Below are 71,761 nucleotides of genomic sequence, written 5' to 3'. Positions count from 1 at the left end.
TGGAGCGTGGTCCTCGGATTGTTTCGGAGAAGCCAAATGCCAAAAAAACGCTCGTGTTTGACCAATATTGTCATAAACAAAATGTTATACAAACATTATCTAGAAATCTATCCAAGTGAATAGGAAAGTTCTAGAAAACTATAAGCCCACCGAGTTTCTTAGCCCTTATCTTTTCTTTGAAAATTGACGCTCCTAATGCCACACGCCGATGATTTTCCTAACTTTTCAAAAGGTCCAACCGAAAGGATATTTTCTATTGATTTTTTTACAAGCAAAGCATCCTTAGCCAAAGGATGATCCAACGTGATTTGTACTCACTCTGCGTCGTTTATTTGTTTATTCGATGCCCACGAGTCAAAGAATAAGGTGTCAAAATACTTGACGCTAGAGTTCTACGCGTATCTGGTTTTCCATCTTTGCTCCTCTTAGACTATGTCCAACATTCTCACTTAATCAGACACTCTATATCTCTATTTAGCTATCCCCATAAAATTCATCTCTATATTTTCAACGGTTACATTGTTATAGTCTATATATCTCTGAAGGGTGGTTATTTTAACTGTTAAAATTCAGACAACAAAAGTAGCAATCAGCTTGAACCGGCATTGTTCGTACAACAAAATAAATCACACAACTTGTTTGTTCAAAGAAGGCCACATCACCTAATTAAATGTGATTTAATTATTTGGCTCAAAGAAGGCCTAGCGCATCCCAGCCCAATTGCAAATGTAGCAATCAGCTTGGACAGGTATTTCATCGAACAACTAAAGTGCATGTAGTAGTAGCTCTGACCACGGAGCAGCATCAAGTAGCCAAGCAGATAGCTAACACCACCGACTGACCACGGAGCAGCACCAAGCAACCAAGCAGAGCTAACACCCACCGAGCAAGCAAATCACACTAGAACATCAGATCAACACACCGTGGCATAAAAAGGAGCTTAGAACAAACGCCAGAATCGGGCCTGCTAGGCAGGCCACAGAACATCAGATCAACACACCGTGGCATAAAAAGGAGCTTAGAACGAACGCCAAAATCGGACCTGCTAGGCAGGCCACGACCAAGGATGACGTGTGGCGACGAAGCAGCAAGGCCCGAGGCCGAAGATGGCCGGCGCTCACCTGCCCTTTTGACAACACGCGAACGGCGGGGTGCGGCTGTGAGCGCTTCTCACCGCTGCGGTGATGGTGCGTGGGAGGATGACAGCAGGGCCAGAATCACGCAGCTGGGCGGCGTTGCGTGGGGGGCGGGAACGGGGCTGAGCACCCGCCGATCGGTTCGGCACGTTGAACGGTAGAAGACGGATGAGACGACGAATGTGCTCTCGAAGATGAGTAAGCCGCCCTCCGTGGACCTTTGCGTTGCGCGTTTGACGAGCGCAAGTGAGTCGAGAGATGGCCCCTGCAGCCGGTTCTTCGTCGCGTGGCGAGCAATCCGGCGAGACAAAGAGATGGCGATGGTGTAGATTGATGTTGAGTAGTCAACGTCTACTTCGGTGATACGGTGATTTGATTACGTTAGGACGTGAGGTCACGTACTCGGTTTTATAAACGTAGAGTGACGCTCCTTGCCTCCTTGGCATGCATGCGAAGAACTCGATTGCAGCTGCGTTCGAGGCGAGAGTCCAGCTCGGTATCGGCAAGTCTCAACGGTCCGCGCCCATGTACGGATCGACAAAAAAATCTGAAGAAGGTCGGATGGATTGAAAAATTAAACAGGCAGAAAACATGAAGGATCGCTTCCTTCCTTTAATATTAGGTAGAGATTATAGGAGAAGTACAGTTTCATACGATGAAATGTGATGCATGCACAAGAAGATTAGAAGAGGGTACGATTACAAGTTCTTAAAGCATACGACATGCTGTGAACGCAATCGAGCCAAGTGGCACGTGCTATCACCCTCGTGTTCAGTCTTCACGGGCACCTCGGTCTTGTTTGGTCCCACTCCTAGGACAAGTATTTTGGTGTTGTCTAATAGATGATCTTATGTATTGACACGTAATTTTGAGACGAATTAACAAATAATTTGTACAACGAGTTATCTTTTTTAATTTTCTCATAGTAATTCTATTTTCTTAATTTGTGCATAGAGAAAAAAGAAATATTTTGAGTTGCATGGCAACCCAACTCATACGATGGTGAAGCAATCGTATCATGGTACTAAAATGTAGCATATGAGGCGGTTATCTCGCGAGACAACGACATCTTTATTTTTCCTCATCTTCTCTCCTCCACATCAACAAAAATTCTACGTGACACTGCATGGGACGACTTACGAGACTGCTGAGCAACGTACCTGACCAAGGTAGCTGCTCCTAGGCAGCAATCGTGAGCATGCTGCATGGATAATTCCGAAAGATGTGCCCATTGCGTTTCTTTCACAGTTTCCATGTGACGAGAGCAAATAAGTTCGAAACCCTTTTCTTTTTGCCCATGGATGAAAAAGGAAGGAAGAACAGAGGGATGGAGATGAGACTCCTAAGCTTTCCTTCCTGCATTTGCCTCAATCTGGAGGCAGCATGCTCCTTCTATGTTACCACCAATCTAAAAGCAACCGTGAAATGACTCTTGTCCCGATAAACGAGACAGAGCATTGAGCGAGCCATCGGAGGCTCCGAGCCCATGAGGCGTCCCACCCCCCATGTTGCCACGCGGGAGCACGAAGGGAAAGGTCGTAGGCGTTGTGCATGTCGGTTAAATTCGGATCCAACCACCAGCAAGCAGAGCACCACCACTCTCCATGTGCTGGCGTGCTGCTGCACCTGCCGGGACCGGCCACGCAAGTCCTCGAGATCTCGCGGGCGGGCAGGCAGCCGTGCAGGTGCCCACTGCCCAGGGATCCCAACTCCACCACCACCTTTCTATAATTCCCCTCGTATTGATTGCCGCCTCTCTTCCCCTGGCTGCTGGCGTGAGAGCGTCCGATGCATGCGTTGCAGGGCCCGTCCGCCGGCCGGTCGTGCGCCGCGCATGTGGCCGCTCGCCGCCTCCGTCGATCCCGATCCAACCACATTTCCCAACCGCCGCTGCCGGTGGTGCGCGTAGGCGCGTAGCCTTGCCCCCCAGACGCTGCGGCGACTCTCTGAGTCCAACCGACAGCGAGTACAGCAGGCTCGAACGGAACGTACGCCACCGATTACTATAGTCACTGGCCTCGCCCGTGCACGCGGCGGCGTGCGGCAAGGAATCGAACGATTGGGACGTGATTGATCGTCCACGACGGCAAAGCGCCAAAGCGGCAACCCAACTTGCCCGAGAAAAATTCCCCGCGCCCATTGCAACTTGAGCGGCGGACGCGCGGCAGGTGACGCCCTGGCCGGTCGGCGGCAGGCGGGCGCGAGGATGGCGAGAGAGAACGAAACGGGAGGTCAACCTGGACGGGTTCGAGCGGCCCGGTTGGTGCCGCGGTGCGGCGTCGCGTGGTGGGGGTGGCCAGGCCGTGCCGTGCCGTCCCGGCGCGTCCGCTGAGGGCAGCTAGCGATGGATCGGCCGTGCACGCCGCGGCAACTTGGCTCGCGACCCGGCAAGCGGGCCACATGCGCCGCGCCCGGCCGGTGCAGCGCCGGGCTGAGGGCTCGATCCGTTTCGTCTCGGCGAGGGGAAAGGGGGAGAGGGGACGGGACGGGATGCCCGACTCGACTCGTTTCATGCCGTGCCGTGACGGGGGCGGGCGCGCGGGCCCGCAACTTTTGTATGGGGTCGTGGTGGCCGTCTCATTCAAGGCGCGCGGCATGTGTTTGTGTGTCTGGTTTCGTCGGGCCGTTTGGTTGGTTTCTCTCATGCTTCAGTTTCAGCATTCCACCTTCTTCTCACTCTATGAATCAGCTGCGAGAGTCGAGAGAAGTTCCAAGTTCCTACTAACCTCTCTTTTGCAAGTGTAAAAAATTCCTAATGACTCTGCAGAGCCAAAGCCAAGAATATTATGATAAAGTAAATAAAACTTTGCAGGACTAGATTAGATCTCTAGGGGTAGTTACCGACTTACCATGCATCTTCCCAACTGATCCACATGAGAGACGACAAAAAAGGGCCACGTCTTATATACGTGTTTTCTAAGCGCATATCTGAAAAGCATGGTCAATATCATGCAAATCAGATGCTCCGTTTGCATCGTGCACGGCTAATCTCATGAAAAGAATCTTACTTAATTTTTGACGACTCATCATATATTAAAAAGAAAATAGTCTCGCCAACTAGTAGTAGTCTAGCAGCTTCGCTGTGTAAGATGAGAAATTGCTTGCCTGACAGCACGCACGGCGAAAAGTACTGTTTTTTTTTGTAAAAGTCTTTTGTGTCAGTGACGAAAAATAAAATGTATGAGGAAGCTCAGGTTCAGAATTTGACACGAGACAGCTCCACCGCTCGCTGTTCCCTCGCGAACATTTCCACCGCGCCCATCGATTGCCTCACGACGACGGCAACGGCCGAACCATGGCAGCCGGTGGCTCACGCCCTTTTCCTGTGGACTTATCGCATTCACAGGAAATGCGAACAGTTCTCTGTTCCACCAGGTCAACCATACCGGCCAGAATTATCCTCTCCATCCAAGTAAAGTTCTTGGCAGTTAATTATAGTATATTACAAAATAAATTGGTGGAATTCACGGATTCTTCAAACTGGAGTGGTGGAACTTTACGAGTATTCCCATCCATTATTTTTTTGTCTGATGAAAAACAATGGCCATTAATTTTTCAGTCCACAATTCATCGCAGATCTTTTTTTCTAAGATTTCGGTCTGTCACGTCAGTAGGTCAGCACCCTTGCAGCAGCCACATGTCATTGTATTAACCTCCATCCACGCAACCAACGTGGCCGCATCTTTGTTTTGACTTCACTGCTGTATTTTACTTGCTCGCTAGCTTATTTCTTCTTTTTTTCATGCTATATAATAGGCGAGAAATAAATCCCAAGGGCAAAAAGGGAAACCATTTTCAGATTCTTTTCCCCCGGTCGGAAGTCGGAACCTTCCCCCAAGTTCCCACGCCTCTGTTTTTACCCTTCTAAAAACTTTACACCAAGGTTAAAAAAAAGGGTAGTACCAGCTAAGGTTAGCCAAGGGTAAAAATAAAAGAGCAAGAAAAAGAAAAAACGCTAATCCACTGGCGGGCCGGTCAGCCGGCCGGCCGGGGCCCGTCATCAGACGGCCGGCATGGTCTCGTGGCGCAGGGCCGCGAGATCCGAGGGCCCGCAAGCGTCGTCGCCGAACGCGAATAGGCCGGCGTCGAAGCCGTCGTCGTCCCACGCCGCCGCCGCGGCGGCCGCGGCGGCCGCCTCCGGCGAGTAGCCGCCGAAGCCTCCGTCTATCTCGTCCTCGAACCCCCAGATCTGGCCGTCGAGCCCGGCGGCCACGTCCGGCTCCTCCCCGGCCGCGCCGCCGGCGTCCTCCGACGAAGAGGAGGCCCCCGCCGGCGGGAGCCCGAGCTCGTCGTCCGAGGCCTCGAGCAGGAACCCGAGCTCCGGCTGCTGCTGGTGGTGCGCCGGCGGCGCAGCGGCGGCGGTGGCTCCGGCCTCGTCGAAGCTGGCTATCTCCTCCTCGAGGCTTCGCATGACGGACGCCAGGTCGCCGGCGGTTGCCGCGTCGGTGTCATCGTCGAGCATGTCGAGCAGGTCCTCGGGCCGCAGCCTCTTGGCGTCGGCCTCCGGCAGCGCGCCGCCCTCGCCGGCGGAGAGGTCCGCCGCCGCCTCCCGCGCCCGCTTATGAGAAGAGCTCTCCATGAACGAACGAAGGAAGACTTGCTTTTCTTTCTTTGTATTTCCCTCCTCCCTCCCTCGCTGGGTGTACAAGTACACGCCGGCCGAGCAATGCACCGGAGGCGATAGCGCGAGGGCAAAGACGGAAGAGTACAAAAAGCGAGGTGTTTTGCGCAGCGTCGCCGAGTTGGGGGCCGCCTTATATAGCGTTGGCCGCGGGTGGGCGACGGCTCTCGCAGGGGGGTTTCCGCAAAAAACTCGCGCCGCGCGGTTTGGTTTGGTCGCGAGTGCGGTGGCGCAGGCAAGCCTGCGATGCAAGTACTAGTCCCCTCCCTCTCTCTCTCTCTGATTTGGTTTGCTTTTCTTTATTTGGTTGGGGGGCTGCGCCGCGACGACAGGCGGGCGGACGGTGATGGGTTGGGTGCGTGTGCGTGCGTGGGCGCAGCCTGGGGGGCCTGCGCGCCATCTGGAAGACCGGCCGGGTCAAGTGGGCGAGGCCGCGTCTCCGTCTCCGTCTCCGTCCGTGCCTGTTTTGTCCACGCCCGCGACTGGATGGGTGGATTGGGGCGTGTGTGGTGTTTGAACGGCGACGCCTTCCCTTCGATATTTCTTCCCCTGTTTTTCTTTTTCTTTTTTTGCCTTCCTACCCTATGAAAGAAAGAAAAGCCATCTGTCTGCCTGGATTGGTTAGTGGTGCTCTTTAGCCCAGACGGGGTCTCTTTTTAGTTAGAAAACAGGAGTTGGATCCAGCTATGCTTTATTTAAAGGCTGATCTGCAAAGGATTTCCAGAACGTGCCCGCTGGGTGCGTTCAGTCAAATTCGACAAATTTATCTATTTAACTAATTTCATTTTTTCACTGAAACATGTATTGTTGTCGGTAAAATTCATAAACATTTTACATTAAATATGTTTTCAATATTGGTGAGACCGTTGCATTTTAATACTAGTTTGATTATTTTTAACTGAGACATGTATTTTATCGGTAAAATTCATAAATATTTTCTATTAATTGAACAAATAATTATGATGAAATGGTTGCATTTTAACCCTTCCCATTCTGCAGTAGAATTCGTATGAGAAATGGGCATTATACCCGTCCCCTTTCTCTCTCGAGATCCGGCGCACCGCACGCAATGACCGGAGTCGGGAAGCGACACGCGGAGCCAACCCGTCCCGACCCAACCCAACCCCAAGTTGTACGACGCACCCAGCCACCTTTATTTGGGAAACGCCACGCTCCCACGCAAGCACCAAGCATGTGACCCAACCGTCCATGGCATCTGCGAAAACCGGCTCTCCCAGGGTGCGCGGCGCGAAAAACGGGTGGGCCACGGACCGAGCTCTCCCCAGGGGCACTTTTGCGAATAAACAAAACCACCGGAGCCGCGGGATAACGGATCGTGGCGGGGGCCTGGGCGCAAAAGCGCGCGGGAGCGTCGAGATCGGGATTCTGGGGCCATCCGTCACGGGCGTGTCGCCTTTTTCCCCCCAATTTTTTCCACCCTCGATTTCCCGATTTAAATTCGATTCTTGCGTCCGCTATCAGCTGCGGTTCAAGTCCGGCGCATGGGAACCTTCGTGTCCGCGAGCCGAGCCGACAGCGATCTCTCTTTCGCTTATTAGGCTTGAGCCGGCGAAGCGCGGCTCGGTATCTTTGCCTAGCCGCGTTTGTGTGGTGGGCTACTGGGCTCCCGCTGGTCCACGGTGTTAGTTGGTGGTAGTTTTACCTTTTCGTGGTTTTACGGTTTTACTTTTCCCCACGGTAGTTGACTCGGAGCACTCCACGGGTGGGCTAGAACCACCGCAGTGTAATTGAACTTGGCCAACCGTGATCTTTCATTTCCGTAGCCAAACTTCACAATGCTCCTATCCAACCATTTGTTAGCTTTCGCTACTTCTCCCTCCATCCTAGAATATAGCTACGTTTAGATTTTTTTAAAGTCAAATCTTTTCAACTTTAACTGCAAATAGAGAATTGATCATAGGGACTAATAGCATAAAACTAATGTTGGTCGATTTATCATGAAACCAATTATTATAATAAATTATTTTTAGAGATATTGTTGGTCGAAGTTAAAAAGATTTGAATTTTAAAAAAGCTAAACGTAGCAACATTTGAGGATGAAGGGAGTACACTGTGGAACATTTTTTTTCTATCGGTCGAAATTGACATTATCTTGATCAGTAACTTGTTACTACAGCTCGATATTTTTTTCCTATTTGCTACACTAAAGTTCAAAGCCAGTATTTTTTTTTTCTGGGTCAGTAGTATTCAGTAACTTATTATAGACGATGACGCTATTGGAAGCTATTGTCTATCAGTTTCTTTGTTTTCACCGTGATGTGCACGGTCACGACTACTCCATTATTTTTGATCTGATGTACTGCTTGATTTCACACGTCAATGGCTTTGTATGATTCACTGAGGAACCTCAAAAACTGACAAACCTACCGTGGACTCACCTTCAGTTGTTAAATCGCCAGCGTTCTCATGTCTTCAGATTGTCCTCCCACTCCCATTTGTCCCTTCGTGTGGAGAACACTGAAGTACGGAGGCAACTTTGTTGAGTTTGATCCCACGGCCATTGAGCAGCTAAATTGACCGAAAGCCAAATTGCAATTACTAATTATTCGATTAGGTCTAACTCCCGTTGTCAGTGCGAGTCGCTCCAACTACAATCAAAAGGGGCTCCTTAAGTAACATCGGTGGTATTGACCGCTACCTAGAACGAGAACAACACGATAACACCCATCTGGTGGTTGATGTACCACGACACAAAAAGAACAAACAACACTCCGTGCAGATGTCACTTCGAAATTTTAAATCCTCTTTTTCAAAAAAAAAATCCAAAGGCTTACGCACCCGCAGGTCTGTCGCAATTGCCTAGCGGAGGACAAAATAAACCGAGTGGCGCGGGAGACACAAGTTTATTTGTAACAAGCGTTTTTTTTTCCCGGCGTCGTGTCTCCATGGGCTCGTATGACAGTCGGGGTCAGGGACACGCATGAGCATGCGTCCACTACTAGGTCGTGTGCGTACGCCGCGGTCGTCGCTTTCGCGTGCGACGCCGCGCGGGTACGCAATCCATGCTTAGTCAAGTCGACGGCTGGTGGCCGAGGAATCAAGACCTGGAACGGAAGAAGAAGGCATCAACCGATCAACGCGACCGGCCGGGCGAGAGATAGATGGATGGAGTGGTCGAGTCACGTAGGCATCGGCAGGCACGCATGCCAACCATGCCGCGTCGCTTCCGCAAGTACCCTCCCTGCCCGTGCCGCCGTGCCCGACCGACCCAGATGTCACGTAACACGCTGCACCATCCCTAGACCCGCCTGCGTGCGCGTCACTGGTTCTCCTGCATGCGCTCGAAGGGGGTGCGCTCCGTCCCCTGCTTTCGACGTCGGTTCGGCCTGCCTGCCCCGGCAAAGAACAGAGGAGACGCGTCCTTCTCTGCGTTGAGGTAATAGTGTGCGTCCGATGAAATCCTGATTTGTGACTGATACCGGTGACGAGGAATGAGGATGCTGGTGGCTGTACAGCCAGTTTCCTCGGCATGCTACGCTCGTTTCGTCCACCCATCCCGTATCGTCGCGCCATCCGCCCAACATGGTGTTTCTAGCTGCTGCACTGTTGCGTTTCCGGCAAAGGCATTTGGTTTGGAGGAATACAAACAAACTGGACTGATTCGTGCAGGCCGATAAGAACGAGGAGGCATGCATCTCTTCGGGCCCGTGTCGCCAGAGTCCAGACGGAGAAAGAAGAAGGCCGTGGTTCCCTCTCATAAACTTGATTGCATTGTTCATGGCTACCCGCATGTGTCTACCCATATCTCAGTACTTGAAGCTAAACAAGCAATTGTTCATAGCTAACCAAAACCAAATGACATGCAAACATGTAAATTGGAGGCTTGCTGCACTAAACAGCAAAGTACAAAGGAACTATCCTAAAAACATAAAAGAGGGGGGACAAAATGAATATGAAGAACATCCTGACCCGCAACAATTTTCTAAGGTGCAAGTGCAACACCACTATATGTTCCTGACGTTAGATATATCATTTTTTTTCTCGAATGCGCAAGAGAGCTGCGCATCTTTGTATTAATTAGAAGAATGTTTGTTTACAAAGCACGCTCACGTGCGCTGCCTCATGCGGATCACTCACAAAACAAACTACCTAGTTTACGCGCCCCAGCTGCGATCCACAGGTCGGCCTCGCTTTTAATCCTATCTAGAATGATGGATACCGGCGCCGAGCGTTGATCAAACAGACGGGCGTTCCGTTCTTTTCAAAGGTGCGGTCCCACCAGCATGAAGAGCGTGGAGACCCCTTTTTCTGTTGTTTGCCGGCTGAATCGCTACCAGATGCTCCCACCAGTCCTGTATGCATGTTGCTGCGCCGAAGACGCAGGAGCACCGTGCCCAAGAGAAAGCCAGCCACCGTACTTCTTGAAAATTAAAAGTATGTAATTTAATGCCTACTATACTCATGTTTTAAAGGAGAGAATATATTCATAGACAAACTGTTTTTCTAAGGGGTCAAATGCAATTAAAAATTGCTAAAAAGGTCAGCAAATCATCTGGAACTCCTACCAATGTTAAAACAGCACCTACTACTGCTCATCCAAAAGGTCAAAATGCTATACAAACAATGTTTAAGATAAAAATGTCGTTATGAAACGAAATGCAAATACCGGAAAATTCTCAACCGAAGACGAGAATGCGCCCCTCCGTAGCTTTTCGCCGTGCGCACGAGAAGCAGGAAAGCGGAGGAGGATGATGGGCTTGGACGTGCGGCTCGGCTCGGCCTTGGCTGCCGCCAGCCCGCCAGCGGTGCCTGACCAGATCCGATCCAAATCCGGCGTGGGGGTTAGGTGCCCGTACCTATCCCCACCACGCGTCTCACCCACGTGACCCCCGCCTACCACACCACCACCAGCCGCGGCTCATCTCGTCTTGTCTCCACCGGCTACGCGAGCACCAGCCGATTCCCGCTGGTATGATGGTATCGGCTCACCGCATCGGCCCTCGCGGCTCACCGCCTCGGCCCTCGTGGCTCCCGTGCCGCGTCAGGCCGCGCGCGCCAGGGGCCGCCGCGAGCAGCAGCACAAGCACAACACGTCGGCGCGTGCCCCCCGTGCCGCTGCTGCCATGTGGCCCGCACCCATCGCTTCACTCCGCGGGTGGCACCCGCCGGACCCCGTCCGCTCGCGCACGACTGAATCAGTGAATCCTCCGGTTTAGACCCCCGAGGAGCGGACATCGCTCCGTTCTCAATGCAAATTCAAAGTTTCAGCTTCAATGTATTTAGTTTATAGATAAAATAGCTCTTTACTTTATAGATAAAATAGCTCGTTCAATGTATAGTTTCATTTTTTAATGTTTTTAAGACTACATGTAAGATACAAAGATCGTGAAAATCACTCTTTTCTTTTACCTTATAAATAATAGTGTGTCATGTCATTAAAATTATCTATGTGACAGCTTATTTATTATCCATAAAACTTCTTTTGAAAATGACGGTTTAATCCGGCTGCAGGACTCACCACGTCAGGGTCACCGGGGGCGTTCCCGTCATCTCCATCGCAAGGCCGACGAGGCGCGTGGCGTGGCCCGGCACGGGGGCCGGGTTTGCCGGCCGGCCCCCTCCTTGCTCTTACGGTATAGATCGGTCGCGTGACGGTACATGGCGACGTCGGCTACAAGCCTAGAATAATTGAGGCATTGAGCGTCGCTAGCGAGATTAAAAATCATGATGATAAAATAATTGGCTTGGGCTCGAGGCGGAAGTAGACAGCAACTGTTAATTATAGTGCCCGGAGGCCGGAGCCGTATGATCCGGCGGTCCACGCGCGCGTGACATGGCGGCACCAGTTCCACTCCGGGGGGGACAGCAACACAAGACGAGAGGAGAGGAGGAGCAGGCAGGTATAGGCAACTGCACTGACACGGTATTATTGGTGGTGTAATAAACGGCGCATCTTTATTGCCGCTGCTGCTTGCGGTGCGCGGTGCGGTGGTGGTGAACCAGTGATCCGCTGGGGTCGGTGGAGTAGGGGAAGGGCGCGAGGTCCACGTGAGCCGGGCGCAGGGACGGCGCGGGGGCATCCGGTCGCGGAGGCGCATTTATGGTGGTCCGGACGGGTCGTACGCGCCAGGGAGAGGATCAGAGGAAGGAAAAGAAAGAGGGGTAGTTCTGGGATTTCGTATCGCGGTTTGCCGTAGCGGGCGTGGATGGGGGCCCCACGTGGAATCGCGTGACAGCGGTGGCTCCCCTCGTCCAAGAAATCAGACGTACGACTAATGTATCTAGCTCTTTCTCTATGCCATGCGGGACCCAGTGATTTGGGCTGCTATGTCAGTAAGGGTGAGTATGTTCAGTGGTTAATGTTGTACGAGCTGTGTGCGTATGGAATGGAGGAGGCCCGGCCCGGAGGAGGGGAGGGGGGCGTCGTGCACGTCCACGTCACCCGATGTGGGCGCGGATCGGGGCGAGGGATGGCACCGGAGGCGTGGGATCTTTTCCGTCTCCCTTTTTTTCCTCCTCCTCGCCTCGTGCTCGTGCCGTTCGTCTGCAACGCGGGACAGCATGGCCGGCTAGGCAGGTGGGGCCCTACCTCCTCGTTTTCCCTCCCACGTCCAGGCACGCTTTTTCATTTTTGGCGTGTGGCCTCGATGTTCCTCGCATGTTGTCTGCCCGCACCACACGCCTCTTCTCTGTTTTTCTTTTTTTTTAAAAAAAAAGTTGGTGTCCCTCCCAAAGAAGTTCCACGAACGCGGTTCAGTCACAGCAGTTCAGACCTGTCGAGTGCTTCCAGCCTCCTGCAAAACCGCTATTTTAGACCGGAATCGTCTTTGCCAGACAAGTAGGCTTGGAGGGGACAAAGTTTGGTTTTCCTTCCCCGTCACGACTCCCTCATCCGACGCCACAGTACACACCACGATCATTGCACTCTCCAGGTAAGTACCGTACCGGATCGCTTCCAGCCAGGAATTGATTTCCCCTGTACCATATGCAGTTTCCTTTTCTTCGGTGCATGAATCCATCCAGAACTCCAGATCGAGCGTGCACGTACGCACAAGTGCGCTCACGCGCCGCGCGCGGCCCCCCGCCGAGCACGTACGTACTCGACGTAGCCACGCCGCGCGCCCACCCGCCGATCGAGACGAAAGCCGGCCGGGCCGGCCGGCACAGGCCGCAGCCCGTCCTCCCCCACGCCGACGGCGACGCGCGCCGCTCGCGAAAACGACGGCCCACCGATCAAGCGTGCCGGAGTTACGCGCATGCCCACCGGCGCGCGCTCGCCGCTTGGCCTGGCCTAGCTACTAGGGAGCCGCAGCTTTTCATCTTTTTTGAAAAATCTGCTTCTGACTTTTTATTCCGAAAAATCAATGCTAACTTTTCTTTTAGAAGATGTGTTTACCTTCCTGAGCTTAAAAAGCTACGAAAAGCTCATAAAACTGACCTTTCTACTTTTTTTCATATACATTCAACTTTTCTGGATTTCCAGCTTCTCGGAAGCTGCACAAAAAATTTGCTATTTGTTTGAGCTTCATGGCAGTTCTCTGTTGAAATTCAAACAACAAACAGAATCTCAGCACGACAAGCTACCTACCTAGCTTATCTTAGCTAGGATCAACCGAACTGGTTGCTACGCTGCACGCACCCGATCATGACAACTCGTGTTCTTTCACTCACTGACGATTCAACGTTTGTACGGAGGGAGGGGCACGAACCTAACCTCCCTCTGATCTTCCACCGTTCATTCCAGAAGCTAATCGATAGGGCCAACTAGCACGGACGGAGCCATCACCGCGTCAGGATCGTGCACTGAGTGCGGCGTCGTGACCAGCTACCCCGCACCGATCGTTAACAGGTAACCATGTGATAACTTCTTTGAAGCGTTACAGAGTTGGCAACGATGCATCTTGAAAGGAAAAAGCTACTGCGTGCGGGATCGCGCCAGCGCATGAGCGCGCGACCTACGCACGACCTGCTGCGGCATGTGGGTTGCTATAGCCCATACTTTTTTTCTGTTTTTTCACTTAAAAAATGCGATAACTTTCTAATGGAGTGTCCATTTTTAATTTCATTTTCACCACTGCATTTCTTATGATGAAATCTACGAAACAAAATCCATGATGCATATATTTTAGAGTACTCTTTTTGTGTACTAACAATTTATATTGAATGTAGTGTAGTTATTTATGTACTAAGTATAGAGCAACTTATGTGTAAAACTCTTAGCAACCACATTTGTCTCTACATTAGTGATATCAAGCATACTACATAAATTGTCATATTGCTTCACACGAGTTGTTACAATCCTTTGCACAATATGACACATTTATCTTGTTACTAGACAATACATACAATATAAATTGCCCTGCTATCTCTGTATAAGTTTGATATATTGCCTACACATAAGATATTGCATTGTATCTAAAAAATTATTTCTTAGTATGTACATTAAGATTCACACATAAGTTGTTGCACAATTTGTATATAAGTAGCTACTATGCACTAGTATAAGTTGACAGCCAGTTTCAAAATATAGTGAATATAGATCTTGTTTCGTAGATCTAGTGCAAAAAAATATAATGGTGTAAACGGATTTGAAAACGGATGCTTAATGAGAAAGGAATGATGGGCTAAAGAAAATGCATGTACTTTTTCGTCGATGACATCATTGCTAGTATCATCCCGAAAGCGATATCCACATATGTGATGTCCTTCTAATATGGTTTGTCTAGGTGGGTGAGAAAATATTATCCTCCTTCACATACATACAACTTTTCTTTTGCTGTGCTATTAATTTCTCGGCATCACGGGACAGGGTAGCGGGCTCCTGAAAATCCCCTCCGGAGGTTGCGTACTCCGGCGGGCATTTGATATGCCGTAGGATTGCGAATCAAAGGTGAGAGAGTAGTGGAAAGATTAGTGCAAGAATGGCAGATTAGAAACTAGATTAAACTTTCCTCATTTAATTTCTCTCCCCACGCCTCCTCGACCTGCCCCCTCCCCGATGCACGTTCTCTCTGGTTCTCTCTCCTCCTTCATCCATCCTTTCACTTTCTCTCTCCTTTCTCTCACGCGGTCATGAGGTGATGCCAGAGGAGGAAGCCGAGGGGACGAGCTGCGCGGCCGGCGATGGTGGCGCCCGGGGGATGCCGGCGTGCGACGCATGAGACCCCACCATCTCCTACTCCAGCTCTCTTCCCATGGTACAACGCAAGGCCGGATCTGGTCCATGCCACTTCCCCAACCCTCCCGGCGGGATCCATGGTGGAGGGTGCCCTTCCAGGTGACGATAAGCTCGGACCCGGCGAGGAGCGGCCGGTGCGGGCAAGGTTTGAGGTAAGTTGCTTCCCCAGTCTCTCTCTCCCCTCTCCCACCATGCAGATCTGGAGGTGAATCTGCCCGACATCATCGTGTCCTTGTCGGATTCGTGGAAAAGGCTTTGGATCCAGGGAGGAAGATGAAGAAAGCGGCGGCACTTGCTTCTTGTTTTTTGATTTAGGTTGCAGCTTGTGTGCCTTGGCATCTGCATTTCCCTTGTGATGAGCATCCAACGAGAAGAAATGTAATTTTTCATTTTTTTATTTTTTATTAGGTCTACATGATATCTGAAGTTTTCCTTTCAATCTTTTGTACAATCTGAAGCTTTTCTTTTTAATTTTTTTTGTATGTTCGTGTTTGTATTTGTATAACTTTTACACTTGCCTGTAAATTTATTTGGCGAAATGCTCATTGCTGCATGATGTGGATAAAAGTAAATTGAATGAAAATTATTTTGCACCATGGAATGTTGTTGACACCGCTATGAATAAGTTTCTCACAACCGATGGAGAGAGAAAAGGGGTTTCTCACAACCGATGGAGAGAGAAAAGGGGGTTGCCGATGAAGTCGCGTGGATTAAGACTAACAGCTGTTGATCACGATTCCAAAGTCGATGGAACACCAGGTGAGCCCACTCTGAAAAAGCGAAATCGACTCCTATAAATGAAAGCGTGTAGATTTATTTTAGTGCGAAATCGATTCACCAAATAAGAAATTGCGGAGATTTATCTTTAATAGTTCTAAATAAGGGAAAATGTGAAATTTATTTTTAATAGTTTTAAGAAATATGTCGTATTCGACTAGGATTTTAGCATTAGTTCATGTCGTATTTGACTAGAATTTTAGCATACTCCAGGGTATAAATATACACTCGAGAGTCTTGTAATCAATAATCATCAATCAATCAAATACAACTTTTTGTCACCACGTCGCCAAGAGTGGGAGTAGAGTAGATTCGACGAGTTCCTTCCCGCGTGCACAGCTGCATCGGTTTCGATCTCAGGTGAGGTTGTAAGTACCGTTAACTGGTCATTACGACCTCTGTCAGAACTTTCTAAGTTAAGTCTTATAATCTGATATTCGGTTGTGTGGTTAGTTATCGAATTATCTTAGATTGCAAGTAGAATTTTCTAGGTTTTGTCTAATATTCTGCTTGTCTTCGACGGTTTCTCGTAGTTATCGAGTTGTTTGATTTTATTACGTTGCATTGTATCGATCAAGCGCTCACAGTTATCGAACGGTTTAGATCTGGTTAGGTAGTCCTCATCGGCTCCCTTGCCCTGTTTAAACGTTCATAGTTATCAAATCGTATCGGATGGTAGACTTTGCATGCTTTTATTACTTTATATATGCTAGGTCCGATAGATTTTTACTCCTGCCCCTCGTATTGCTAACCAAGCCCCTGACATCAGCATGCTACTGTTGAGAGCTGATGCTTCGGTCGGGTCTTATTCATATCTCACGGAAGCATGATGACGTCATTGAGCCGATAGGGGCACGTACGAGGTCTTGCTGTGCGAGCTTGTCTAGTTGAATTAATCGGCCGAAGTTAATACCCTCTCACCGTGTTACCTTGTCTAAGTTCAATTACACGATCATGATATTGATTAGGTTTTATTAGCTTAATTAGCTTGTAAGCGATAGGCAAGAGATCCTTGTTTGCTGTGTTCTAATCTTTTAGGTTAATAGATTGATGTCAATACCCTCTCATTCGTGTTACCTTATCTAAGTGACATTGACTAGATCTATTAATTTATCTCATGGGCGCATGATTAACAAAGGGCTCCTTCTATGCTGTTGTGCTACAATATTTTATCATAGCCCGTCGGCTCATATAGCCGATGATACATAGCATTAATGTTTTATCTATCCACACTGCATGCTTACGTTAGATATCTATCTGTCGTGATGTTTATTCAAGAACGCCTACCCAAGTGTTCGAAAGGCTTCGCCGTCGATCGGCTCAGGAATTTAATGTTTACCTTGTCAATTTTCAGGTCAAATTGACTGGCACGCCTTGCACCACTCGCGAGCCGATTTGGAGGCTGCACTGGAGTTAAGCAGATCTCCCAAGTCCTCCGTGTTGTTTAACGCAGAAGACTTAGGTTGAGATTTTACGCCAACAAATGTAAGGCCCTGTTTGGCGTGGCTCCACTCCTAAACTCCAGCAACTCCATCAAAAAATTCAGCCAAACACCCCAACTCCAAAACTCCATGGAGTTGCCAACTCCATGGAGCTGTAGTGCAAATGGAGGTGGAGTTTTGGAGCACCTCTTTTGCTGCTCCAGAAACCTCTCTTTTGAACCTCCTCGTAGAGTTGATGGGTAATTACCCACCAATGCCACTGATTACACAAAAAAACGTTTCATTCTATTCTCCCTTCTATTCTCCCGAGCCCCACTCGCCGCCAGAGCCCCGCCCGTCGCCGCTGTCGCTGCCCGCCACCCGTCGCCGCCCGTCGCCCATCGCCGCGCCCGTCGCCGCCCCGCCGCCCGTCACCGCGCCTGTCGCCGCGCCCGTCGCCCGTCGTCGCCCATCGCCGCGCCCGTCGCCGCCCCGCCGCCCGTCGCCGCCCCACCTCCCGTCACCGCGCCCGTCGCCGCTCGCCGCCCGTCGTCGCCCGTCACCGCGCCCGTCGCCCGTCGCCGCCCGCCCATCGCCCGTCGTCGCTCGTCACCGCGCCCGTCGCCCGTCGCCGCCCGCCGCCCGTCGTCACCCGTCGCCGCCCAAGCTGCCCCACCGCCCGTCGCCGCCCCGCGCCGCGCACCCCGCCGCCCGCCACCCGGCCCCGCCGCCCGTCGCCGCCCCCGTCGCCGCCCACCCCGCCGCCCGTGGAGGGTCTCCCGTGTGCGGCACAGTACAGTGGAAAAAGGGGAAGAAGAAGATGGGATAGAGAGGATGACAAGTGGGGCCTTAATTAGGGGGCAACAATGGCAATCCACACTGAAATCGATCTTTTTTGGAGCTGAGAGCACCCGTCTAGCCAAACACCCCATTTTTGTTCTGGAGTTTTGGAGCGAAGCTGACTCCATGTGGAGTTCAGGAGTGGAGCAGCTCCACCCGGAGTAGGAGCCATGCCAAACAGAGCCTAAATATGGCGTTTCGTTCAAATGTTTTTCCGGATTAATCTCACTCGAAACATGGTTGAAAAAGAGAGTGGCGATTTTTTTATGCCCCCGAATTCATTTATTTTTCGTGGCGATGTTTTTTATGCCCCCGTATTTATTTATTTTTATTTTTAGTTCATGCTGATGTTTTTAATGAAAAGAAGAAATCACCCACAATATGTGATTATAATTTTTTTGAATTTCGAAGAAGAAATCACCCACAATATGTGATTATAATTTTTTGAATTTCTACTAGAAGAGATGTTATGCCCAATATTTGTTTTTGATCTTTAGATAATAAATGAAAACAAAAGAAAAAAAAGATTGGGCTAATGTCCTGCCGGTACCTTGGACCATGAAGGTTCCATGGTCACGGGTATCAACACAAGCAATTCTATTAACTGTTTACTAACTCAGCCCCTTCACTAATTAACTCTTGCACCCATCCCAGAGCAAGGATCCAACGGCGCCCGCAAATGCCCTCCCCGGTAAAGAACCGCAGAATTGCCTCGTCCGATGCATCTCTCGTCCTCGGCATAGTACTGTACTCCATGCAGCGTGCACGAACAGGAAGCAATCCGTGGATGATAACATCCAAGTCGTCGTTCTCGTGGTTGGCTGCTAGAGCCGTGCAGAGCTTGACGCGGCATGCTTGTAGCTAGCCGACGGGCCGATGAGCCTGCCGCCGCCGGATATGTGGACGCCGGCCGCCGCCGGCCAGATGGAAGCCGGCCGCTTTCACGTCCCTCGGAATCACCATTGTTTATTTCCTGTCTCGCAGCGTGCAAGTGGCGGGAACCTGTCCGGAAACGTGCACATCCTCTATTTCGTCGCATCGGCAGATCGCAGGAAATTACAGTACCCTCTGCTTCAGAGACGGATACAGTGATTATAAAAGATTAGGAGAGTGCGGTGCAGTGGAGGTTCAACCGCTCAAATCAGCTCTTTAATCTCGTTTGTCCTGGAAGATAATGATCAAGCCAACCTCAGGCGACAGTGTTCTCAACTGTGCTCTGTCAGCTTCCGAATTAGTTGCGTCACACTCTCGGCGCATGTACCAGAGATGCTTGGCTGCAGTAGCCAGGTGTATGCGCCAAGGCACGATTAGAAGTTTAGGACACCTGTTACTGGAATGCTGATCACGTTGTTGCGAAACTGATGGCACGCCTGCATCATATTACATGATTGGATCAACGATCCAACACCATGACTTGCCAGCACCCGTCCATAGGTGGATCATGTGTACAGGCTGCCGTTGAGCACCATGCCCGTCCATGTTTGAACTAAATGTTCATGTACTTATGAATGTTACGAATTCTCGTATATCTTTACCCCAAAAAACAAGAAGGGTACGAATTCAACCATTACGACGGCTAAGCATATTCTGATATTCTAAGGGGGTGTTTGGATCTTTAGTCCTGACTAAAATTTATGTCACATCAAATATTCGGAGACTAATTAGGAGGACTAAACATGAGCTAATTATAAAACTAATTTCACAGATGAAGGCTAATTCACGAGATGAATCTATTAAGCCTAATTAATCCATCATTAGCACATGTTTACTGTAGCATCACATTGTCAAATCATGAACTAATTAGGCTTAATAGATTCGTCTCGCAAATTAGTCTACATCTATGCAATTGGTTTTGTAATTAGCTTATATTTAATACTCCTAATTAGTATCTAAACATTCGATGTGACAGGAATTTTAGGAGGTGCTAAAGAAACAAACACCCCCTAAGAGCACTACACACACATGGGTCATGGTTGAGATTTGAGAACTTGTGGGGTTAATGTCAACGCCAGGGCAATCATGCACGCCGGCTACGCGTATTTGATTTGTTAACGGTGGCTATGTCTGCAGTCTTAGATTTCGCTTTTTGTTTTTTTCCCAGCTGTTTGGACTGGATTTTGAGCTTTTGACAGAAACTACCTCCAATATTGTTCTATGTAGTCTGATTGTCTGACTCAAGCATAACATTTTCCCGTTCGTATCCTTCCTCTCTTTTCCATTTCAAAGATCAAAGTCACAGCCATGGTTGGATGTTGAATGAGTCTGGGGGAAGAACGGATTGGGTCAATATATAGGTAAAAGAGTATACATGTTTGACAAACAAGTAAACAACTTCTGAACTTTAGTGGTTTACGGCACCATTAGATTATTATAATAGGCTGGCTTTAGTTACGACGACAGCACAAATGGATTTCATAATAAGCACAACAAGATTGGCACACACGTATGGATGGTGGTGCCGCCTGGAATTGTTCAGCTTTCATTTTGTCACCAATTGGTAAGCATCTGAAGACATGTTCAGAGAGCATCGCACATGCATATACCTGATGAAAAACGAGTCGTATAGGAACCAGAATCCAAACTGAATAGGGACTTCCAGCTCGATCGAATGGTGGTGTACGTGCAGCTGCCGCCCATCTGACTTCGGCTCCATTATTGCACGTACGTGAAAATGATTCACGATTTTTCACTTGAGAAGAAGAGACGCATGGGTCCCGGATTTACCTGATCCACAACAAAATCATTTTCACTTTTCAGGAGGAGAAGCTCTTGGTGTGTTGCTTCAAAAACAGGTGAAAAATCACATGTCCTGTCTGCATCAAGCATACTGATCGAGCTGTGGGCAGCACACATCAAGGAAGCAGGACCATCACACCAAACATGGAGGAAATTATTGTGTCATCCAACTATCCAAGCACTAATTAATTAATTAATAATCAACTGTCAACAATAAGCAAACCAAACGACTGGGTTCCTCTATCAAAGTTAAGCTTGTCCTTCTATATGCACGCCTGCATGTACGTAGTACTCATATACTATAAGCATAAAAATTGTACATTGGCCAGATACAAAAGTCCAAGTCATCCATCACTCATCTGGGTCAGAAGTGCTCAACATTTGAAAAGGGGGAGAGCACAATAATCTAGTGTTCTTTTGTTCAAAGTTCCCAGGGCTTCTTGCAGGTTCTGAATGCCATCGTTGTCACACGCGGCACATGATACTTGAGCAGACACCAATTCGTCCACAAACAAAACGATGAGCACTATAGAAAGAGGAAAAGATGGGGCCTTTTATTTCTTGAGAGGCAAATGCCACGTCGACAGCTTGATCTCCTCATGACCGAGAGGGCAAGATAGTGATAGGGAGATAGCCTAGACTAGTTGTGCTTATGAGGTCACGACAGGCGTTTGCAAGCAACTTTTATTCGATCAATTAGCAATCTAGCGCTTCGGCAGCCTATGAGTTGAGAGTGAGATATACTGCTCTCTCTGTCACAAAAAATAAGTCAATTTGTCGAGAGAAGGGTAACGCTTTTGATGGTGATATGGTTTTATTATAGCACTTAGGATGCCTTTGACTGTAGATTTTTTTAATCTATGTATGTTTAATTTCAACGAAGATCGTCATATTATGAAAGCACTCTATTTCAAAGTGGATTTTAAATCTCTTTTAATTTCTTCTCTTTGTGGGAGAGGGTTTCTTGAAATAAATAAAGCGGGAGAGTTTATACGTTGAAGACGCCTACTTCTCCCGAGGGGAAAAAAAAACTAGTACTTCGAAATTGAAACAGGGGTGTTGTTGCATGTTTGCTCCAATAATTGTAACAGTGATGTGGCTAACTTTATCCACAACCAAATTGAAGCAAAGTGTTGGCATTTGGCACTTGCCCTACACCCTAGACAGAGATAGGCACCATGAACTAATTAGCATATGACTAGGTAAAAGTGATAATAGTGAAAGTGCTCATCTGGATTGACACAAGCCGCCGGTGTAAAGGCCAGCAACTTGTGTTGTTTAAGCCCAGATTAAATTAATTAAGTGCACTGGATCAACCCTAACCTAGCTAGAGTAGCTACTCAAGGGAGGAATAGATACGAGTGCTGTCATTTGCTATCTAGGAGAACACTATTATAGACTAATCCCTAATCAATGACATCATGGAAGAATTTTGGCTGTGTTGGAAGAAATTCCTAAAGGATGGTAATCTAATTTATTCTCTCTTTGATGTCCTTATTGGCATGCTGAAGGATCTATGCAAAATTCTCTACTTCTTAAATGCCATCCACTTAAAAGTTGGCTAATTGCACCCCTTTTTTTAAAGAAGCTGCTAATTGCACTTTTGATAGTTTAGTCTCAGCCTTTAGGCCATATTTCGTTTTTAAAAAATAAATCTAATCCAACCTATGTATATGCTTCAGTGCGTTCATGAACACACCTATCTATTAGCTAGTTTTTAACAAATGTGGTCACATAATATATGATATCCTCAGTTACTGCTTTGGGTATCAAGCTCTAAACAAAGAACTAGATTAACTCGCCCTACCAGTGGCGAGTATAATGATTAATTAAAATTTCATGGAATTAAGCAATGTCTGGCGACAAGGTTGAAAGAGGACGAATTTCTCACTGTGGTGACCTAAGTTGAATAAGAAAATACATACGTAGAACACAAAAGGATAAAAGTACAAATAATTAGAAGATATAATTGAAGTGTGGGTTCATTTAAACAAACTAAATATATGCTCTAACTGCAACAAAAGTTCTCTAAAGGCCCAAGTGAGCATACTTTTGATCCATCTATCCTCGTTATTTTGATTGCTACATATAGTAATGTGCCATCAAAAGAAATTTAATAGTTCAAAATAGTACTTGTTGACTAAATTCAGTTTGGCGAATGAAGTTATATCCTTGTGTGATTAGATATGAAAACAAAGCGACAAAATAAGGACTTTCCAAGTATTTTATTGGACCTCGCCTTTTCCTCATGTTTCCTCCGCAATCGTACGTGCACATGAAATGCAAATTTTTCCAAAGGAAATGTCAACCGGCCTAGATGGTCCTGCTTATTCACCTACTTCGTATTGGGTAGTAGCGAAGTACATAGGACGGAGTTGCAACTTGCTAGTGCTGTGCTTGAGCATGGAGTGGACTAGAGCACTAGCGTGTGTGGAAGTCGGAGACAAAGGAAACCAGAGATTATGGGTGACCGCCAACCTATGGTGTTGACCTAACACACAACATTACCCGGGCCCTCTCTTCCCCTAAATCATGACAGACAAATTCTAGCATCATTTCCCACTGCTTTCAGTCCACCTTTTGCTCATCAATCACCATTTGCTGTCGATGCATTATCCAACCATTTGCCACAATTCCTGACACCAAAAGCAGCATACCCGGGTCAGCATGGTGTGCTCAGTTTCAGCACCGGAGTAGACTTGAACTCGCATTGCACTGAGTGGTATCTATCTGCCACTACCTTGTGCTGCCTCCTCTAGTCTTTTAAAATTCCCCTTTTGCTTCAGAGTTGAAGCCAGCACTAGACTTTCAATCAGCAAGACCATATCTTATGGCTTTGGATACCTTTGATGTGAAATGAAGCCAGCACTGGACACCAGTACAACAAGGCCATATCTTTATTTGTTTATGTCAATCACGGAGGCCACAGCAAGCAATCCATCCCTATTAGTGCGTGGTGCTGGTGGCCATCCATGACCCATCCAATAGGAATCTGTACAAGATAGAAAGCTCAATCAACTCTAGTTCCAGAAGCATGGCCCTGAATTCTTGCCACTTTTGTCTCCCAGTTCCAACATGGCATCTCCTTTTTCTTTTATTTAATCAGCTTTGGAAACTACTGGACCCCCCTCTGCAGCTTCATCTGAACTTGCCGGCAAAACACATAGAAAAGGGGCATCAGCAGACCAGTTTCCTTTGATTTTCCCAACTGATGAACTCTGATGCTCTTAGGTTAGGTAAAGCTCTTCTAGAACCATGCTTTGGCAAGATGGTACCAGCTATGGCCTCTGGAGAATCAAGCCGCGGCCCTGGCTTTTAACCACGTCACTGTCGGTGCCTGAGCTTCTCACACTGGTTCTGCATGATCTGCTACTGCTATGCTGCTGTGGATCACGACTAAGCTGGGAAAGGAGCACCGAAACGAAAAGATGCCGCGGCTGCACACGATTTCGCGCTTTGTTCCCGTGTGATGTCCGCGGAAACTGGCCCTGGATCGTTGCTTTTTTTTATAGTGATTGGTTTTTTCCTTGAGAGCGTACAACAAGGACACACACAAACAACGAATTCCACACACCACACGCGCACACACGCTTATGGAAAAGATTGGGAGGCCTAAACCTCTAGTGCACGGGAAACATGCAGTACCACTTACGCGCACATGTGTGTATATCCTAGCAAACTTAGGACTAATCCTGAGCGCAACTGGGGAAAAACCCCAATGAAGTACCTAGGTCCGATCCCAGGGATCGAACCCGGGCAGGCTGGGCGAACACCCTCCCAGTAGCCACCTGAGCTACGCTCGGTCTTCTTTTATAGTGATTGGTAGGGTGCATAGGTTGGAGCCTGGCTAGGAGTAGCCCATGGCCGGTTCAAGCGTGGCTAGGCTTACTATTTTAGCCCGTGTTTGGTAGGGTGCATAAGGAGTTTTGGCCTGTGCAAGCATGTGATTGGTAGGGTGCATAAGCTATTGGGCTGCATAAAATTGGCCTATCTCGTGGTGTTTGGTAGGGTGCATATCCTAGATGGGCTTACCACTTGCACAGCTCGGGTAAGGATACCCCTTCATCCGAGGGCATCGTATATACCCAGCCATCCTAACCCTAGCGGTCACTCGCCGTTATTTTCACCGCCCCCATTTCCTCTTGCACTCTTTTGTCTCTGGCGATTCAGGCACTCCGGCGATTCGTTGCCCGCATGTGGCGGATCCACCTAGGATTAGCTTGATTAAACATGGTTAAGTCGCCTAATACGCGACACTCATGCCTTAGCCAAGTTAACACGAAGTGCCGTCGGATTTCATCCGATTTAACCACTTGAACAGGACCGAATTAGCAAACTCACACGAAGGTGAGCGGTTCCAGAGAATACAACAAGTCCACTGAGTTAAACAAATTGACCATTTAGTTCAACAACAAACAACGGAAGGTAAAAGAGCGGAAGCTAAATGCAGGGGTCGGACGTCCTTGGTGAGGCCAGCCAAGACGTCAGTGCTCCCTCTCCTCACCATCCGAGGAGGGATCCCACTCGACCGTCCAACCCGGAGGGAGTTGGGGCGGCCAAGTGCCAACAGGAGAAGGCTCGGGAGCAACGGCTTCACCTGAAAAAGAAAAGCCACAACAAGGCTGAGCTACTAAGCTCAACAAGACTTAACCGACAGGAGGAAGCTACTCCACCACTTCTAGACATGCAAGGCTCTTTGGCTGAGGGGTTGTTTGCCAAAAGCACTATGTGGATCCTTATTTTCAAGTTTTAGCTCAGATTCTAGGTTCATTAACCGGTCTAAGTTGGCACTTACTCTAAGCAAACATAGAACCAACCAAAGGGTGTATATATCATCATCAAGACCATGTCATCATCAGATTCCTTTATTACTCAGTGTAGCATAGCGATCAATCAGTCTCAAACTGTGAGAGGCAGACGAATCGATTCGAGTTCTTTAACCATGCATGGTGAACCTAACCTCACGACATCCGCGCACCACCGAGGGTCGCTTCCTGTGTCGGCCTTCCCCATCAATCCCCTAACCCGTGTCGGGCCCATTTCCTTTGGTGCAAGGTTCCACAGACCTGGCCTCTGCCGTTCTGTGACCACGCTTGCCACCACGTGCGGCCGCAGGGGAACTCCGTTCCAAGGACATTGGGGCGACCGCTCACGTCTAGGTTCAATCCGGTACTAGGCTTACTCATCCCATAATAAGTATGAGGTTAGTACTTTCAAACACTTGATCACGAACACCACCACTGTCGGGCCTTAGCAAGTTCCATAGACAGACGGGGCGATCAGCCGACCACCAAAGAATTAACCAAAACATGCCCCGTCCATCATCCTTATAGTTGTGACAGGAGGAAAAACAACCAACTCCTACAACTCGCGAGTGACAGGGAATCACTCGACTTTTACCGCTTCCTTTTTAAGCAAAGCATCTACTCGGTCCAACATCTAGTGTTCATGTCAAGGGACTACGCCATGCATCTACGGTTTCAAACAACTTCTATACGTAAATGCACAAACATAAAGAAGAAGGCATGCGCAAGTTTGGGGAAAGACATGGGGTTCATGCGTCCGGGGCTTGCCTTCAAGCGAGGAGGAAGGGAACGGTTCTTCTGCTAGGGCGGCTTCGGCTTCTGGAAGTGGGAGCTCGGCTACAGCTTCGTCTTCTGGCACCGGGTACAACTCGTAGACGCCGTCGGCAAGACGCAGCTCTACACGAATGCAATGCAAGAGTTAGCATTTAGACGGTTATTTCAACAGCAACACTTGCAAGTTTTAGCCCAGAGACTAGTAGCAAAGCTACGGAAAAAGGTGGGGAAGTTCGCTTGGGTTGGTGGAGAGCAAGTAAAAGGGTCGGATGGAAAGGAACTCATGATCTAACCCTTAGACTAGAGGAGTAGATGTGCTGGGGGGGTGCTCAGGCTTAACACAGAGAAGTCCCCGATTTTTACACATATACCCTCGGGTCAAGGAAAAAGATACAGCCGAGTCCTCGGGCGAGGCGGAGAAAGGGTCGGCGAAACAGGCAGGGTCGGACAAGGCGGAAAAAGGGTCGGCAGCTTACCTTCGGTTCACAGGTGGAGCTTGGGGTCGAGAAGGAGCAGACTTGGGCGGAAGGATGGAAGCACTAAGACTTGGGCAGCGGCGATGTCCGACGGTGCTCCGGCGGCGGCGGTGCTTCTTGTGGACACAAGCAAGCTCTAGCACCACACGGAGGAGTAAGCGGCTGGGTGGTTTGGGAAGGCGGGTGTTGAGCAGAGACGAGAGTTCCTCAAGGACTTAGGCGGTAGCACCTTGAGCACGAAGCAGGGAGCAAGGCGGAAGGGCAGCGATGGCGAAGGGAATTCCGGCAGGGCTCTGGCATCCCCTTTTTATAGCTGCGCGGAAGAGAGAGAGAGAGAGCGGGAGCAGCACGAAGACCGGAAAGAGGCGATGGAGTGCGCTGCCGGGGCGGCGATTGAGCAGCTGGGCGGCGGAGCAGGACTTCGGGGATGACACCGTCGGCCATTGGGCACCAGAGACGGGGCGGCGTAGGCGCGGTTTTGCCGGTGGTTGAGATTTGGCGGAGGTGGGCATCGTCGTGCGGCAGATCTGATGGAGGTGACCGGGGGAACGGCGCTAGAAGCGAGGGCGCACAGGTGAGAAGACAGGCGGGCTGCAGTTGCGCGGGCGAGCGCGAAGCAACAGAATGTCGGAGCGCAGCACTGACAAGGCGGGAAAGGAGCTGCGCGACCGAGGTCGGGGTTGGCGAAGGAGGAATCGTCGCGTAGCGCATCTGGGGTGGCGCGACGGTGGAGAGGCGGCGGAAAAGACGGGCGGCATCGGCTCTGCAGCTGGGGGTCCGGCGAGGTGATGATGGGCGCGGGCTGCGAGGTGCTGCAGAAAGGGTTGCAAGGGGGCTTCCGCTGCGATTGGGGAAGGGGGCGCGGATATCCATCCGGTCGCGGCCGGCAACGGGGCGGAGCGGCGGGTGTCGGAGGAAACGAGCCACGCGGCGGAGAAGCTCTGAAGCGGGCATGCTTACTCGAGTGCGTCTGTCGCGGGAGATCTGGGGAAAAGATTTTGTGGGTCCATCGGTCAGTCTTGGTTGGCCCACTGCTCAGATTGAAGGAAGACTGCTAAGGGACTTCGAAGGATCCGGTTGTGGGGATTCGGGGTCGGCAGGGGTCGGATCTAGGAAACAGCGGAGAGGGGTCGGGTTCCCGGGGTCGGGGCCGGACTGGAGGTTGAGCACTTGAACTCGGTAAAGCTGAGATAGGGGATCATGGACTTGGATTAGATTATCTTGAAAGATTTTGGGGTCGGTCATCACACCGCGATGGTCGGCGGAGAAGACAACGATTGGAGGTTGAACGGGTGTGCCCGCGGTAGTCGTAGCCCCTCGCAGTCTGATGAGGTGAGATCCCCTCTGGTGGCCACCCTCTTCGTTTGTGAGGCTGGCCGTCCTTGTGAGGCCTGCCTTCGATACCATGCCCACAAGGAGAAGGCGAAGGAGCGGGAGGAGAAGAAGGCTGCAGTGGCCGGTGGGGGAAGCAATGGAAGCGGTGGGAGAGGTGGAAGTGGCCGAAGCGGTGGATCTTCCTCCCCTGGGGATTCCGAGAAGTCGTCATCCGAGCCCAACACCAACTCATCCACCATCGGCGGATCTCAAGTTTGTCCGTCTCCGCATCATTCTTAGCAACAGGGTTAGGTCGATTGGGGATCTAGGATTTCACTAGGTGGATTGAGGATGTGTGTTGTGCAATGGGGATTTAGAGGTAGATTGACTAAATTTTACGCATATGTCCTTTGTAGAGTGTTTTTGTTAGTGAATTCAATGAAGGAACGAAAAAAAGGAGTGGGGAGGTTTTGACACTGAAACTAAGTTGAGATGCCACCATGGGAAGCGTCCTAGGCGCATATTGTGCTAGGATGGGAAGAACACCAGGCGCTTTTAACTCGCTTGTCCACTGAGGGTAAGATTTGATGAGTCATTGTGATAGGTTGTTCCCTGTAAGATGTTTTGATTGATTGTATGATAGGTTGATCTTTTTGCCTGTGGTTGCAGGGGAAGGAGAACAAGTGTGACTTTGTTGAGTGGATAGATGACAAGTGGCCACCAATGTTTCAGAAAGTGGTTGCATCCATTTGGGAAGTCGTTGGCAAGTTCAAGAAGCAAGCTAATGAGGCTCAGGTCGATCTATTGGCAGCTATTCAACTTAGGAATGATGTTTATGAAGAGAAAGAAGCACTGTTGGTGGAGAAGGTTGAATGAACTAGGGAGAATGAGAGCCTCATCAAGGAGAAGGAGAGCCTGGAAAGGGAAATGGCAATGAGGACTAGGCTTGCAAGGATAACACGCTCTAGTATGGAGAATAGGATCATGAGTGATTGTAACGACAAGAAGATGTTGTATGGTCCGATCCTATCTTTGTTTGGTGTGCTCATTACAGTTCTGCTAGCAGTTGTGTTCAAGAACAAGTGACTGATGATGACTAAGAGGCCACACTCTTGATAGTTTGGTTTGTTTGGGGTTCTAGTTTGGTAGTGTGACTGATGAACTGTGTGTCTTGGGTCTCCTGACCATTCATCAAAGTCTCCTAGGCTTTTGTTTTGTAAAAATGTAGTGATGATTAATCTTGGTACTTTGCCTTGACTTGGGTTCTAGTTGGGTTGTGTTCAAGAAATGGTGACTAATGTTTAAGTATGATGCATGCCATATGAACTTGCTGTTTGGTGAACTGCTTGATTGGTGAATGATGAATGGCATATTTCATGTGTTAATGTTAACATGGCCTGAATCTCTTTACTGATACAATACATTCATGAATCTCATTACTTATACAATACATCATGATCATTGGTAGCAGTAGGATCATGAAAAATTACATGGAATACAACTTAACACAAATTAACAACAGTAGGATCATGATCATTGCTAGTAGAGCCGTATTTATGAAGGCAAGGACATCATAGGACCCTCTATCGGTAACATGCGGTGTCGTCTTGCTAATATGTGCCTCTTCAACTCCCATTCTATTGCCATTGTACGCCATCATTGCCTCTTCCCTTGACTTGAAACTCTGGTACCTAGCATGGCTAAACTCAGAAACTTGAGCTTGGCAAGTGTTCCAATCATCGTGTACACCAGGCTTCCTCCCCTTAAACACCACATACCACTTCATCTCTACATGTTAACATTGCATCAGTCAGTGAGACAAGAGGATGTTGAAAGTAAATCAAGGTGAAGCACATTAAATAATAACAGCACAAAGCAACATCATAGCACAACAAATACTTCAAATTTTAAACTACCACATCACAACATACCAATCGTCTGAGTTTGCAACCAGGAATGCTATCCTAGGCATACCATCTAGTATGCATTACCCACCACCAGAGAATCCTAATTTATAGAACATGCAACTGTTTCACCATTCAAGGCACCAACATTAGTTACAAAGCAGCCAAATGGCTCAAATAGTTAGGTGGTTAGATGTCATCCAAAAAGTTTTTAGTTGTTGGAATTCTTGGATCAGGCAAGCATGCCATGCTTGCTCAAGTGACAAGCTAGCCAGAGGTCCCTCTCTTCATTGTCCATGTCGATGAAGTCTAGGGCAGATCGCTTATGCTCCATCAAGTGATCCAAACAGAACATCTGCTGCACCTTGCTGAACTTGGAGCACCCCATGACAGCCTTCATGATCCCAAGTGTTCCTTCTGCATGAATGGAAGAGGTAACAGCCCCAGCAAAGCCCCAGACATCATCAGTTAAGCCTTGCATTGACGCTCCTTCTTCTTCTGTAGTGACCCTCTTCCTCTTGCCCAAAGTCTATCCATCACTCTTGCCCTTAGAGTCAGAACCTTTTGCAGTGGCTTTAGTAGGAACAGGAGCATCTGCATCAACATTGATTGTCTCTACGTCAGCAGGGTCCCCCAGAGGGTCATTGGACCCCATGGCAAACCTCCTAGTAGCCACTCCACTGTCAAAAATGACATGCATCTGAGGGTAGTTCTCCAGAGGCATGTTCAGGAACTCACCATCGTAGCACAAAACTAGTCATGATCATCTCTCCTCTAAGCTCTGTAACACCCAAAATTTTGAATAATTCAAATTCATTAAAATTTGCTCATATTAGGGTGTCATTTAAATTCTAGACATTTAAATTCATTTTCTTTAATTTAATTAAATTCATCATAGGAGTTAATTGTGCATTCATGCTGGTGCATTTATTTTGATTGCTTGAGTTTGAATCAAATTTTGAATTTCCAAATTTAAATTTGATTTCCCAAAACATTTTTCCTTTCTCCCTCTCTTTTATTTTCTCTTTTACTCTCCTGGGCCGCATCCACCTTTCCTCCTCTTTCTTCTTCTTCTTTCGGCCCAGCCCCTTTGCTCCTTACTCCCGCGCGGCCCAGCCGCAGCAGCTCTGCCGGCAGCCCACCTTTCCTTTCGCCGGCCCGTCGCTCCCACCTCCGCGGCCCGCCGCTTCACCTCTTCCCCTTGGCCCGCGAACGCGCGACGGCCCACGACGCTGCGCCGGCCCGCCTATCGCCCGCTACCGCCGACAGGTGGGGCCCGCCGTCATCTCCCACCTTCGGCCGGGACTCCTCCCGCAACCGCCGCGCCGCCGTCTCCGCAACGGCCTCCCTCTCCCGCTCCGTTTCTTCCGGGGAGTTCAAATCCGAGGCCTCTATCTCCAAGCACCGCCCCTATATAAGCCGCCGCCTCCTCCCAGCCTCAAGCACCCACGCCGAAGCACCCCGAAACCCTAGCGCCCCCAAAGCTCCAGCGCCGCCGCCTCTTCCCCGCCGTCAAGCACCGCCTCCGGTGAGCTCCGGTCGTCAAGGACCCCCAAAACGAGTTCGCCGTGTTCCCTTCTTGCTTCTGGTGCAATCCGCGCGCCAAACCGTGCTCCGGAGCGCCGTTTCGGCCAACTCCGGCGAACCGCCGCCGCTCGCCGTCGCGCGCCGCCGCTAGCTGCCGCCGGCCGTTCTTTTCCCGCCGCCGCCGCGAGTCATCGACGACCGCGACCGTCGGATCAAGATCCGACGGCTCACGGCAAGTCAATCCGGCCGCGTAACGGTCAACCGAGCCGCGCCGCGCCGCTTTTTCTCTTAAGCCCCCGCCTTTTCCGCAAATCAACCCGCAGTCCAGATCGCGTTGAAAAATATTTACAGATCTGCCCTCGCACTTTTCGGTTTGACCCTTGAGCTTTCCAGAAATCAACCCGCCGTCCGGATTTGAGTTTTTGCGCGTCAGACCTTCGGTTTATACGCGTAATTACGTATAAGCCCTCGGTTTTCGCGGATAGGCCCTAAAAGTTTTGTTTTTCTCTCAGAAAAGTCCCTGGATCTTGTTTTAATCATATCTTTTGCATCTTAACTCCGATTTTCGTGTTCTTTATATCCATGTGTTCGTTTTAAAGCGAAGATCAACTTTTCAAGCTTGTTTTCTCTGTTTAACTATTATTGGTGTACTGTTTTCTTACTTTTTCCCATGTTTGCTTGTATGTGCTCGTGTGACGCGTGTAGACGTCCCGCTGTTCGAGGGAGTTGAAGATCAAGCCTTCGAGGAGTACGAAACGCAGGAGCAAGGCCAAGAAGGCAAGTTGTGTCCTTGATCACTACCTTTTCGTCCTATACACCTTTACTTTCTTGTACTCAACGTTTATGCTATGCACATGTTAAGATTAAATTGATGGATCCCAATTAAGGTTCGCCTAGATTGATTTACCTTTGCCTTGACCAACCGGTTTACTTTATGTTGGGTAGCTCATGCTTAGTGCTTACTTGGTACATGGTGGTTTAACTACACACAATGTTTAATCTTGCTTTACTTCCGTTATACCTTTCATTAATACAAGAACATGTGTTATTAATCGGAGCATGGAGCGACCACCCAGGAAAACAGTGCTACCACAAGACTAAATGGCTCTGGTCTTGGCTGAATAATTAGAAACCTTAGTCTGGGGTGACCTTACTCGTGATGAGGCAAGAGGGGGGACTGAGTCGTTGCATTTTGCCTGGGATGGGTTGTGCACGCCAGACACCAAAACCTTAGCGGGTTACCACTGATTAATGAATCTTTGTAAAGGCCTCGTAGCGTCCCTATGCAATCACACCTCGGAAGTGTGGTATGGTGCCTTGCAAACACCGCATGGTTGGGTCCAAAGTTCTATTGAACTTTTACGCGACTTGTGGGTAAAGATGTGCTACCTCTGCAGAGTGTAAAACTGATCGATCAGTCGTGCTCACGGTTAAGAGCGGCCTGGACCCTCACATGATAATATTATCGGAAGATGGATTTAACTTGTTATCATTTCATGCATATGTTGCTTACTTTATTTATGATCATGTTTAATTTCGGGTGGTATGAACTTATACTTAGTTAACTGCTAATAAAACTTGACCAACTTAATTAAAAGCGAATGCTAATTATGCCTTAGCCATACCTTGATTTGCCTTACACTACACTATTCCCCACGACTTGTTGAGTACCAACCATAAGTGTACTCACCCTTGCAAAACCGCTGTTCAGACCAAGCTAATTGGGAAGAGGAGTATCTACACGACTTTGAGGAGTTCTAAGCGTACGTTTCTTCAGTCAACTGCCTGTGGAGTTGTCGTCGTCTATGAAGTTCCGCTACGTAATAAGTTAGGCTTATGTTTTATTGAGACTTTCGGTCATGTAATAATGGTTAATACTCTCTTTATTCGATTTAGCACTATCTTTGTTATTCACTATTGTCGTACATGTGTGTAACTTGATCCTGGCGCACATGTATTTAATGCACTCGATTTTGTCCTTAAAATCGGGTGTGACAAGCTCCCCCACGTCTTGAAAATACCTACTGATGGTTTCAATGGATCTTAAGAATGGAACTTGGATGCACCTAAACCTTTGGTTGTGACCTACAACATGAAGGAACATTGCAATATGCTCCTCAATGTTAATGTGGATGCTGTCCTTGAGCAAACCCCTAGTGCGGAAAAGATCACACAGCTGGAAAAATAGGGCTCTTTTCATCCTAAGTTGGTTTACACATTGAGTATCAGTGGAGTTGTAGATGTGGGCAAGGTTCTTTTATCTTTGTTCATCTCTCTCTAGCATAGGAGCAAAGGGGATATCAGGCCTGGCAAGTGCACGGCGACAAAACCTAATCATCAACCATACATTGATGACAGAAACTAGTGTTGCACCCCTGACAATCAGCTGGCGGCGCCTAGTAGCAAGTTCATCATCCATATCCATAACAAGAGGACAACAAAATTAATTAATACCAGTGCAAAACTAAACATTTTGATCGACCAACCTCATATCTTATCACAAACAACATCGACCACACAAGATACAAGAGCACAACATACAGATCTAGTTGTAAACATCAACGCCAACAAAGATTATTCGACAAATCTAACTACATCCTACCACAAACATCAACGTCTGTTTAAGATTTTCGTGAAATCAACCCACATCTGGCCGCAAACAACTCATACAACAAGAAAACACCAGATCCGGCTCCTCTACTCTACCAAGAAGAACCCTAAAACCAAGAACATGTGAGACAATGAACCAGATAGGGGGGACGGGAGCGGAGCACAGAGGTTGGGGGCCAATCAACACAATTGGGTACTTGCGGATGTCGAGAGGGAGCTGAAAGCCTCCTCCGATGGTCTTCCAACAATGGCAACGGCACCGAGCGAGAGGGAGAGCGGGAGCGGGAGGGCGAGCGAGGGCGAGAAGCAACAGGCGGCGGCGCGAATGGGACTGTGCGGCGATAACCCTAGTGGGGGCACCTAGTTTTGTTCGTTGCACAAGATAAGCGGGCGGGTGGCCAATCCAGGCCCACGAAGGTGGTGCTGCCAAGCCTGCATAGCCGGGAACACGGGTGGACTTCGTTTCCCCGAATGCAGGTCTTACCTAGCATTTTGCACAGTCCAAGTCTACATAAGACCCCTCTGCACCCTACCAAACACTGGTGGGTTGCATTCCACAAGCATGGGTAGGGGCTATGCAACCTACCAATCACAACCTTAAGGTGTGTTTGGTTGAGCTGTGGCTTTTGGAAAAACTGCTGTGGACTATAGGCTGTTGAAAAGCTGCTATGAGGTATGGGCTGTGAGAAAGCCGAAAGCCATTTGGTTAGGCAGCTGTGGCTTTTGAGAAAACTGTTAAGCGGACCCCACGTGTCATCCACAACCCTCCCCACTCAACTCTCTCCCTCTCTCACTGACGAGCTGACCCCGCTCGTTAGCCCCTTCTTCTTCCTCTCACTGGCCAAGGAGTAGCGGCGGCCGGGCCTCGCCCACGCCCGCGCCCACGGCGGTGGAGGAGACCATAGCGACAGCGGAGGAGGAGGCTCACGTCGGAGGAGCCCGCGCGGCAGTGGAGGAGCTCGCGGCGGTGGAGGAGACTCGCGCTGGAGGAGACCACGCGGCAACGGAGGAGGCTCGCGGTGGCGGAGAAGCTCGAGGCGGAGGAGGCTCAGGGCGGAGGAGGAGCTCGCGGCAGAGGTCGCCCGCGCCCGCGCCCACAGCGGTAGCGGCGGCGGAGGCAGCTCGCACCGGAGGAGCCTGCGCAGTGGCGGAGGAGGTTGCGACCTTGTTTTTCGTCGGGGCATGTGAATCAAACCAGTATCCTCACTTAGGAGTATCAGGCGGGTAAATAAACTGAAGTTTCTCCTCCCACAGCCGGTGAGAGCAGGTCTGAGCTGGCTGTGACATTCCTACTACAAAGAAATCTACATTTGGACAAAGCCACGCTACCTCCTTGTGCCCTTTGGTTGGCTTTAGGCTTTTGGGAACAAAAGGAGCCCCAAAAGTCCAACCAACGGGAGCCTTAGGGGGTGTTTGGTTCCTCCCCCTAAAGTTTAGTTTCTGTCACATCGAATGTTTAGATACTAATTAGAAGTATTAAATATAGACCATTTACAAAACCCACTACACAGATGGAGGCTAAACGGCGAGAGTGATAGACTCCCTCTAAAGCAAATAGTTACTGTAGCAGCACATTATCAAATCATGACTAATTAGGCTTAATAGATTCGTCTCGCCGTTTAGCCTCCATCTGTGCATTAGTTTTATAATTAACTCATATTTAATCCTCCTAATTAGTCTCCAAATATTTAATGTGATACGGACTAAACTTTTATCTCGAGGAACCAAACGCTCCCTTAGTACCCGGTTCAGTACCGCGGCTTTTGCTTTTCTGAGGAACCGTACCCGTTGCATACGTGTTGATTTTCTGCCACCATGACAGGGACGGCGAAATAAAACAAGAGAAGAAATAATGTGTTCTCCACTCTTTTTCTTTTTTATATTTTTAAAAAGCGAATACAGGAACGGGACCCTTTTCATCGCGGCTCCTCTCATGAATTTAATCATGGGTCCTGCCTGTTTATTACATACACGCAGCCATCCGAGTGCGACACGAATCTGATCATGGCGATTTAGCGACAGTGAAATCTAGCGCTTACGCTACTTGCGAAAAGGATAAGGCACTCCCTACGCCGCGCCCTACGCTTTTCGATCTTCTTTTTAACCGAAACTTATTAGGCCCCGTTTGGAGAACATCAGATTCTCAAAATCCAAAATCCAGAATCTGGATTGCCCTCCAAACATGACAGATTCTGACCCAGATTCTACAATCTAGATTTTGGATTTTGAGAATCCTAGAAGCTGCTCAAAAGTTGATTCTACCAGATTTTGCATGCATATTTTACCATTTTGCCTAGCAACCTTCTAGATAATTATCCAATCTGCTATTGTCCACTCTTTTGGGTAGCAAGGGCATAAAAGACATCTATTCAACAAGCTACTATACAATCAGATTTTGGAATTTATGATCCAAACAACACCGTCCAGATTTTGCTTAGAATCTAGATTCTAGAAATCCATCTAAAATCTAGATTTCAAAATCCACAACTGGATCCAAACGGAGGGTACAGCTGTAAAGCAGCAGTGTTTCATCAGCCGTCAGCGTCAATCAACGTGAGGGTCAGCAGGCTATTACTCGAGTAGTAATTCATGGCACTAATAGCAGAATAGCACCACCAAAGCCTAGAGCTGCGCCCATCACTCTGGCTACAAGGTGTAGCACCCGACCCGTTCGACACCAGTCTACTCCGACTGGAAGCATCGGCATGCATCTCCCGTTACGCGACCGGCACCGGCCTGACCTGACTCCTCCGGATGCTGCAACTGCAAACTTGTAGCTTCTTCACAGAGGACAAGTACCATACCAAGGTGACCCATCGAGAGAGACGAGTTTGTTTGTACTAGTTCCTTTTGGAAAAGGAAAAAAAAGAAGAAAAACAAATTGAGAAGGAGTTAACTGAGAGGATCCGGTAGACCAACCAAGAACCAACCCTTCCTACTCCACACCCACCGTGCCTGTCGTCTGTTGATCCTCGAACAAAGCACTGGTGCGTTGCACGGTCGCCCGGAAACACGCCTGCAACAAGGGTGTTAGCAAGCATCTTTGTTTAAGCTTGAAGCAAAACCGAGTCCCTGTCGCGCACCCGTACGGCCAAATGCGGCTTGGATCCAAGCAACAAGTTGCGAGGAAAAGCTGGGTGGGGCGGGAATCGTCGGGGCAAAGGCGAGCATCAGGGCCGGCCGGCACGCCGAACAAAGCTCCCCTCTGTCCGACGCGACCGGCGAGGGGAGCGAGGGAATGTCTCGGGCACCAAATCACATGACGTGACAGTGACACGGCGGGGACGGGGAGCTCAGAGGTCAGAGGCGCGCGGACACCGAAACGTGCCGCGCGTGGCGGAGCATATGATGACGAGGCACACCGCGCGGATAGGGACGAGACGGGGGCGCCTTTGCCTTTTGTTTTTTCTTTTGTTCGTGTGTGGGTGCGTGTGTTTTGCATGGATCATGCTGGATTGCTGGTGGTGCATCTATCTGTGTATCTGTGTCGGTGGAAATTGATATTGTGCGCCAGTATATTTTCTGGCACGACAGTATAGAATAAGACCGTCCACTAGTTCGTGTAGCAATACGAGATACCGCTTCTTATTTTCTAATGTGTGCACGCCTCGATCTTTCATTTTCATTCCCTGGGCGCCACAACAGGTGCCAGCAAAGATCTCGAGGCCCATGAGCTTTCCCGTTCGTTCACACGCAGAGGCCCAACCAGGAGTCCAGGAGAACTACCTGGTTACTACTTAGTGATGTCCATAAACATGAGCTAGTGGGCCGTGTGCTTATGGGCCTTAATTTAACCTAAGCAGGTGTGGGCTACGTACGAGTCGTCGTAGTATGTGAGCTCCCTGGCCCAGCCCACAACTCCCCAACCTCTTTTTTCAGCTCAGCTACTCGCCTACTCAGCTGTTTGCGTGGTCGGCACCGCCGCCGCCGGGCGGCACGGCACGAGCGCACGATCCCAGTTCGTGGGCCAACTCCTCCCCCGATCCGCAACCAACGTCGGTGACTAGTTTAATTTCGCGGCGAGCACGAATGAATGCGCCGGGATCGCCGCCGCACGTGGGCGGGTTGGCCCGACCCCGTCAAGTTGGCCCTCCGGCACCACCGGCGGCGATCGCGACCCGCCCTCAATCTCATCGTCATCGAAAACGGACAGCGCAGCGTGGGCGAGCACAGCAAGGCGACGCCGACATCTCCCGCCGCGCCGCGCGGAGGCGGCGACCTGGCCGACAGGGGGGCTAGCGGGTAGCGCCGTAGCGGCGCGCGGCCGGCAACGCCAAGTTGCCGCCAGCGGCGCCCGGACGGGCCAGACCCAACCCAACTGCCCGCACCCTAATCCTCTTCCCCCGCCTGTCAGAGCGGCAGGCAGGCTGGCTGAGTTGCTGGCTGCCGTGCCGTGCGCCGCTTGCACCCGGCCACTTGAGGTGAGTGACGCGAGGCCCCCGTCCATCTCGTCTGCCGGCTCGCAATCAACCCCGGCGGGTTTGCCGACATGCGGCCACGCCCTGTCGGCCCTTAAATACGCCCTAACCGCTTGCCCAACATGATACAGTCATACGCCACCGACGACGGCTTCCTCTTCACTCGTACTCGTGGACCCTGTTGTGCTTCTGCAGCGTACTTGTACGGTCCTGTTTCTAAAAAAATGTACTTGTACGGTCCTGGTATATACCCGTAGAAAGAGACTAAAATACTGAGAAGATCTTGCAGCCATTGACAACATATACAGCACTCACATGCGGAGGTTTTACAGCTCCCGGACTCCAGTGCACGCAGCACAGCATGCCGACGCGCGGAATTGGCTTCCAACCTGTGTGCTTCGCTGCTAGTACGAGCGCTTCACGATGTCGGCGTGCCATCGGCGCGGGCGCACGCGATCCCCCACGCCGCCCATCTTCCCAAGTCGCCGGCGGTTCCACGTGACCGCGGGGCGCGCGCTTAGATCGAGCGCCGCCTCGGCCGGCCGCGCGGCCCCATGTTCCATGCCTGGCCGGGCGTCAGCTACGTGCACATGCCGTGACCTACCGATCGACCGTACCCGTAACAGGCTGCCGTGCCGCGCGGCTGGAACGTGACACGCCAGCGTGCGTTTTCTACCGGCCGGGGACCTCGTCGCTCGCACGTCGTCGTATATCCTACGAACGGTGCGACGCAGGAGACCGAAGCATGAGGATCACGAACCGCGCATAAATCTTTGTCGTTGGCTAGTACAAACATTGAGCGATAACAAGATAATCTGATCGTAAAGTTTACCGGCTGGGCTCAGCAACAGCGATGCGTGACAGCGAGTTGGGTGTGCCCGCCCAGTCGCGTCCGTCGACACCAGTTTCCATCACGATCCCGGCGGGTACTCGACTCGGCCAGTCGGCCAGTCGGCCAGCCTAGGTGAGCTGCACACACACATGAAACCCGCCGAGACGAGAAGGACGCACCAACTGGAACTGGTCGCGCAAACCGGCTGCTGCGCCGGCGGCGTCGACCCAAACCACTTGGGGGCGTGTCACGAGCGACCAGCCCACTTGCCTTGCCGCGCCGCACCCCTTCCTCCCGGAGTCCAAGGCAAAAACCAAAGCCGCTCCCCCCACCCGGCCTCCTACTCCTACAAAAGGACGCGCGCCCAAACGACACGAACCTCCACAGCTCTCACACACTCTCACTCCCTCGCCGCCTCCCCCTCAGAACTCCAGAGCAGAGTGCAGAGCCAAGCATTCCGCCTCCGGGAAGCAGAGCAGCCTGCCGGCCATGAAGCGAACCAGAGCGCAGCAGCCCAAGGTAGAGGACCCGCAGGAGCCCGGCACCGCCGCGAACCCCGCCAAGCCGCAGCGCCGGGCCGCCAAGCAGCCGCGGCAGCCCAAGGCGGGCGCCAACAAGAAACCCGCAGCGGCGACGGCTCGCGCCGCGGCGGTCGCGGCCGCAGCCGCCGCCGCCGCCGCTAATGCGGCTTCGCCCGGGGCGGAGATGGCGCCGATGGTCCCGGACGTGTGCGCGGCGGCGGACGGGGAGGCGGACGCGCGGTCCGTGGACTGCTGGGACCTCGACGCCGGGCTTGAGGCGGCGGCGTGGTGGACGTGGGGCGTGGACGAGGAGAAGCTGCTCGGGTGGTTTCCCTTCGTCGAGGAGGACTTCCGGTGCACCGGCGGCCGCGCCGGCGACGCCGAGGTGGACGCATTCGACCACGACATCTGGAGCATTTGGTGAAATCGGGTAGAGGGATAGGGACGAGCCGCCGGAGCAGGTGCCGCTGCCTTTTGCCCGTGTTGCTCCGGCCGGGGTATTGTTTTGGTACAGGAACCGGGAAGAATGGCGGTGGAGGAATATGTAGGCGAGGTAGCTAGGAGACTAGTGTATGCTATCAATCAATCGAAAATGCTCTTGGTTGCTCCATCGATCGTGCTCTGTGCTCGACTGTCCCGTGCTTGATCATGTGCGATTTGGTTGTTCAAGCTGGCGCCATCTTCTTCCCTGTTCGAGCGTTGGTGGTAGGCAGCGCAGCGCACCTATGAGGTGTTAAACTTTATTTTGGGTCACCTCAGATATTCGGATCCTAAGAGAACTACACATGAGCAACTTATAAAACTAATTGTAGAACTTTGTGCTAATTCGAGCTAATTATAAAACTAATTGCAGAACCATGTGCTAATTCGCGAGATGAATCTATTAAGCCTAATTAATTCAATTATTAGCAAATGGTTACCGTAGCACCATATTGTTAAATCATGTACTAATTAGACTTAATAAATTCGTCCCGCGAATTACACTTCGTCTATGCAATTAGTTTTATAATTAACGTATATTTAAAACTTCTAATTACTGTCCAGGTGTTAAATTGCCAAACAGCCCCTAAGCATGATCCCAGTCGATCTTCGCAGCTCGTGCTTAATCAAGTTTTGAGAGGATAAACACGCAATCTCAGTGCACGGGTTGCTGTGAACACTAGGAGGATTATTGCAGTTTCTGGTTAACTGAAGCTGTGGGCATGCGATCAGGTCGTTGGAGTTCGAGATGTCCATGTTCTAGCAGTTCAGGTTTCTCAGTGGAATTTGCAACTACCCAGATACTGGGAGTGTGGCCTCTTGCCCACTGCTCGAGTTCCCATCTGCGAGTTGCTTTCAATATTATCGTATCCATTAAAAAATGTCTCATCAGTTCCATCGCGTTTGATTTGGATCCCCAATGTTTTTATGAACAAGATCACTTTAACTGTTAACAAGCCTAATTAGTCCATGATTTGACAATGTGTTGCTACAGTAAACATTTGCTAATGATGGGTTAATTAGGTTTAATTAGGCTTAATAGATTCGTCTCGCCGTTTAGATTCGTCTTATGTAATGGATTTTGTAAATAGTCTACGTTTAATACTCCTAATTAGTATCTAAACATTCGATGTGACACGTGCTAAAAATAAGTCGGTGGAAGAAAACGTCCCCTAAGATAAAGTTTGGTTGTGAAATCTTTCAGCATTATTTATCAGAGTTGATACCCATATACTTGTTGATTACGGTGAAGTACCGTATCAGTCGGTCTTTGCTTGCACTTCCAGGTTTTGGCAACTTATTGTCCCTTGATAATGGGCCCAAAAAATGGCGGGACCTCCCTCCTCCCACTTACTGCCATTTGTCGTTCTGTGCAGCTAATTTGGTGAAGCAAGGTTTCTGGTCCGTATCTGAAAGCTTGTTCCTCTGCTTGTGGAAGCATGCCCTGTGACCCGAGTCACTCGCCACATGGATCGACCAAATCTGTGCGCTTGTTTAGTTCACCCCCAACTCCCAATTTTAGCACTATACGAAAAGAAGATTCCCCATCACATCAAACTTGCGGTACATGCACGGAGTACTAAATGTAGACGAAATTAAAAACTAATTGCATAGTTTTGTTGTACTTTGCGAGACGAATCTTTTGAGCCTAATTAGTCGATATTTGGACAATAATTCACAAATACAAACGAAACGCTACAGTGTGCTACAGTGTTGTAACAGTAATTTGGCACCTCCAAACTTTGGCAACTAAACAAGGCCTGTCAACAGTATTTGCTCTGCACTGGTCTGACAACATACTTTCTAAGCTTTTCGAGTGTTTGCTTGTTCTCATTAGTCCTGTGCCAAACTGCAAAACCCCTCGTCCCATCGCTATTGGCCCTGTTAGTTTCCGCTTATAAGCGGCTTATCGGTGGAATTAAGTGAGAATCCCGCCCAACGCTTTGCTTATTTCCACCGATTCTCGCTTATGTGGTAAGCCGCTTCAGAAATTTGAACTACGAGAAGCGAAAAGTAAGAAGCGAGAAAATCGTCGCTTAGATTATAATCCAAGCGTGGCTACAAACATGGCAATTGTCGCACACCCTCAAAAAAAATTTATTTCAGGATGTGATCGGAAAGAACGATTAAACAATAATTTTCTTCTAATTTTAAATTTTTTCTTCACATTTATTTTCTTGACAGGAAATTTAGAATAAGAAAAACAATTGGTTATTTTTCTTTAATTAAATAAAGTGGTTCTTTATGTGTTGCATTCACACCGATGCATTATGGTGTTTCATGAGTGCAAAAGTTTCAAAAATGCGTCTAGATGAAGATTAAGTTCCTCTGAGAATTTTTCAGATTTTTTTGGAATTTATTCGAATCCTTGTCACGAGCTCCAAATATTTTATTTGGACTCCATTGGTCCCACTTCCCCGTCGCCGGTGAGCAATAATTCAAGATCCCCTCGACCTCCTTTCTCGTTTCCCCTCTTCGCCTTGGTCCCAGCTCGCCGGAGTGCCGCCCAACCGGCCGGCCAAAGCCGCCGCAGATGGGAAGAAGAAGACCCCAATCTTGCAAATAGATCCCCAAAAAACTCTGTAATTATTCACCTTTCTTGTCTTCTGAGTTTTACAAAAAGCTCCCTGAAAGTTTAGGTTCCTGCAAACCAATCCAACCCGAGCACTTTAGCAGATCTAACCCTAGGCTTGATCTAATGGCGAGCACTATTCCATGTGTCTTGCCAATCTTCTCTGCTAGCCCTGAGATCTATAGTTAATCCTATTTAAGTCATTAGAACCTTGTTTAATCCATAGATTTCACGTTTTAAATTCGTTTAACCTTCTTCTTATTACGTTAGAGTCATATCAAACTAAATTACGCATTACAAGCAATGTTGATCATATTCTCTATTTTGTAGTTTATTCAAAATATTAATGTGATTAAATACTTATATAGTTGCTTTTCTAAATTAAAATCTAATTAGAGTTTAACCCCACGTTTTCATAGCTAATATAAATTTGGCTAATGCTTATTTAAACAACTCTTTCAATTAAGAGTTTCAAGAGAGCAAGTGCTGAAGAGTAGTAAGAGTAACTTTTTGTTGGAGAAAGGCAAGTGTCCCTAACCATCCTTCTATCTATGCTTATTTACAAGAATACCATGCATCAATTGGAACATGGAGTGACCACCCATGAAAACAATGCAACCACAAGAACTATATGGCTCTGATCTTGTCTAATTAATTAGAGACTCTAGTTTGGGATAATCTTACCGAAAGGGCAAAAGGGGGGACTGAGTCGTTGTATAGGTCGATCCTCTTGGGAAGTGGGCTTTGCTAAGACACTATGCCCATTAGGAAGGTTTATGCACGTCACACCCCGAAACCTTAGCGGGTTACCACTTATTAGGGAATCTTTGTAAAGGCCTTGCAGCCTCCGCGTGTAGTCACACCTTGGTAGTGTGATAAGTACCTACTTTCGCACAACATGGTTGGGTCCAAAGTTCTTTTGAACTTTTACATGACTTGTGGTGAAAGTGTACAATCTTTGCAGAGTGTAAAACTGATATATCAACTGTACTCACGGTAAAGAACGGCCTGAACCCTCAGATGATTAATAAACATATGAAGATGGACTTAAATTGTTATTCCTTTTATTTCTTGTGACCTTGCTGAGTACCAACCATATGTGTACTTACTCTTAATAACTGGTGCTCAGAAGAAGGTGTGTGAAGTTTTATGAAGATGATGCTGAGTTTTAGGCGTACGCAGTCTCCAGTTGATTGCTCGGGAAGTTTGGAGTTTTTTTTTGAGATTAAGTTATATATTTGTGCTAGTAAATCATTATTTATTTTTTTACTGTTATTTACTTATAATATCATTATATCTATGAAACTTGAAATAGGGGTTGCTCCTTGACCGTGACGATCCCTGCCAGCCACCACCGAGCGTGAGCGCCGACGGCACACGTACGGCTTCAAGAGCTGTGTGCGCTCGCTCGTGGCGTCCGCGTCTCACGCTCCCAGTACGCCGGCAGAAACCCCTGCGCCCGGTCGGCGCGGCGGGCGGCACGCAGCCATGCGGCAGTCTGCTGTTGCAGCTCGCGTGCGCGTACAAAAAGCCGCCCACTAGCCTCGACCTCCGTACGGCCACGCTCGAGGCAGATCTCCTCGGATTCTCCACCGATTGACGCGCCGCGCAGTCGTATCGCTGTTGCTGCTCCCGTCCCGTCCGGAGCGTGCGGACGCTCGATCGATCAGTCACGGCCGGACGGTAGTGGTCTGGGCACGTCGCTGCCGCGCCGTGATGTGACCAGCTCCCGTTTGCACGCTTCACGCGCCCATGTCGCGTTCGCCACGTTCTGGCGCGCGCTCGGCTAGCTACCGTCACCCAAGCGCTTGGTAATGATCCCCACTGTTGGAAGTCCCTAGGAAGCTGGAAAACACGAGTACATTACACAATGCAATGCTCCCAGCCCAGGCTCGCAGCTCTTTCTGGCTGGTAACCATGCCCGGCGCGCCGACACGAGAGAAAAGGAGGTCGCCGTGGCGGCATGGTGCCATGTGTGCCGGTGCCACTGCTGGTGCATCTTAATCAGTGTCCGTTCGCCCGTGGTCACGCACGCCGCGTCGAATTATGGATGTCTCGCCCTCGCTCGCTCGCAAGTTGGGCTGCTGCCGGTCGGTGGCTGTCCTCCCCACCTCTCCTTTATCGGCAGCCGGCCGCACTCGCATGCGCCACCCATCTCCTTTATGGGCAGCCGGCGACGATCTCATGGTCCTTTGACTCGCATTAAACAAAGCGCACTTTACCTTACTACCAGACTGGCAGCGGGTCGAGCTGTTGCCCCGGTGGGATCCCATCTGCTGATCCAGTGATCCGGTCGTTTGTTCGGTTCCTGTCTGAGGCTCTGAGCTGTTGCCAATCATTAGCAGCTGCCAAATTGGAGTGTTCCGGCGAAGATTGCGCGGCTTTTCCTTGCTAATTTCCTCTCTCATAGTCATAGCGGCGGGGTAGGGTCGTAGCAGAAGTAGCTCAGCCTGGCTGGCTACCAGAAATCGTTGTAGCACAAGCCTACACACACACACGCGAAAGCTGAAGTCGATTTCCCTGCCGTCACGTCGTGCTTCTCTTTCCCGGCACGAGGTACACAGTGCATCGCGTAAAACGACAGGGAATTATACTCCCATCCGATAAGAGTAAGATGGACGCAGACGAAGCAAAAGGATAAGCAAAGGGCCACCACGGGTCACCGTATCTTTCGAATTGCGCACACGCCGGTCAGCATCGCTGCGAGGCCGGGCCAAGGCCATATCCGCGAGACGACGTGCGCCCAAGATCGTCTGCCTGCCGCACGACGACGGCGACGAATCCGCGGTGTCGGCAGGGGTGGTACGAGTACGACGGCACGAAATCGTGGCGCGTCCGCCCGCGGGCTCCGTCGCGTACGGACGCGCCCGTTCGGCGCGCCCGTGCCAGCGCAGGCAACGCCAACACGCGACGCTGTCACGGCTCGCTGCCCCTGTCCGGCTCTGAAAAGGAAATCCCCAGCACGTACCGCGGCCCACTTGTAGGTACCGCCAGCAGCGGTTGAAAGCAACGGCAAGGCGCCGGCGCGAAAGCGGACGCCGCGGTGGTGGATCACGGCCGGCGGCCGCGCGCGCTGGTCCCCGGCGGGAGTGAAGGATGGCAGGGAAGGGACGGAATTTTGTCGTGCGACGCGCGCGGTGATGGCGCGGTCCACGCGATCCGCGCCAGCCCCCAGGCCGCCGCCGTGGAGGTGGCGCGAGACTGTTGGACGTGGACGGGCGGCGGGGCAGGCCACGGGCGTTCCAGCGCGGCGGCCGGCGACGACAGCCGCTGCCGGTTGGCCATGTCGGGCGTGCGCCAAAATTCCTTGGCTGGACCAGAACCACGGATCGCGGTCACGTGACGGGCGTGAGCGTGGGTTTATCGGGTCGTACGAAAGGGCTTGCGTGGCCAGGCAGTCGGCAACGCCCGGGCGCGGGCGGCGCAGGCGCGGGGGCGGGTGCGGGCTGGCTGGTCTCACCTGGGTTTGGCGCTACCCTCTCGTTCTCGCCCGCCGCCGCCACCTTCCGCGACCGGGCGACACTGGCCGGCGCGGGAGGGTTGGGCTTGGCGGCTTGCATAGGGTGGACAGGCGACTGCGGCGGATTCTGATTTGTGATGGGGATGGGACGAGGCGGCGAGGACGACCCGCCGATGCAGTGACAGCCAGGGTACAGCACGCCACGCCACGGTGCTCGAGATTGCCTCGGACTCTGATTGCACGGACCGGGTGACCGGTCGGTTGGCGCCTTGACCTGCATGACTGCATGTGATGTGAGGAGCAATCCGGACGGCCTGCTGCCTGCTGTGTCAGTCATCAGTACCGAAAAGACGGATCACCTTGAGAAGAAAAGAAATATGACAGCAGCAGGCCTGCAGGCCCCGTGTACTGTACATCTGGCCGGTTCGATGTGATCTTTTCACCCGTTGTCCGCGCGCGGTAAAAAGACGTCGGGGTGTTTGGATCCTGGAGCTAAAATTTAGTCCGTGTCACATCGAATATTCGGATACTAATTAGGAGGACTAAACATGATCTAATTACAAAACTAATTGCAGAACCCCTAGGCTAAATCACGAGACGAATCTATTAAGCCTAATTAATCCATCATTAGCGAATGTTTACTGTAGCACCATATTGTCAAATCATGGACTAATTAGGCTTAGTAGATTCGTCTCGCGATTTAGCCTAGGGGTTGTGAAATTGGTTTTATAATTAGACTATGTTTAATACTCCTAATTAGTATCAAACATTCGATGTGACAGGAGCTAAAATTTATCCCGGATCAAACACCGCCGAAGTAACGAAAAGATGGCGGACGGCAGCACCGGAGCAGTGACGCCTCCTGCCACGACAAATAAAGAAGCGGCAGCACTGGAGGACTACAGGCTGTAAAGACCGGTTCCGGTAGCAGGCGGCAGCCGGCAGCACCGCTCTCGAAGCAAAGCGTTGAATGTTGAATATTGATGGGTCGTCGCCGACAGGGACACCCCCCGTCCGCGGCAGGCATCCGACGGGCGGCCTCGTTTGGTTTCCACAACTTATTTTTAGCACCTATTAATTAGAAGTATTTAAAGGTAGACTATTTAAAAAACTCATTACATAATCGGAGGCTAAACGACGAGACGAATCTATTAAATTTAATTAGTCCATAATTTGATAATTTGTTGCTACAATAAATATTTGCTAATGATGGATTAATTAGGCTCAATAGATTCGTCTCGCCGTTTAGCCTCCACTTATGTAATATGTTTTATAAATAGTCTCGCCGTTTAGCCTCCACTTATGTAATATGTTTTATAAATAGTCTATATTTAATACTCCTAATTAGTATCTGAATGACACGTGCTAAAAATGAGGGAGGAAATCAAACGCCTAAGCGGGATCCGGCCAGGCCAGGCACGGGGACAGCCGGGCGCAGGGGAGGCAGGCATGCGACGCGACACGCGACGTGGTGTGCATGCGCAGTGCGCACGCACCGCTGCGGCTCGAGTTCATTGCGGTACGGCGCCTGGCTTCTTTTCCTGTCACGCTTCCTCCGTGGATCGTGGACGGACCTGACTGACACGGGCGGGCGTGTCAGGTACTGGCTCACGCCGCGCGGCGCTGTGCAAGTGCAGGCACCAGGCATGCCTTGGTGACCGAGCCCGCAGTTGTTACTGCACACTCTGCGTTGCTTGCAGCTTCACCTCGGGCGAGCATTTTTAAAAAAACGGTGGGAAAGGTGCTTGGCGGTTCGCGCCCGAGGAGGGCACCACGGATTCCCGTGGCGGGATGGCGGCTTTTCGGCGCTCTTCTCGCCGGCACTGCGCCGGGGGAGCATGAGGCCGGCGGTGCTTTGCTCCTCCGGCCACCGCGGCCAAGGCTCGTCGTCGGCGTCTCCCGGCCGTGCGCCAGTGCGCCTCGTGGGAGCCTGGGAGGAGGGACGGGGAGTCGGCGCCTCGGGCGCCACGAAAGGTGCGGTGCGGGCCGCGGGGCACACTGGCGCGCGATTTGCCCTGTCCGCTGACCCGAGCCTCTTCGCTTCGACATATAAACACTTCAACATATAAACAAACTGAAAAGTTGAAACGATCGAAATATTGTAAGAGCAAAATATAATTGATAAGCCAACTGAGCGAGCTGGCCCGTGGCCGTCGACGTCGCCTGCTCGCGGCCTGCCCTCGGGCGTGCCATGCGCGGTTCGGTTGGCGCCGCGAGGCCCATCGCGACGTGACGTGACCTTGACAGAGCCGATCGGTGCGGAGCACCACGTTCTTTTTCGACACCGGAGAGGGCGGAGAGCGGAGATGAAGCAGTTTGGTCGGTTGCGGCTTCACGCTCCCGTCGCGACACGATGCGGTGGGCACCGTACTACTGTAACAAAAAAAAATGCTTTTGTATACCGGCCGTCGCGGCAAGCGCCATTCTCGGTTTTTTTTTTCCTTCGAGAACCGTCCTGCGGCGCCTCGTGCTCCCGTGACCGTGAGGCACGGGCAAATTAGATTTGCACTCCATGATCGAACATGACTATCACGCGTGCAATCGTCGGCGCAAGAATTTTTTTTTCACAGTCTTGCTCGGTATCACGGTGGTAAACTTTTAGACTGTGTGTTCAGAGCGCGCCAAACTTGAATTCAGTACAGGGACCGGTTGCAGCTTGCATGTATGGTGCGTGTGTTCGTACGGGTCTTTTAAAAATTCCATTTTTTATTACGTGGAAGCCATGGCACAAGTGACAAGTTATTTCGTAAGTAGTATATGATTTTTTAAAAGAAGTATATGATTTCCACATTGGTGCCTAACTGCCAATATGTTCCCTCCTTAGTTATATACCAAAGAAAAAGGAAAATTGTCCATGTATCTGTAGCGCACAAGGCTTCATAAATTGGCCGGTGTTCTAGATGCACGGTCCATACGCTTCAGGAATGGGCCTGTGTTTGTAATGGGCGTATATGATTTGAGCCCACAAACTTTGAACAGGGAAACCCTATCCATACATCTACTGGAAGCGGTCAGGTTTTTCAGTGTAGGTCGGGCATCTCCGGCGGTATCACCGGTTTAGAAAGAAGCTCACGGCGACGCGTTTGCCCGACGATGGAGGTGGGCGAGACGGCGGCACGGGTGCTGCTGCCGAGAACCACCAGTGGAACATGATCGAGCGCGTGTTTATAAGCTAAGGTGACATTTGATAAACATTTCTCGCCGCGTTGATCATTCCAAGTCAAGATTGTTGGTTCTCAATTCGTCATGTGTTCATCCATCAAATTATGCAGAATGTTAAAGATTCGATCTTATCCAAGCAAAGGCTTAAAATCACGCAGGAATTCGAGATTCTGTGCCACTGTCTGAGTGCGCTGTTCCTTGCACAGAGCATCGCAGGATCTTCCTAAATCAGGCCTTGTTTAGTTCCCAATTTGGGAGTGGCAAAAATTGGCATTTTGCCATAAATGCGCAACTGTAGCATTTCGTTTGTATTTGTGAATTGTTGTCCAAATATTGACTAATTAGGCTCAAAAGATTCGTCTCGCAAAGTACAACAAAACTGTGCAATTAGTTTTTTATTTCGTCTACATTTAGTACTCCATGCATGTACCGTAAGTTTGATGTGATGGGGAATCTTATTTTTGCATAGTGTCCAAGTTGGGAGTTTAGAGGAAACTAAACATGGCCTCAGACATGGATGATGGATGGAACAAGGCTTAAGCACTCATGCAGATGCAATTTACCATCTAAATCTGAATTAGAATTTGATAAACATTCCTCACAACACTGATCTCTCCAAGTCGAGATTGTTGGTTCTCATGTCGAAGTGTTCATTCATCAAATTATGCAGACGTTAAATATTCAATCTTATTCCAGCGAGGCTTAAATCCTGATGAAAAATCAGAGATTCTGTGCCACTGTCCGAGTGCGCTGCTCCTTGCGCAGAGCACCTCAGATGACAAGTCTTCAGAATCTGGACTCGCAGCAGCAATGGCAAGATCTACCATCTAAATCAGACAAGGAACAAGGCCCTCATTCCAGGTGGAAGCACCGAAGACCTATGCTTCGATCCGCATGTTCCAGGTCATGGTGAAGCTCTTCCCCAGCGGCAGTGCCAGCCCGCCGACCTCCACCGACACGCTCCTCTTGCTGTCCTCCAAGCCGTCTTCCCCTTGCAGCTTGGCGTTGCCACCGGCCGCGAAGTAAGGGATCGACGTCGCGACGGCGGTGGCGTCCGCGCCGTCCACCTGGATGGCGAGGTCCTTGCCGGTGCCCTCCAGCCCCAGCACCGACACCTTCTCGATGACCAGGCCCTTGTGCAGGCTGAAGCTCCCCATCTGCACCTCCGACCTCACCGTCACGGCCTTGCCGCGCACGCTCGCGTGGAAGCGCACGTACGTCGCCTGCCCCTCCGCGAGCACCATCTCCGGCCGCTCGTCGTCGTCCACGTACACGGCGCCCTCCGCGTCCGCCTGCGTGGCGCCGTAGGGGAACGCGACCACCAGCGTGAACGGCGTCGCCCGGGCGTCCTTGGAGATCACCCCGCCGCGCTGCATCGGCAAGACCGTGCCCTGGTACACGTGCACGTTGATCTCGTTCAGCGGCGCGTCGAGCCTCACCGGGGCGCCGCTCTTGGACACCACCACCTTCGTCGTGTCGAACAGGTTGTACCAGGTGCCCGGCGGGAACATGGCGCTCACCAAGGTGGCGCCCTCCTCGAGCACCGGGGACACCATGACGCTCGAGCCGAGCAGGAACTGCGTGCTCAGCCCGTAGCACGGCGTGAAGTCCGGGAAGGAGAAGAACACTGGCCGTGCCACCGGGGCACCGGTCAGGTGCGCTTGGTAGTTGAGCGTGTACAGGTACGGGAGCAGCTTGTACCGCATGCCGAGCGCGTTCCGCGCGGACTTCGCCACGGACTCCCAGACGTAGAGCTCCTGTCTCGGCGAGGCGAAGTTGGCATGGTCCCTGGAGAACGGGTAGAAGGCCCCGAGTTCGATCCACCGGTTGCAGAGCTCCTCGGTCGGCGAGGGGTAGAAGCCACAGATGTCCGAGCCAACCATGGGCATGCCGAAGATGCCAAAGTTGAGCATCGTCGGGATGGAGTACTGGAGATTTTCCCACGTGCCCTTGTTGTCGCCAGTCCAGTGTGCGGCGTACGCGCCCGAACCGACGAAAGTGGAGCGCGTCAGGATAAACGGCCTCTTCCCCTGGAGCCCTTGCAGGGCCTTGTGCGTGGCAATGGCCTGCGAGAACCCATACAGGCTGTGTGCATTGTACTCCAGGATGCCATTGTAGTGACTGGCACTTGTTGCAATGGTGTTGAAGCCGAGCCGAGCGGTCTGTCCCGAGGCATTGATCTTGTAAGGCGGCTCATCCCATCTGGTGTTTGTGAGGTTCTTGCAATCCAGGCAGCACACCCATGGTGTCTTCGAGTCAGGAATCGGGCACTGGTGCTTCTTTGGGATTGTGCACTTGCCAGTGCAGAAGTTGGATGCTTCATTCATGTCGATCCAGAGGCCATCCACCGGGACAAGGTCATGAAACCTCCGCACCTCGTCGATCCACCATGACACACCGTTTGGGTTGAGGAAGTCCGGGAAGTAGACAGGGCCAGGCCAGACCTGGGCAAGGTATGGCTGCCCATCCAGCTTGATGAAGATGTCACGGGCCATGCCACGCTGGTAGACACCATAGGAGTTGTTCACAGCGATGCCAGGGTCGATGAGGACAATATACTTCATCCCCCGTGCATGGATCTTGTCGAGGAATGCTAGCAGCTTCGGCCGTGGATAGTTGACAGGGTCGAGTGTGAAGTCCTTGGCAGCATCCATGTGATCGTCATCATTCCAGATCACGTCAAGGGGTATCTGGGCATTCCGGTAGCCCTCCACAACACCCTCAACCACCGAAAGGTTCTTGTACCCCCACCTGCATTGGTGGAACCCTGAAGACAAGCACATGGAGCATTCAGAGACTTGATGAATTTCAGAGTACAAGAATTTATGCATAGTAGTATTCAGAGACAACAAGTTTCTTTTCTTGAAAATGCAACTAGTATTGATTCAGGGAAATGGAAATAATGCATTGTCTGAAATTGGAATGATAACAGCAGAAGGGTTCATGATTTGCATCCCTGAACATTCACATTCACACTACGACTCTGTTTTATTACTAGCACAAAAGCAAGTAAATGGTGATAGTATCCGGCCAACACATATGGCATGAAATTCAATATGCAGCATCCGAATCGGCAAAATTAATTGTAGTGTGATTTGGTTCTCAGGGTTGATATATATTCTGAGTGGTCCATGAACTGGGCAAGATAAGTACAGAGCACATGGAAGACCTTATCCTTATTGGAATGGCCTCACTGGAGATACAAAACTAGCGACACACTATCTTGTAAAGGAAGGCTGCATTTGGGAAGTTGTATATTTGATAGTTGATGCAGAGATCAACTTGCTATTTCATAAAGCAAGACAATAATACGAGCACTCCCGGTTTCCAGGCTTCCAGAAAGGCAGATCGGAATGTCAGATTATGACGTTATGTTATTGTTATGGCTACAAGCACAAGGGAACAAAGTCTCTGTATTCTATCTGCTTGTAGGAAAATTGAGCAACTTCCATGTCTCTCTCTTTTTTTCTCTGAAAAAGGAAGTTCACATGATGCATGCTTACCACTGTCAGTGGGGTACTAACCAACTGGAGAATAGGACATATTGCAAGCTTATCACTGTCCAACAACAACTGATCTACAGAACAAACTACCATCTTCTATCCCAAAACACCCAAAGTTAAATTAGTGTGTACCAGAGTGACAATGTTTCATCCATAGCGTCAGTCACTCTGGAAGTATTGAATATTTTAGCAAAAATAATTCATAATTTGTACAGACTATGTCATTCAGAACAAAGAACATGCGCGCTTGCCATAGTTTCTTGTACTAAAAGCATGTAACTGGCGAAAGCAATAACATAAAAAATTCAATGCAATAGAACTGAATAGGGAAAATAACTAATTGCTGTCTGGCCATTTTCTCAGGTTCCGAACTTCTTCAGAACAAGCTACCCCATCTGCTAGCAGATTTGCGCATTGCATGCATATCTTCAACATGCACTTTGCTGAGACATAAACAGATTGCATCTGGTTGTGTAATTTGCAAGGTAGGGAAAGTGTTTTCAGAGGATATTTGCAATACTGAAAATCTGAAAGGCATACTGGATGCCCATGAAGTGACTGGAGTATATTATCTGTTAACAAAGAGACTACATGATTTTCTGTTTTGTGCAAAGAGGTCACATGATGCAATCATCCATTGGGACGTCATCTGATCCAGCAAATGGACTGCCCTATGTCTCCTAAGATCTACATCTCATTAGTCATTCTGAAAGCTAGCTAAACCATAATATAAGGGACCGAATGTATCAAACTAATCTGGCAACAACTAATTATCCATCCATGGCATCTGATGAAACTTTATGTTATCCATCAATCTGGAAGTTAGCTAACCATTAGTTTAAGCGAATATGTTTTCGATCCGGAAGTTAGCTAACCACAACTTATGCAAATGATTGTATCATCCCAATCTGATAATAAGTAGTAAATGACAGCACAAAAAGATGAAATTGGCTCTAAGCTTACCAAATGCCCAGTACGGCATGGGCGCGGGACGGCCGATCATTGACGTGTACTGATCCACGATGGCCAGCGGCGTCGGCCCGGCGAAGAAGTAGAAGTCCAGAAGGCCTCCGATGACCTTGTACGTCAGCGAGGTCCCCCTGTAGAACACATCCATGCCGTTGCTGTTGAGCAGCAGCACGGCGTGCGCGACGCCGCGGCCGCCCAGGCTCCGGAGGTCCATGTAGACCGGGTGCGAGCCGTAGAGGTCGGTGTTCAGGTTGATGGCGGAGATGTCCGTGGTGTAGAGGGTGTAGGGGTCGTTGGGCCGCAGCCGGATCCCCCCCGGCTGCGTGTTCTCGCCGAGCCCGTACAGCGCTGCGTCCTTGGGCAGTGCCGTCGACACCTCCAGGTACTGGTCCTTGAACACCAGCGCGCCGGCGCTGGTGTTGAACAGCGGCTGCCGGGTGGACCGGCGGTGCACGGCGAACCAGAACGGATCGCAGCCGTAGGTGAACACCAGCTCCTCGCCGGGGTACTCGGCGGCGGTGAAGGGGGCGCCCGTGAACTTGCCGCCGGCCACGGGTGGGGCTGGCTCCCTCGGTAGCAGGTTGTAGGGGACCTCCCACCTCTGCTTATCTGCATCGGTGATCTGCACGCGCACCCTTTCCCTCGTCTCGTGCCTGCACAGCATTGCGCCATTAGAAAATGACCTCAGGGTGCTTCTTTGGATCATCACTCATGAGAGTGTTAGAATAATTGGAAGCCATGATTGGGAAACCATTAGAGCATGACCTCAGGGGCATACTCTGAAATATGATGACATCAGAAAGACAAACAAGATGAAAAGCATGGAGCAGTATTCAATTCAATCTTGAAATTTGCTAAGCCTGAAATCTAGCATAATATCTCTTCACGGAGAGAATCGATTACTGCAACAGCAGACATTCTCCTCAACACTATGTGCTAATACCAATTGATAGCCAATAAAAAACAATTGATAGGGCATCTGCAGAATATAGAACACCGAGCATTTACAAATGTGATAAACACGAACTACCATTCTTTTGTTTGCGGGTGAACAAGAGCCATTGATTAGTGGAGGATGTTCTTACTTGACGAAGAGCCTGAGGCGAGGGATGTCAGGGCCATAGGTGGAGGTGCGCTGCTTCACCTGCAGGTAGCCCACAAGGCCTCCCCCGTTGGGCAGCTGAACCAGGGACACCAGCTTGTACCCGAACCCAACCTTTGGCTTCGCTGTGGCAACCACGCCATTGCTGCTTGCCAAGGCCAACAACACAAGGCACCACAGGAGGTAGGAGAGGATAGGCGAGCGAGAAAATGACAGCATTTCGTGCTGCTCTGTTCTCACTCCACTGTTTTTTTCCCTCCCTCACTCACGAGCTCCCTTTGTACAGCTACTCTGTGGGCACTGGGACGCAGTGTGAGGTGCGAGACAGTGAAGACGAGATGCCTAGAGAGAAGAGGAGAGGGGAGAGGAAGGGAGAGCTTCAGGCTTCAGCAGCTGTCTGCGGTAGTGAATACGAGTAATGGCGGGGAGTGATCAGTGGCAGCTGAGAGCAGCTCTGCGTGCATTGAGTGGCATGTTCAGAGGATACCGAACCTTTTCCTGCTTTATAGGCTCCGTGTCCACTCCTAATTCTATGCATCAATCACTGATAAGTGGGCCCAGGACAGATGATTTGCAGAGCGCTGAATGTCAGCTGCTGGTTTTAGGAAAGAGGATTTCCACTCTCCGTACTCATTTCAAAAAGAAAAGAAAAGAAAAGCTGTTTATCAACAGAAATCGTACTAATCCATTTCAAAAAGGAGAAAAGGAAAGGTGCCTTTGAACAGAAATCTGTTTAAACAAAGTACTTGGTTGTCAACTTATTCCATCACATGTATTTTGCGATTTGTACTTGCATATAAGTCTTATTCTTTCGATAAAGTGAAACTCAAGGCTGATTTTGGAATGGGTAATTCTCAAAATGTGCATATAGGGGGAAATACAGGATAGAATAGTTTATCGTCTTGAATCCTGTGGAGTCGAAGAAAGTAAGTCGTTTTATAAGGTCTTAAGATACTTGGTCCAAAAGTGTCTAGTAGGAAAATTCCTATAGAATTTAAATGATAAAAACTTGTTCTGATTGCACCTTAGATATAACTTGATTATGGACCATCTCCATATCCAGTGACTTCATCGACATTTCCACACTCCCTAGGTGAATGTAATGGTAACAGTTAGAGAATTTACAAAGTCATTATTCCCACTCAGTTTCAACGTCAATGCAAACATTGAAGTTCAAATCCGATCTCATTTATAAAAGATATAAAAGTAAAAAAAGAAGTATGCAACTCACTCCTAGCCAATTCTGTATCCTCTAAATGTTAATGTCATCACAACCCACGTTGAATTTGGAAGTTTGTATGGACGTAGTCACGTAATCACACCTAACATATTGCTCGTGACTTTTAGGTTTTTTTTGGCACCTCCAAAACATGGTACATAAATAATCTTCAAACATCTAAGAAAGAAAGAAGAACTAGTCTATTTTCACTCGAGTTCTGTGTGCACTGCTAGTATCCATCGCTTGCAAAACCAGGAGCCTTGCTTTAATCGAGCCTAACACATGGCAGTTGCAGTACTGATCAAGTGATCACAGAATCAGTAGAACGAAGTTGGTCAAGAAGTGGCGCCACAAGACAACAAAAGATGCGTTTCCTTCTTCTAGGGAAGGAAAAGACGTGATACTTTCGTGACTGGAGAGAGAAAGAAAACTGCCACGCACGCCACTCAACAAGCAGATAATCACCGAAAAGCAGAGGGAGATAGAGATCGTCAGAGAGGTAGGCCCCAAAGGCCAAAGCGCACCAATGTCCATGAGGCATGTTCGTTCTCGAGGCGCTGCAACCTTCCAGAGTTCACATGCACCCTTGTCTGGCTGCTCATGCCTTGCAAAGATGGTTACCCCCGCCAATGACATGCGTGTAGTAATGACCTGGGGCCGGCCGGGAAGCAATGTTTTTACGTGCAAATGCAAACACATTCTGATTTCTTAAGGGCGTTCAGTGGAACGTACCAAACTAGCAAGGTTACCCGTGCTAGTAGCGCAGCTAGATTCACTATGTAAAATCATATATATTAGTATTATGTGTGTGAGGTTATATTTGATGTCCTTTGATTAATTGGTTATGAGGTTAGACAGTTTAGCATCATTATTTTATTGTCTAATAAAATCATATTTCTAAGGAACTAATATAATTGTTATGAAATTTAAATTTAAAGCAGATAAAGTGAAAACTATATCAAATTTAGTTGAACCTAGTTAGCAAAAACGCTAATGGGCGAGCACAACACAATCCTTTTGGCCTGCCGAGTGCAGACCAGGTTCAAAAGAATTCCCGTTATTTTTTGTTTGGGTGTTATAGTTTTAGAAAACTATAGTACCAACAAACTATAGTTTTATAAGCCAAAGACGTGCAAAACAACGATTTAAAAAAAGGGTCTTGAGTGGACTGTTTAAAATTCCAAAAATACTATGGTTTTGATAGTACCATGTTTTTAAAACCAGAAAGTTTGTTGCATCCAAATACCCGTCAGCTTTTAAAATCTAAAATATTTTGGAAAAATGTAGTATATGTTCAATGTTGCAAAAATACTTTGCATCCAAACATGATCTCTCCTCTTGGATTTCTAGTGGCATATTTACTACTCTGCTATTGCGGTAACTGTAACATCCTCTTGTTCTAGTGGTGCCTTCCTTTCGTGAGCTATGAGTGAGGCATCGAGGGCTTTACCTCATCACTTGTTTGCAATGTGTACCTGTACCGCCTTCTCTTTTCCTACGATCTTTGTACCTAATATTTCTAAACAATTTCACCAAGATCACCATTGCACTGCATGCTTTTGCTGAATATACATGTCCGCTTCACATCCACGTTCTTCGATGACACATGCACAGCTGTGCTTCATCCGATTCCCTCCATTCGACCCTTTACCCTCCCATTGCCTTCCAAACTTTGTCCAAATAATTTATGTGTCGTTCCATCATTTGATTCTCATTTGCCCAGATCCTCCTATGACCTCCCATAAGCTATGTCACCATTATCTCAAATCGACTGCTTAGATCCATTGAAACATATATCAAATTCATTGAAGAAATTTAGAAAAAAAAAGTAAAAGTATATGTGCTCTGTAATGGACTTTGCATGTAACAAATCGAACTTTCCTTTTCTTCTAGGAACAAATGTATAATCTACTTCTATACAGCATATTTTACCATGCATGATGAATTGTCTCATTACCAATTATTAAGGCATCAACAATATGCAGAGCGGACCATGCTAAGTGTTGGCCTTCCATCGATATGCACACAAAGTACATAACCTTAGACATCATGCCTACCATGAGCATACCGTTGTTTGGTGATCCTTGCTTCTTTTCTTTGCCCCTCCGCCAGCATGTTTGTCAAGTTGTTCTAGTTAATATGTTTTATTCTTATGCTAATAGTGCATTCCTACTTACCTTTTCCACACCAGCTGAGCCCATGAATTGGCCACCTCTTTCTTCTTGCTCGACCTCATCATCCTTCCCCAATCCCACAAACCAGAGCAATGTCATCAATGGCCAATCTAGCGCCAATTGTAGTCCCGAACCACCTCTTTCCTATGTTGCCAACCGCTGTTGCTTACCTCCATCTCTGTCAGCTTCGCATGCATGCGTTGTAATCTATCACTGCCTCCGATGTTGCCATGGAAGTCCACTGCCTGAATTGAATGTATCATAAGTTGTTGCCATATTCTAGTTGCATAATCATCAAGTAAGGGGTTCGATTTCACTTGCCTAGCTTCTTCCACGGCTATCAAGTCCTCGGTGTCTTTAATTATCCTTGTCCTCATAGAGCCGCTGTTGCGGACGTTGGGTTTCTAAGAACAACTCCAGCAATAGCCTCTACGTCAGGTTCCTACTTTATTGAGTAGGGGTTGCTCCGACTTATTTGGGTTTGGTTTTTTGCGCTCAACTCCAGTAATATCCCCTAAATATCAGCCCCTACTTTTATTATGAAATGTGGGACTCATGTGTAAGTGACTTAACTCTTTTTTCCCTCTCATTTTTCTTCCCACTAGCTTCCTCCGCCCACTTCTCTCTCCCGTATTGCTCTCTTCCTCTCCCCCACCCTTTTCTTCTCTCTCATCCCTGAGCATGGCCACCCTTGCTCGAGCTCTGTGATGAGCGAGGCATGGCGGGTGATGATGCGGTCCCGGGTTTGCTCGAGCTAAGGAGTGGCAGCTGCAGGGGAGCTCGGAATCACGGGCGGCGGCGGCGAGGGAGCTTGGGATCACCGACGGCCCCTCCTCTCCTCCTCTACTCATTTCGTCCTTGAGCAGTAGCGGGGAGCTCGGGCTCGAGTGGCGGTGGGGGGAACGCCCCCTCCTCTTCTCCTGCTACTCGTTTTTGTGCTCAAGCTTGAGTGGCGAGACGGGGGAGCTTGGACTCTGCGATGGCAGATCCCGGGCTCAGGCGGTGACAGGGAAGCGCAGGGTCGGTGGTGACCCCAGGGAAGGGTAGGGCCTAGGCGTGGGAGCATGGGAACGACTGGGGAGGTGGCGGCGCTCGCACATAGGGTGGGATGTAGCGGTCCAAGTGGTGACACGTGCTTTGGGAAGAGAAAAATGAGAAGGGCTGAGAGGGTGGATTTGTGTGCCTCCCTACTCAAGGGGTTTGAGTAGGGACCTGCTGGAGTTCATTTTTCTAGCTTTGGTCCCTACTTTTTGAGTAGGAGTCTTGTTGAAGTTGCTCTAAGACGCTATGTCCAGCATATGTGATCCAACATACCGACGTACCTGGAACAAATTGGTGCACTTCTTTTCCTTTTCCCATGACTAACATGATTTCCTAGCTACTACATCTTTTTAAAAAAGAATGGTATACCTAAATTTGTCATCTATTGATAATTAGAAAAGTTCCTTTTCTTGTATACTATAGCTTTTTCGCTGACCATGATGGATTTTGCAATGGTCAGCTCGACTTCAAATGCACATCGTTATAATATAGACTTTGCTTTCCAATTCCTATACTACTAATGTTAATTTCCTTTTTTAACCGATCAACCTGGCAACTTTGACATAGACTCTTTATTTATTTATAATTTGCTTTCCGATTCCTATACTGCTAGTGTTAATTTTCTTTTTTAATGCTGAATTTATTTATTTATTTACTAATTGTATTCAATGGGGACTCTTAAGTGAATCTACATCATCAGATTATCATAAAATCCAACGGTCTATATCTTTTTCTTTTTCAGATTAACATGGTAATTTCTAGCTCCTCTCGGTGAATGTGGTGGCTTCTTTTAACACTATTGTATTAAGATAACTAGCAAGGTGGCACGCGCAAATAGCGCGGCTAGATTTGTTATTTTATCTTTTTGATTATTTTACTGCAAACATCATAAATTTTTACAATCAATCACTACACACTATCTAGATTTTCTTGACGGATTTAACAAACATGATTGCATATGTCTTTTCATGATGCTTCTAGGTCCACCCTCCCAATCAACGTTATTAGTGTTATGTAGTTTGGAGAAATGGTGTCATCAAGAGCAAAACACAAAAAGTAGAGGGTATGTTTTACTTTTTCCCACATTGTATTCAATATATAGACTCTTCACCTTTTTTTAGTATAATTTTTTTTGCAAAAAAACTGTACATAAGCAGGCACCCACTTGCACATCTCCACACTCACCCCTATGAATACACACACACAACCCTACCCCTAGGAGCACCTTTGAGAGACTGAGCTGGTAGATCTCTAGCGGCAGTTAATTTATGGAATAAACAGGAAAAAAAATGCAAACTCATGGCGAGTCAAGAACTCAAAACCTAGATTGGTAGGTTCCACCATAAAGACGATGAGCCAGTTCAGTTTTAGTATACAATTTAGTTATTGTGAATTAGATTTTGTATGGGTCTTGTATGTCTTTTTGTTCCTGATAGATATGACAATTACATACTGTTTTGTTTATTTTTACTAAAAAACTTTGGTATTTATTTATATCTATTTGATATAGACTTTTATCTTCTTATTTCATTCCAAAGCTATATGAAAACTGAAGCGCTAATTTCAATTAATTATATTAACTGCTTGGACCCATTGTAGAACTTTGATTTTATCATAATCTCCTTTTTAAAATTCATTTATTGTTCACAATCTCCTTTTTAAAATTCATTTATTGTTTCATTAATTTAGGTATATCTTTTAACTTTGAAATGTTTTGAATAGAGTATGGAATATGTGCTAAGGATGTAGCATGATTTCTATCGTTGATCATTGAATGCAGTACTACCTCATATTCATTCACCCGCGATTGTGAAAAATTATGGCACAATAGATCTCCTTGACTCTTCTGTCCTCTCCCTCATTGCACCCACCAATTGTATTAACACCAATTTGTTGAGGTGTATATATCTATTTGAAATAGACTTTTATCTTGTTAGTTCATTCCAAAGCCATATGAAAACTGAAGTGCTAATTTCAATTAATTACATTAACTGCTTGGACCCATCGTAGAACTTTGATTTTACCATAATCTTCTTTTTAAAAATTATTTATTGTTTCATTAATTTAGTATATCTTTTAATTTTGAAATTGTTTTGAATAGAGTACGTAATATGTGCTAAGGTTGTAGCATGATTTCTGTCGTTGATCATTGAATGCAGTACTACCTCATATTCATTCACCCGCGATTGTGGAAATTTATGGCACAATAGATCTCCTTGACTATTTTGTCATCTCCCTCATTGCACCCACCAATATATTGAGGTGCATATACATTGCACTCTTGTGTTAATCCTTGTAGAAGCGTTGTCCCATGATACTTTGTCTCTAACTTTGGTGTGGCAGTGCAACACAAACCTTGATGATATTTCTTTTTTTGCACGTATTTTTTAGATGCGTGCAATATTTCTTTCACCTAGTTTTTATGTTTTGGGGATGCGAGCAGTACATGCAATGTGTTCTTTCATTAGGTTATGGGCATTGGGTCAATGGGTGCCTTTGGTTTCACTCTCTTTCCAATGTTGGAGTGGCTCCACACTACATATCGTGATTGTGTCATGCCCCCCCCTATTTATTTTAGTCTTTCTAGCTAGTATGTGCAACAACATTCATGATTTTCTTTAATTCCTTTTAATCCAATTTTTTTATTTTAAAGTCTCCAATGTTGATGTAATTAGTTCACCATTATAACCTGGGTCCATGATAAATAAAAAATATATATCTTTCTTTTATCACCAGTTAACATAGAAATTTCTAGCACTCCAGAACTATGTGGCATATTCTTTTAATTCTCAAGTACTAATTTCTTTGGGGTTATCTCTTCTGGAGCCCTTCTCCTTTGTTGGCAAGGTTAGAGCAACTCTAGCAATAGCCTTCAAACCAAATCCTCCAAAGGTCAAATGGGGTTCTCTCTATTTTTTAATCACAAAAATGTGTCCAACTCTAACAATAGCCCCCATGGATAGAGAGCTCCCTAGAGACCCCCAAAGAATGGAGCGTGGATAGGAGAATTTGGAGGTCTCCCCAAAATGGGAAGCCTAGTAGGGGGCTTGCTGGAGTGCATTTTTTTACTTGACCCTTTAAATTTAGGGTAGTAAGATGTTTAGAGGGTCCGCTGGAGTTGCTCTTAGAGAAGTATTCTTCTTCATGTTGATGGTACCAACACACTATCTCTTAAAGGTTTGATGACCATTATCAATAACTTATTACCTTAGCACTTACCATGGTTGTGGTCGGCGACGTTAGAGATGACATGAAAAGAAATATATAAGGTGAGAGGATATGTCACACTTGTTTGGTTTTTATGGAGCGATTCATTTTCTTTTCTCTTATCACAACTCCAATGGACAAAGGATGCTATATTTATATTTGGTTAAATTCCACCCTTTATGGTATATCTATTCTTACATTGTTTGTACTCATTGTTTTACATTAATGGATCAAACTATTTGTCCTTTTTATACCATTAATTTTACTCTTTGATTCCACGTGGGTATCAAATACTTTTTATTATTTTTATTTTTGAAATTATCTACTAAATATTTATACTCTAAATGAGTTTTTTTTACTATCTAAAGAATTTGCTTCCCTATACCAGTGGAATAAAAAAATATTTCTATTATTTTATTCTAAATTTAGCTATTTGTTAATTTTATTTGACATTGAAAATTGCTCTGAAGAGTATTAGCAGGACGCCACTGTCAAAAAAGGCCATCCATAATCTTGTATTGGAATCTAGTCTTATCTTTTAGTCCATAATCTTGTATTGGAACAGCCTCATGTGACATATAGAGTGCGAGGTTGCAGATGCTCTCCGTCCATTCAGCAAGACAATGACCTTTGCGAGGTTGATGAACCACGTCGTAATCCTCAACAACGGATTTGCCGCCGGCACATTCCATAAATCGAAACAATCGAGACTTTTCTGAGATGGGCTCTACAGCAGAGAATGCGTGTTCATGTGCACATGAGAGCGGAAATTCATGTTATTGGCTAAATTAGCTTGTGAGCTCGACCACCATTGCAATCGTGTGCTGCTTGCACTACTGTTGCATGCAAGCGTTAGTGTTTGTGTCTTGGAGATGCTGCTCGCCCTACAAAATCGTAGCAGTCCTCGTGTACACGTCCAAGGCTTGCGTGTCTGCTGCTGAGTTGCAGTATGAATCAACCCTGCGACTGCATACTTGATGCAGGGGGATGATGGTCATCTATGTATCAAGGGGACTGCATACTTGATGCAGAGGGATGATGGTCATCTATGCATCAAGGGGCAAGCCAGTTCCTATTTCTTTCCATATATTTCCATTTCCTACTCCATGTAAAAAGAGACGAAAATTGATCTGTTATTTTGGGAGGAGATTTGGCTGGATATTCGTTTGCTTGAGAAGGGAGACAGACGTCATGAACAAACATATATATGATCTGACCATCATACGGATTCTTTCTTTTTATATAAAGCTTTCACCGTATTGAACGTTAACTCTTTGGGTTAGTATGGATCGTTAGATCATCATAAAATCTAACATCTTATATTTTTGTTTTTTTCCGATTAACATATGAATTTCTAGACCCCTCAACGAATGTGGTGCTTTTTTTTTACACTATTGTATTATAAGATAAAGATAGATAGACTACCCCAAATTCGAGTCTCGAGTATTTGGCAGCTCTCAAGGCGCTGAAACTGAGAGAGCGGCAGAGGGCGTGAAACATGGGCACCGCACCTTACCTTGGCCGGATTGGTGGAGCACGCCATGGCGGGCACCGGCAGCGCGTGAGTGTGACTGTACCGCATGTCTGTATCCGTATATCCATCCACGCCCATGTTCGCTCACTTTAGCCTTTAGTCCACGCCACGCGCGCTTGGACTTGCGTGAATTGGGCAGTGATTCGGGACACCTCATGAGCACGAAGGCAGGATGGACCGATGGATCGAAGCCGACCTCCCTCTCCCTCGATCGCTTCTCACGGTCAGGCCACTTATGCATACGCTTATTGCTCACTCGTCGGCAGTCGTCGTTCCATTTCAGAAGGCAACTAGCTAACCATACTAGTTTATCGCAAGCTCGTACTGGAGAATCTTTTGCTGATGCATTTCGCAAACAGCAAAATGTTGGGGTGAGCTGGCAGCTTGACAAGGGGCGAGCAGCGAAACGCGGTACAAGGCGACACAAGCCAACCACAGGCAAACCTCCAGAGTGGAGAGACCAGACACCGGGACCTGCCTCCGCATCCGTCGGCACGGCGCCGGGCAGCCTCGCGTGACTGCGGCCGGCGGGTAGGCCACGAAATGTCGAAACAAACCCACCCGGCAAACCAGCCTCCCCACCCGGCAAATCAGTTAGTCTCCACCGGGCCAACTACCTAGTAAGGGCATGTTTGAGGGTGTACCGCTTCGCTTCAAGTTTTGCAGCTCCGTTTCAAATTTATCTTGTCAAACACCTCCAGCTCTAAAAAAGGTTGATCTGGGGTAACTCCAAGGTTTCTCTGAAGTTCCTCAAATGGTGCTTCCAAAAAACTAGATGAAAATTACCCACCAATACTACTATTTACACACGTACCGCTACGAGGGGAAAAAAAACCAACGCACGATCTCTTGTCCCGTCGACGCCCCCTCCCTCGCGATCTCCTGTTCCCCGACGCCCCCTCTCCCTCGACGTCGACTATGGCTGTGGGCAAGGCGACGGCCACCACCATGCTTGTGCTGTGCGTCCTGCTGGTGGCGGCCGCGCAGCCGCTAGACGCAGCGGCATGCAACCCGTCCGCGCTGAGCCCGTGCGGCGGCGCCCGGTTCGGCGGGGCGGTGAAGCAGGGGTGCTGCGTGCAGCTGAAGAAGCAGCAGCCGTGCCTCTGCCGGTACGTGCGCGACCCGGCCTACAGCAACTACGTCGATGGCCCCGCCGCGCAGAGCCTCACCAAGGCGTGCGGCCTCCCCAGGATCAAGCGCTGAGACCGCGGCGCTTTTTTGGAGCGGAGCAGTCCCAAACAGATCACAAGACGTTGCTTTGGATGAGCAGTGTGCTCATCGATGAACAACACAAGGAAGGGAGGGGATCATTGCCGCGTGGTTCCCGGAGATCCCCCGGTGCACAGGCGAATGATTGGTCTCGAGATTTGCCGGAAGATGCTGCACGCGGCGTTCGTTCAGGAGCAAGCGATCTGCTCGCACATGGAGTCATGGTCTCATGGACCGGCACTGCTTGACGTACTAGGCGACGGCCATAACACCCTACCTATCGTCTTGAGATCGACGCAACACCTTGCCTGTCCGATAGGCGAGGCGGCGACGGTATCTGACAGGTGACGACGTCGCACAGAGAACGGACGCCACCGACCTGATGCTGATGGAGGACGTGAATGACATCGCACGAGTGGTCGCTTTCGGGCTCAGGCGCTCAGCAGCGCGCTCACCTACACCGTATGCGTAGACCGGTAGATCCATGGCTGTAGTACTAGTAATAAATACGTACGTCACCGCGTGGCCGCGCGCCGCAGGGGTCGGGCCCCTCCTCAGCCCTCACCGTCAGACACGGGCACGGCCGGGCTTTCGTCCATTTCCACGGCCGCTGTCCTCACATCGTCACATGCGATGCGAGACGAGAGAGATCAGAGGAGGAAGGTTTACTCGTGCTCCTGCTCACGGGGCCCCGCCGGCGCTGCCTGCCCATAGGGCCATATGGGACGCCGGGATCTTTTTTCTCCCTGGGGACAACGCGTGCGGCCAGGCCATCCGCCATGCAAGGATCCACGGGACCACCCTGCTCTCTGCGATGAATCGGGCGCGCGGCGACGGGACCACATTATCCTGTGGACGCCGTGAACTGCTGCCCCGCGCCGGCGCTGGTGCAGAATCTGACGGAGTCATGGCCACGGACCAGGGCCCATGGGCGTGCTGTTGTGTGGTAGTGGTACACACCGCCACGGTGCCACCTCTCGCGTTATCGTGTACGCGATGTTTGTACCATGCACGACAGCACGAGCCAAATGATTGAGGAGGATTGAATAGTGAAGGCCCTTGCATAATCGATTGAAAAAACGACACGTTGATGCGTGTTGCATTGGTCCGGGGAAGATTAAAAGAACTCCTGGATCTTACGTTAAAAACCTCGCACATGAAATTCAGAGGTAGTGCTTTTTTTTTCCCGGAACAATTCAGAGGTACGCCACCCAATTGACTTAACCCACAGAAGTTGCCACCAGCCCACCAACATCATCATCAGCCCAATAGCTACGGCCCCCCTGGTGAGGAAGAGAAGCAGCAACCCAACAACTGTGAAAGAGGCCGCGCTGGTGGGAGGGCCGATGATAGCATAGCCCATATACTGCTCGCCGCGTCGGCCTCATTCAACAACTGGGTGGTGACCGGAAAAAATGGATCCTGCAACTGCAAAGCAACTTGCGATCGCGCATTTCCTGTGACCAAGCTGAAGCGGCAGATGCCGAGAATTGTACCAGACTCCCAGTCGAGTAGGACGACCTCCAAATAAGATCCTGATCCCTAAGGCTCCTCGCTAGTCTTCGTGGAGATGGAGATGCGAGGCGGCTTCGTGTAACCAAGCAGGCGGGATGGTAGATACCAGAAGAGGAAGAATCAATTCTGACTGGTCCTCGTACGCTCTAACCTTCGGAGGCGACGTGTGCAAGTTTGCAATGCAAGCAGCTCGCTAACACCGGACACAAAAGGCGGTAATCAGCAGGTCTCAGTCTCACCACCACAAATGTGCCGTGCCATCCACCCGCTTGTACCACTGGCACACTTGGCCATGCAACTGGGGGTGCTTGCATTCAGCAGTTGCCAGTCCTGGCAGTTGCGTAGCTAAGGCCATGTTTAGTTACTCCCAACTCCCAACTTTGACACTATGCAAAAAGAAGATTCCCCATCACATCAAACTTGCGGTACATGCATGGAGTACTAAATGTAGATGAAATTAAAAACTAATTGCACAGTTTTGTTGTACTTTGCGAGACGAATCTTTTGAGCCTAATTAGTCAATATTTGGACAATAATTCACAAATACAAACGAAACGCTACAGTGTGCTACAGTGCTGTAACAGTAATTTGGCACCTCCCAAATTCCCCAACTAAACACGGCCTAAAGTGTAAGTAAGGATGTTTTTTTTAATAAAAAGGGTGAAGTTAGGAATCTAATAATGCTTGGTTCATAACCCCTACATTGAGGAGGCTGCCAGTTGGGTTGAGCAGCAGAAATGGAACGAACTCTGCAACTGCCGATCTTGTCTCCCGTCAACGGTCACGGTGCAGCGAGGAGAACTCAGCTTTGTTAACGACTCATTGCTAGAGAGGTGGCAGATCTGTATTTTACAATCAATCCGCCAGTAAAAGTATCTTTATCTTATATCGTTTTCTCAGTAAAAATATACTACTAGGATTATTTGTCCTCATCATCTACCGACTACCGGTCACTTCTGTTGGACACCATACCCTCTTAAATACATTATTAGTCAAAAGAGAGAGAGCGATGACGATTGACGGCCACTGAGGTATGCAAAGAAGGTCTCATGAAAATAAAGCCAAAGCCAAGGCTTGCAAAGATAAATCGCAGCAAGCAAATGTACGAGCCCAGATCTAGCAGCTAAAGTAAAGCCATGGCACCTTGGTTCTTCCCATAGGTTGATCCCAATTACCAGTGCGGTGCGCTCTGTCAGCGTCATCCTCCTCGGCCACCTCGCCGTCGCGTCACGTCCGAACACCATCACCTCGAGCAAGACCCTCCTCGCCGGCGCGCATTTTTCTTATCATTCCGCTGCGTCTCGTCTATTCGCGTTTCATTTCTCGTGCTCGGTGATTGCGAGTTCCACTAGTCGCGTAGTTGGAGCACTTTGTGCGACGCCCGATCGATCGTACCGCCACGACACAAATATACGATACGATGTCTCGTCATCTTGCCACGCTTTCCATTTGGCCTTGTCCACTTGTCCTCGACCCAGATGCCTTCACTCCGATGATGGACGTCTGAATCCATCTGCTTGGCTGGGAATGGGAATGGGGCCTGAATGCCTGATGGATCACCTTGGGCTGGGAATGGGAAGGAGACCTTGAACTGGTCACTGCTTCCCGGTCAAGGTCACGAGGTGGCTTCCGGCAAACTAGTCTCGTCGTGGGGTGGGGCTGGGTCCCGGTGAACGGTGTGAGGGTTCGTAGTGATGTCCGGCCTACCGGCGCCCGGTGACGGCAGCACACTGAAGATAGCATCCTGATGTCAGCCGCGGGACGTCGACCCGCGCCGATTTGCGCTGTCGCAGGAGGAGATCATTGCGGTTGCGGACCCGATATCCAATATCCACCTCTCAAATCGTTTTCGGTCGCGCGAGTTTGGGTACAATTTGTGGAAGCAGGGGAAGATGGAAGGAGATGGACTTATGGCTAAAAAGTTGAAACGGCTGATTTGTTGTAAGAGAAAATTACTGTTTGGTGACTGATAAGCTGAAGCGAACATGCGGGTAACATCTTCTCCAAAGCTAGCTAACAGGTCCGGGACTCCGGGGCAGGGAAGCACCGTGTAAAGCGCATGCCATGGTAAGTCGTATAAAAAAAATTCGGTCGCTCGGTTCTCCGAACAACAATAATTGTCCATTCAACAACTATTCTGACACTGACGTTGATTGAGCAAAATCTATCGCGCCCAAAGTTTCCCTTATTCTTTTTTCCATTTGTTTGTTAAACTAGTACGGTATGGGCCTAGCACGCACGAAGTAGTCTTCCCGGAAGCTGGCCGAGAAGAAGTGCACTCACTGAAGAAAGTTAGGCCTGGTTTGGTTTCACATGTTTATTTTTACACCTATCACATCGAATATTTAGATACTAATTAGAAGTATTAAATGTAGATTATTTACAAAACTCATTATATAAGTGGAGACTAAATGGCGAAACGAATCTATTAAACCTAGTTCATGATTTGACAATGTGTTGCTACAGTAAATATTTGCTAATGATGGATTAATTAGGCTTAGGGCCTGTTTGGCAACCAAGTGTTAAAATTTAACACCTGTCACATCGGATGTTTGGATGCTAATTAGGAGTATTAAATATAGGCTAATTACAAAACTAATTGCACAGATGAAGTGTAATTCACGAGACGAATCTATTAAGCCTAATTAGTCCATGATTTGACAATGTGGTGCTACAGTAACCAATTGCTAATGATGGATTAATTAGGCTTAATAGATTCGTCTCGCGGATTAGCACAGGGTTCTGCAATTAGTTTTATAATTAGCTCATATTTAGTTCTCCTAATTAGCATCCGAACATCCGATGTGACACTGTTAAAGTTTAACACCTCGTATCCAAACACCCCCTTAATAGATTCATCTCGCCGTTTAGCCTCCACTTATGTAATGGGTTTTGTAAATAGTCTACGTTTAATACTTCTAATTAGTATCTAAACATTCGATGTGACACATGCTAAAAATAAGCAAAAAAGAACCAAACGCCCCTTAAACGGTCATCTCAGGATCCAAAAAGGGTATCTATCTGTGATCTATCGATCTATGTAGCTTTACAAAAGTAAAGGTTGGTGTGCTATAAAACTGCGAGGTATAGAGAAGTTCTCTGGAAAGTAGAAGCCGAGAGGGAATTTTACTAGCCTCTGGTATCATCTACGAGGCTTTTGAAAAAATTGAGTGATTCCCGACCAAGTGCGCGCCAACTTTACTCTATTTTTCCCTGCAAATTGTCCACAAAGGTAAATTCTCTTAGCGTACCGTCGCTCCAAGGAATCGAGAAATCAAAGGCAAAGCAGGGAATAACCAGGAAATAAAGTGTTGCGATGACTGTAATAAGCTAGTACCGGCTGATTCGGAGCTAGCTTTTGGCCCTCCGTGTTCCCCAATGGCCTCCTCCCATTCCACTAGCTACCAGATGGCATCATCGTCTTCCCAGATGGGATGCTTCATGGATGAGAGGAAAGGACACTAAGGACAGAACTGAAATTTCAGTATTTCTTCCAGGTAATTAGCATTAGCACGCTAGCATGTACTCTGAATAACTTGTAGGCAGCCACTGTCCTTGTTCAACAAGGACGTATGCAGCTGTTGTTAACGCAGTTTACGGCGCCGAAAGCAACTTCTTTGACTAATGGGAAACGCCGATAAGGAAGCAGCAGCTAGCGGTGGTAGCGGACGTCGTGTCCTACTCCGACGTGACGCACGAGTGGTGTGTGGGCACGGTGTCTCGTGACGTCAGTCGGCGACGGGCAGCCGGGCCGGATCGGAGGCGTCCCCGAGCCCGTCGACATGCTGCTGCTACACTGCACGGACGGCTAGCCGGCCGTCCACTTCTTGGGTTCAGACGCGCGAAGGGGACGTTGCACTGGGAGGCTACAGGCTAATGATATTTGCAGCGTGCAAGCGGCTTCTTCTTCCTGGCCCTATAGCACGAAAGCGCGTAAGAGGTGGGGCTCCGTAGTCCTGGCGAGGAATCAAGACAGGTTCCATTTATTGGTGATTGCATTGGCAGCCGAGAGTTCTGGCCTCTGTCTGCCCGCACAAATGGGACCAGCGTCAGCGTTTGGTTCCCTTTGCTTATTTTTAACACGTGTCATATTGAATGTTTAGATACTAATTAGAAGTATTAAACGTAGACTATTTACAAAACCCATTACATAAGTGGAGGCTAAACGGCGAGATAAATCTATTAAGCCTAATTAATCCATCATTAGCAAATGTTTACTGTAGCAACACATTGTCAAATCATGGACTAATTAGGTTTAATAGATTCGTTTCACCGTTTAGCCTCCACTTCTGTAATGAATTTTGTAAATAGTCTATTATTCTAATTAGTATCTAAACATTTGATGTGACGGGTGATAAAAATAAGCAAGGGTAATCAAACCAGGCCTCAGTATTTTGTAACATGGTGAAATTACTGAGATTCCATACTTGGCCAACCTTAACCGTGTGGGTCCAGGCCCCGCCCAGGCCCAAGGGTAGAAGACACCTTTGCCTGGGACGGGCTCGGATGAGGCATCACAGGCCCAAAATTTCCAAGCCCATTGCCCAAACTTTGGCTTCTATAGTCAAGGCCTTGAGAGAGGCAGGGCATGTTGTCTTATGATGATCTGGTCTAATTTTCAAGTAATGGTTGAATAAGAAAACTCTATATTTAACTCTTACTCCTTGCGTAGTTGCGTTATTAAATATATCACAAAACTAAGTATAGTTTGTGTGAACATATTGAAGCCACCGCTCCCATATGACTACAATTTATCAAGGGCA

At 48.9% G+C, this 71,761-nt stretch overlaps 3 protein-coding genes across 3 annotated transcripts; 1 reads left to right on the top strand and 2 right to left on the bottom strand.

The window, feature by feature from the left end:
* Positions 1–4,631: 4,631 nt before the first annotated feature.
* Positions 4,632–5,883, bottom strand: LOC101756501. Its single transcript, XM_004968002.4, has one exon. The coding sequence runs from the start codon at positions 5,713–5,715 to the stop codon at positions 5,137–5,139; it is 579 nt and encodes a 192-aa protein (XP_004968059.1). The 5' UTR covers positions 5,716–5,883; the 3' UTR covers positions 4,632–5,136.
* Positions 5,884–39,611: 33,728 nt separating this feature from the next.
* Positions 39,612–40,462, top strand: LOC101756911. Its single transcript, XM_004968003.2, has one exon. The coding sequence runs from the start codon at positions 39,820–39,822 to the stop codon at positions 40,273–40,275; it is 456 nt and encodes a 151-aa protein (XP_004968060.1). The 5' UTR covers positions 39,612–39,819; the 3' UTR covers positions 40,276–40,462.
* A 9,610-nt stretch (positions 40,463–50,072) lies between these two features.
* LOC101757308 (alpha-xylosidase 1) lies at positions 50,073–55,562 on the bottom strand. Its single transcript, XM_004968004.2, has 3 exons — positions 55,083–55,562; positions 53,992–54,650; positions 50,073–52,292 (listed from the first exon to the last, which is right to left on the bottom strand). Exons 1-3 carry the CDS (start codon positions 55,316–55,318, stop codon positions 50,404–50,406), a joined length of 2,784 nt encoding a protein of 927 aa, XP_004968061.1. The 5' UTR covers positions 55,319–55,562; the 3' UTR covers positions 50,073–50,403.
* Positions 55,563–71,761: the final 16,199 nt, after the last annotated feature.

The sequence above is a fragment of the Setaria italica genome, chromosome V (assembly GCF_000263155.2).
Source record: "Setaria italica strain Yugu1 chromosome V, Setaria_italica_v2.0, whole genome shotgun sequence".
Classification (NCBI taxonomy): Eukaryota; Viridiplantae; Streptophyta; class Magnoliopsida; order Poales; family Poaceae; genus Setaria; species Setaria italica.
This window is presented reverse-complemented; position numbering and strand designations above follow the sequence as displayed.

Bases quoted from the DNA above. Each gene is read 5' to 3' on its own strand.
- LOC101756501 (XM_004968002.4), bottom strand. From the start codon at position 5,715: ATGGAGAGCTCTTCTCATAAGCGGGCGCGGGAGGCGGCGGCGGACCTC.
- LOC101756911 (XM_004968003.2), top strand. From the start codon at position 39,820: ATGAAGCGAACCAGAGCGCAGCAGCCCAAGGTAGAGGACCCGCAGGAG.
- LOC101757308 (XM_004968004.2), bottom strand. From the start codon at position 55,318: ATGCTGTCATTTTCTCGCTCGCCTATCCTCTCCTACCTCCTGTGGTGC. The intron at 54,651-55,082 runs GTAAGAACATCC...AATGCTGTGCAG, and splicing joins CGCCTCAGGCTCTTCGTCAA to GCACGAGACGAGGGAAAGGG. The intron at 52,293-53,991 runs GTAAGCTTAGAG...GCTTGTCTTCAG, and splicing joins CATGCCGTACTGGGCATTTG to GGTTCCACCAATGCAGGTGG.